The 72,089-nt window shown below is 41.0% G+C and overlaps 2 protein-coding genes across 2 annotated transcripts in view; one reads left to right on the top strand and one right to left on the bottom strand.

Moving 5' to 3' along the window:
- LOC109896836 (SH2 domain-containing protein 1A) overlaps positions 1 to 1,456 on the bottom strand; it is a 5,763-nt gene extending 4,307 nt beyond the window's left edge. The window contains exon 1 of the mRNA XM_020491221.2: positions 1,057 to 1,456. Coding sequence (XP_020346810.1) covers positions 1,057 to 1,199 — 143 coding nt within the window. The 5' untranslated portion in view covers positions 1,200 to 1,456. The remainder of the gene's footprint in view (positions 1 to 1,056) is intronic.
- A 12,946-nt stretch (positions 1,457 to 14,402) lies between these two features.
- Positions 14,403 to 64,683, top strand: LOC109896835 (6-phosphofructo-2-kinase/fructose-2,6-bisphosphatase). The gene is made up of 14 exons (XM_031832040.1): positions 14,403 to 14,617; positions 15,128 to 15,253; positions 31,022 to 31,118; positions 31,280 to 31,346; positions 32,627 to 32,701; positions 54,391 to 54,447; positions 54,675 to 54,796; positions 55,024 to 55,231; positions 58,370 to 58,516; positions 58,632 to 58,736; positions 62,299 to 62,428; positions 62,657 to 62,719; positions 62,840 to 62,904; positions 63,222 to 64,683. The coding sequence occupies exons 1-14, from the start codon at positions 14,527 to 14,529 to the stop codon at positions 63,279 to 63,281; spliced, it is 1,413 nt and encodes a 470-aa protein (XP_031687900.1). The 5' UTR covers positions 14,403 to 14,526; the 3' UTR covers positions 63,282 to 64,683.
- The last annotated feature ends 7,406 nt before the right edge of the window (positions 64,684 to 72,089 follow it).

The raw sequence follows: 72,089 nt of genomic DNA, 5'->3' as shown, positions 1-72,089 counted from the left end.
TGAATCTTCCTGAGAGGCTGAGTTACAGTTTTGACTTACATCTGCTTGAAAATCTATAGCAAGAACTGAAAATGTTGTCTAGCAATGATCAACTAACTTGAAAGAGCTTGAAGAATTTTGAAGAGAATAATGGGCAAATGTTGCACAATCAAGGTGTGGTAGGCTCTTAGAGACCTTTACCAGACACTCTTATCCAGAACGACCTACAGTAGTGAGTGCATACATTTCCATACTGGTCCCCCGTGGGAATCACAAGTTTTCACTTTGTCATTATGGGGTATTGTGTGTAAATGAGTGAGATACAATTATTTGTTTTATCCATTTTGAATTCAAGGGGTATGAATACTTTCCGAAGGCACTGTATCTGCACTGTACTATTTATATGTTTTACTACTTTTACTTAACTATATTCTGAAAGAAAATATGTACTTTTTACTCCATACATTTTCCCTGACCCATACATTTTCCCTGACACCAAAAAGTATTTGGCTGGTCCTCATTGAAGTCCTATAGATCACTTCATTACTCCCTTTTTGTTACAAAGCTCTACTACACAAGCTTCCAACTGACCTAACTTGCTAGTATTTAAGAATGAGTTACTAAACCCGCTTGCAGGGTTGGTTAACTTCTGGTCTCGACCAATTTAGGTAAATCCTCCTTTAGTTTTAGTGCCCCCCATTGTTGGAATAAACTGCTAAATTGGTCAGGGAATCAAGGCGGCACCTGCCGCCAAGGCAGTTTTAGGACTCTGGTGTTAAATTCATTCCTTTGCAGCTGTTTATTTTTTGGAGAAAAAAAACAAGAAAATCAGTTTTGCTTAATATTAAAGGAATATAGCATTTTTACTTTTTACTTTTACTCAAGTACTCAAGTAGTACTTTTCTCACCACTGTACTTAATTATATTTAAAACCAAATACTTTTACACATTTACTCAAGTATTATTTTAATGGGGTAACTACTTTTTGTTGAGTCAATTTCTATTCAGGTGCCTTTTATTTTACTCAAGTGTGACAATTGAGTACTTTTTCCACCAATGTGTGCGTAAGATACTCACAGCACACAGAGGCAGTAGAGCCCAGCTAGACTCTCACTGTTGCGTATCAGGTAGCTGCCGTCCCGTCCTGCTGTCCACAGCCTCATCTCCCCCTCCTCTCTGCTGATGGCTCCGTGGTACACGGCTAATTTTTCCTGTTCCATGGCTGTGGACCACTCCACACTACTATACTGCTAACACTATCCTCTCAATAGAGTCGACTTTCAGCCTCCTAACCAAGCTCAGAACACCAGCTGACACCTCTCTTTCTGTAATGTCTGTAATGTGTGGATGCTGGCAGATCTCAGTTAACTCTTATCTGAGTGCAGGCAAGCCAAGTATCTAACCTCTCACCTCACTCTCTCTCTCTCTCCATTGCCCTCTCTCCCTCTCTCTCTTTCCCTCTGTCTCTTTCTCTCTCTCACACATTTAATTTCCGTGGTAGGTTTGCAGCTCTCTCAGGAAGTTAAGTCATACTGACAGGAAGCAACATCAAAAGCCTCAAACTGAATATTTCCACAACAATAGAGATAAAGAACAGGGGAAAATATCAGTTTGACACATCTGAATGAAAAAACTGATGATGCACTGCGCAGAGGAGTGTTGCCTGCTTAAGCGTCTCCGTGCAAAACATCTTTAAGGGGAAAGCAGACCGCACCAACAATAATTAGCAGTGGGTTGCCACAGGGAAATTAATATGAAATGCGGGCCAATGTTTTTTGGTCAGAGGTGATAGACAGACACCAGCATTGGTCGGCACGGTATGCTTTCACCATTACTGACATGGTACAGCTCTAAAACATCACTACTAGAATCACATACAGTTCTAAAACATAATTTCTAACATCACACACCTGAAACATACTAACATCGCACACACTTCTAAAACATTGTTACTAGCATCACACACAGCTCTAAAACACATTAACATCACACACACCTCCACAACATCCTAAACAACATTATAAATTAATTAGAATTAGAATTATAAATGATGATATAATCAAATATATTTAATGTGCATTGATCCTGTTTGGGACAGGTGTTGGCAAGCTCCTGCTTCATTAATACATGTGTTTTGGTCCTGCTCTTCTCTACATAACTATTTGTCTGCCATCTTTGATACCATATCTAAAGTATTACAAGTGCCTTTTGCTCCTACTGCCATAACATCATTATTTGGGATAATACCTGATACTATAACACTACCAAAATACATATCTGACTTTGTAGCCTTTGTGAGTTTGTTGGCAAGAAGGTTGATTTTACTTCTGTGGAAATCTCTCTCTCATTTTGTGTGGATTAAAGATGTCTTACAATTTATTAAATTGGAGAAGATAAAATATACACTACAGGATTCTTCTGACAAATTCTACCAAATGTGGCAACGTTTCTTTACCTACTGCAATTTCCCTCTACTTTACAGTAAACTGCCTACCTAAACTTTGTATTTAATTGATCTACCTGTGAGTGTTTAATATTAGCCTGTCCTATCATAATTTTTCTATTTGTTTTGAAGACTAGTCATGTTTTTTTGTGTACTTTGTTGTTTCTAAAGTATGTTTTGTTATAAAAGTATTACTTAAGTATTTTATATTTTCGTATGGGCATATACATTCCTACCTAATTCAAAAACCTTGTTGCTATGGTATTTCAAATGTATAAAACCACATCTGCAATGTACTGTATTTCAAGCATTGTTTACTGTAACTGTGAAAGAAAATACCATATATATATATATATATATATATATATTTAACTATTTTTATTGGTATTTTCTTTCACAGTTACAGTGTATATATATATATATATATATATATATATATATATATATATATATATATATATATATATATATATATGGGCTATTACAGGAAAGTATTGAGTAGAACGGAGTATTGTTTATACATATTTATTTATTGACAGTTGTCTCTTTTATATAAATACAAACATATGCAATATACAAAATTACAAAACATATTTACAAAACAGACACATTTATCAACATAAAGGTCTCCGATCAATACTCTGAACCGACCAAGGGAAACCAGAACATCTCATTTCAGGGAGCTCTGTAAATTGTTCCACATTAAGGGCCCAAATAAAATTTCAAGCAGCTTTACCCAACTATGTGGAGACCGAAGTGTTATCCAAGCCTGAGACCGGGTTTGGTCATTTGTAAGTCTAAATTGAATTAATGATGTAGTATGGAGTAATACAAGGTAAATGGGTAATACAGGGTAGTATGGGGAATTACAGATTAGAATGAGGTAATACAGGGTGCTATGGAGTAATATGGGGTAGTACAATGCTCTACTTTCCGGCTACCCGGATAAAGCACTAAATAAACTTCAGTTAGTGCTAAATACGGCTGCTAGAATCCTGACTAGAACCAAAAGATGTGATCATATTACTCCAGTGCTAGCCTCCCTACACTGGCTTCCTGTCAAAGCAAGGGCTGATTTCAAGGTTTTACTGCTAACCTACAAAGCATTACATGGGCTTGCTCCTACCTATCTCTCTGATTTGGTCCTGCCGTAGATACCTACACGTACGCTACGGTCACAAGACGCGGTCACAAGACCCGGCCTCCTAATTGTCCCTAGAATTTCTAAGCAAACAGCTGGAGGCAGGGCTTTCTCCTATAGAGCTCAATTTTTATGGAATGGTCTGCCTACCCATGTCAGAGACGCAAACTCGGTCTCAACCTTTAAGTCTTTACTGAAGACTCATCTCTTCAGTGGGTCATATGATTGAGTGTAGTCTGGCCCAGGAGTGGGAAGGTGGACGGAAAGGCTCTGGAGCAACGAACCGCCCTTACTGTCTCTGCCTGGCCGGTTACCCTCTTTCCACTGGGATTCTCTGCCTCTGGCTTACTGGGGCTCTCTCATGCCGTCCCTGGAGGGGGTGCGTCACCTGAGTGGGTTGATTCACTGATGTGGTCATCTTGTCTGGGTTGGCGCCCCCCCTTGGGTTGTGCCATGGCGGAGATCTTTGTGGGCTATACTCAGCCTTGTCTCAGGATGGTAAGTTGGTGGTTGAAGATATCCCTCTAGTGGTGTGGGGGCTGTGCTTTGGCAAAGTGGGTGGGGTTATATCCTTCCTGTTTGGCCCTATCTGGGGTGTCCTCGGATGGGGCCACAGTGTCTCCTGACCCCTCCTGTCTCAGCCTCCAGTATTTATGCTGCAGTAGTTTATGTGTCGGGGGGCTAGGGTCAGTTTGTTATGTCTGGAGTACTTCTCCTGTCCTATTCGGTGTCCTGTGTGAATCTCAGTGTGCGTTCTCTAATTCTCTAATTCTCTCTTTTTTTCTCTCTCTCGGAGAACCTGAGCCCTATGACCATGCCCCAGGACTACCTGACATGATGACTCCTTGCTGTCCCCAGTCCACCTGACCGTGCTGCTGCTCCAGTTTCAACTGTTCTGCCTTATTATTATTCGACCATGCTGGTCATTTATGATGAACATTTGAACATCTTGGCCATGTTCTGTTATAATCTCCACCCGGCACAGCCAGAAGAGGACTGGTCACCCCACATAGCCTGGTTCCTCTCTAGGTTTCTTCCTAGGTTTTTGCCTTTCTAGGGAGTTTTTCCTAGCCACCGTGCTTCTACACCTGCATTGCTTGCTGTTTGGGGTTTTAGGCTGGGTTTCTGTACAGCACTTTGAGATATCAGCTGATGTACGAAGGGCTATATAAATAAATTTGATTTGATTTTGATTTGATTACAGTGTTGTATGGGGTAATATTGGGCAATATTAGGGTAGTGTGGGATAATACAGAGTGGTGTGGGGTAATACACTGAAATACAGGCTAGTATGGAGTAAAACAAGGTGGTATGGTGTAATAAATCAAATTATATTTGTCACATGCGCCGAAAACAACAGGTTTTCACCTTACAGTGAAACGCTTACTTACAAGCCCTTAACCAACAATGCTTAAAGAAGTTAAGATAAAAAGATAAAATAAAATAAGTGTTAAGTAAAAATAGAAAATAGAAAATAGAAAATGAAAGTAACAAATTATTAAACAGCAGCAGTAAAATAACAAGCGAGGATATATACAGGGGGTACCGGTACAGAGTCAATGTGCGGGGGCACCGGTTAGTTGAGGTAATTGGGGTAATATGTACATGTAGGTAGAGTTAAAGTGACTATGCATAGATTATTAATAGAGAGTAGCAGCAGCGAGAGGTGTCTGTGTGGCCCTTTGATTAGCTGTTCAGGAGTCTTATGGCTTGGGGGTAAGAAGCTGTTAAGAAGTCTCTTGGATCTCGACTTGGCGCTCCGGTTCCACTTGCCATGCGGTAGCAGAGAGAACAGTCTATGACTAGAGTGTCTGGAGTCTTTGACACATTTTAGGGCCTTCCTGTAACAGCGCCTGACACAGAGGTCCTGGATGGCAGGAACTTGGCCCAAGTGATGTACTGGGCCATATGCACTACTCCCTGTAGTGCCTTGCGGTCGGAGGCAGAGCAGTTGCCATATACCAGGCAGTGATGCAACCAGGATGCTCTTGATGGTGCAGCTGTAGAAACTTTTGAAGATCTGAGGACCCATGACAAATCTTTTCAGTCTCCTGAGGGGAAATAGGCTTTGCGTGCCCTCTTCATGACTGTCTTAGTGTGTTTGGACAATGATAGTTTGTTTGTGATGTGGACACCAAGGAACTTGAAGGTCTCAACCTGTTCCACTACAGCCCCAATCATCTCCTTTGTCTTGATCACGTTGAGGGAGGGGTTGTTGTCCTGGCACCACACAACAAGGTCTCTGACCTCCTCCCTATAGGCTGTCTCATCGTTGTCGGTGATCAGGCCTACCACTGTTGCGTCATCCGCATACTTGATGATGGTGTTGGAGTCGTGCATATAGCCATCCAGTCATGAGTGAACAGGGAGTACAGGAGGGGATGAGTATGCACCCCTGAGGGGCCCCTGTGTTGAGGATCAGCGTAGCGGATGTGTTGTTCCCTACCCTCACCACCTGGGGGTGGCCCGTCAGGAAGTCCAGGATCCAGTTGCAGAGGGAGGTGTTTAGTCCCAGGGTCCTTAGTTTAGTGATTAGCTTGAACGCTGAGCTGTAGTCAATGAATAGCACTATCATATAGGTGTTCCTTTTGTCCTTGTGGGAAAGGGCAGTGTTGAGTGCAATAGAGATTGCATCATCTGTGGATCTGTTGGGGCGGTATGCAAATTGGAGTGAGTCTAGGGTTTTTGGGATAATGGTGTTGATGTGAGCCGTGACCAGCCTTTCAAAGCACTTCATAGCTACAGACGTGAGTGCTACGGGTCGGTAGTCATTTAGGCAGGTTACCTTAGGGTTTGTGTGCACAGGGACAATGGTGATCTGCTTGAAATATGTTGGTATTACAGACTTGGTCAGGGACAGGTTGAAAATGTCAGTGAAGACATTTGCCAGTTGGTCAGCGCATGCTCGGAATGCACGTCCTGGTAATCTGTCTGGCCCTGCGGGCCTTGTGAATGCTGACCTGTTTAAAGGTCTTTCTCACATCGGCTATGGAGAGCGTGATCACACAGTCATCCAGAACGGCTGGTGCTCTCATGCATGCTTCAGTGTTACTTGACTCGAAGCGAGCATAGAAGTGATTTACCTCGTCTGGTAGGTTCGTGTCACCGGGCAGCTTGTGGTTGTGCTTCCCTTTGTAGTCTGTAATGGTTTGCAAGTCCTGTCATATCCAACGAGCGTCGGAGCCGTTGTATAGTACGATTCAATCTTAGTCCTGTATTGATGCTTTGCCTGTTTGATGGTTCGTCTGACAGCATAGCAGGATTTGTTAAAAGCTTCCGGGTTAGAGTCCCGCTCCTTGAAAGCGGCAGCTCTACCCTTTAGCTCAGTGCTGATGTTGCCTGTAATCCATGGCTTCTGATTGAGGTATGTACGTACGGTCACTGTGGGGATGAAGTCATCGATACACTTATTGATGAAGCCAGTGACTGATGTGGTGTATTCCTCAATCCCATCGGAAGAATCCCGGAACATATTCCAGTCTGTACTAGCAAAACAGTCCTATAGCTTATCATCTGCTTCATCTTACCACTTTCTTATTGACAGAGTCACTGGGGCTTCTTGCTTTAGTTTTTGCTTGTAAGCAGGAATCAGGAGGATAGCATTATGGTCAGCTTTGTACGCGTCTCTATGTGTGGAGTAAAGGTGGTCCAGAGTTTTTTTCCCTCTGGTTGCACATTTAACATGCTGATAGAAATGAGGTAAAACTGATTTGAGTTTTCTTGCATTAAAGTCCCCAGCCACTAGGAGCGTCGCCTATGGATTGAGCCTTTTCCTGTTTGCTTATGGCCGTATACAACTCATTGAGTGCTGTCTTAGTGCCAGCATCGGTTTGCTGTGGACAGCTACCAAAAATATAAACTATTTTGGGAAATAGTGTGTTCTACAGCTTATCATGAAATACTCTACCTCGGGCGAGCAAAACCTCGAGACTTACTTAGATTTTGTGCACCCCCTGTTGTTTACAAATATGCATATGCCTCCTCCCCTTGTCTTACCAGAGGCCTCTGTTCTATCCTGCCAAATAAGCTTAAAACCCGCCAGCCTTATGTTAATCATGTCATTGTTCAGCCATGACTCGGTGAAACATAACATATTTCAGTTTTTAGTGTCTCTTTGGTAGGATATACGTACTTGTATGTCATCTATTTCATCTTTTCATCTTTTCATCTTTTCCTCCTGTGAATGACGGGGATGAGGGCCTTGTCGGGTGTCTGGAGTAAATCCTTCCCATCCGACTCATTGAAGAGGAAGAATTCCTCCAGTACGGGGTGAGTAATTGCTGCCCTGAAATCAAGAAGCTCTTTTCGGCCATGAGACAAGGTGTCAGAAACATTATAACAAAATAAGTTACAAATAACGTGAAAAAACATACACAATAACACAATCTCCTCAGCCATCTTCTTCGGCGCCATTGACCATAACACAGGCTAGTGTGGGGTAATAAAGGCTAGTGTGGGGTAATACAGGGTGGTATGGCATAATACAGGGTAGTATGGTGTAATACAAGGTTTTATAGGGTAATGTCAGTAAATACATGGCAGGGTGTGGTAGTATTTATTTATTCATGGGAGCTCAGTTGAGACCAAGGTATCATTTGTGGATGCTAGAAACTCTCTGGTCCCAAGCATATCTCAAATTACCCACTGTTTTTTTTGGTCATTTCTCTTGTCTAAAATTGTTCAGTTGGCAGGGGATAGAGTGTTAACTTGATTTAGCACCTCTAGTGTCTGCATCTTCTTAGGGAATGCAAAAGGTGGCTGATGTTTTTCTAAGTTCATTTTACATGAATGTTTACTCTGCCAATTGAAATGATTGTAATTTTTATGGTATGTTTACACACATTCATTATATACTTAAGAGTTCAAATTTGTGGTTGAATATTGTTAATTTACATGTGTATAGATATATCATAAAGAGTTATGAATGTGTCTAATAAGCTATACGTTTGTTAATGAATATTTATATTTTGTGTTTTTAAGTTATCATTTCAGTTTTACTTGGTGTTATCACTGTTACACACAAATACTGTGTGTGCTGCCGCCTCAATACATTGAAAGTCAATTATTATAAAAAATATTTAAATAAATAAAAAGAGTTCTTAACAGGGCGTGTTACAAACAAACAAAAAATAAGTTATTTTCTCCCTGAAGTACAAAGCACTGAGTACAAATAACGAAGAAAATGAACATTTCAAATAAAACAAGAATAATAATTTTAAAAACTACTACAAGGTACAATTACAATACTACAATTTCAACAAATTAACCATTACAATCAATCAAAACAACTGCAATCCTCAATTAATTAATTTAACACCCGAGTCCCAAACTGCCCTTGGGGCACCAGGGAATCAGGTGTGAATGCATCATTTAATAGATGACAAAAACACGAAGTAAACTGTACAAAAACAATAAATAAATAACGACCGTGAAGCTATCAGAAGAATTGTGCTGACACAAGCAACTAACATAGACAATCACCCACAAACCACAATGACAAAACAGGCTTCCTAAATATGGTTCCCAATCAGAGACAACGACTAACACCTGCCTCTGATTGAGAACCATATCAGGCCAAACACAGAAACAGACAAACTAGACATCCAACATAGAATGCCCACCCAGCTCACATCCTGACCAACACTAAAACAAGGAAAACACAAAAGAACTATGTTCAGAAAGTGACACATAACTTGTATTATCATCTACATTTATGATGAGTATTTCTGTTGAATCGATGTGGCTATGCAAAATCACTGGATGTTTTTGGAACTAGTGAAAAAGTAGTGTAAAGCACCAATGTAAACTCAGATTTTCTGATATAAATATGAACTTTATCAAACAAAACATGCATGTATTGTGTAACATGAAGTCATATGAGTGTCATCCGATGAAGATTATCAAAGGTTAGTGATGAATTTTATCTCTATTTGTGCTTTTTCTCTCTCTCTTTGGCTGGTAAAATTAGCTGTGTATTTCTGTGAGTTGGTGGTGACCTAACATAATCGTTTGTGGTGCTTTCCCCGTAAATCCTATTTGAAATCAGACACTGTGGTGGGATTAACAACAAGACTACCTTGAAAACGATATAAGATACATGTATGTTTGAGGAATTTTAATTATGAGATTTCTGTTCTTTTGAATATGGTGCCCTGTACTTTCATTGGTTGTTGTCAAATCGCTCCCGTTAAATCTTAAGGTTCTTCTGGTCTCCACCGAATTAGGTAAATCCAATTTTAGTTTTAATGTTAACACTGCTGGAACAATTTGCAGAACTCATTACATTTAGATGTTCTGGTGTCACTCGGGCAGTTTAGGGTGTTGATTGTGGATCTAGTCGCTTAGGAATGTAAGAGTTTTTCATAAATGTTGCATTTTGTATCGATTGCTATTTTCTTTTACATTGTATTGGTTGCTGAGAATGAGACCTGTGTGGTGGTCCGCCTGCTCCTCCTGATGGCAGACGCGGTTAGTCGTTGGATCCTCACATGAGCAGCGTCCCAAACCTAATTTGCGTGCCAGCAGGGGCTTCGATCTGGCTTGGGGTTCATGGTGTCAGGGCCGGCTGGTACCTCAGGACACACTGGAAGGGAGACAAGCCGGTGGAGGAGTGACAAAGTGAGTTCTGGGCTTATTCCGCCCAGGGAAGAAACCGGGCCCACTCCCTCTGCCGGTCCTGACAGTGACAGCTCAGGAACCTCCCCAGCTCCTGGCTTGTCCTCTCTACCTGCCCGTTGGACTAAGGCCGGTACCCGGATGTGAGACTTACCGTTACTCGCAGCTTGTGCGGCTTTCCATAGACTCAACGTCAATTGGGGACCACAGTCGGAGATGATGTCCTCCAGAAGGCCATAGTGCTGGAAGACCTGCTGGAACAATGCCTCAGCAACCTGGAGAGTGGTAGGGAGACCAGAGAGAGGGATAAAATGGCAAGATTTTGAGAATTTGTCCACAACAACCATAACAGCGGTGAAACCATCAAACAGGTGAAATTCAGTAACAAACTCTATAGACAGATGAGACAAAGGCCACTGAGGCACGAAGAGGGGAAGGAGTTTCCTGCTGGAGCGTGCCGGGGAGACTTGGTTTGAGCACATACAGAACAGGAGTTTACGTAGCGGGCAACGTCCTGCGCCAAGGTGGGCCACCAGTACTTAACAGAGATGGATTGAGTGGTGGGGTGATACCTGGGTGTCCAGCGGCAAGGGATGTGTGCACCCAGGTCAATAGCCGATCCCTTACCTCCGTGGGGGAGTATGTGTGATCCGGAGGACAGGTAGCAGGCGCAGGTTCCCTCTCCAGCGCCTGGCGTTTGTTCACGTCTATGTCCCATAGCATGGGGGCAATAATGGTATGATCGGCGCATTCAGGAAAAAACCTTTCCCGAATCATGGAGAAAGCTTTGATGTTCTTTGAACTTGGAGAGATTAACAGGGTGAAGTTTAATCCAGTAAAGAAAAGGGCGCACCTTGCTTGGCGCAGGTTCAGCTGCCCCGTTATCCGTATTGCACTCCAGGTTCCGATGGTTGGTGAGGATGAGAAACAGGTCCGTGGTGCCTTCCAGCCAGTGTCTTCACTTCTCTAATGCCAACTTCACCGCCAGGAGCTCCCGATCACCGACGTTTCTAAGACAAATGTCAAAGAAAACAACACATTCTGTTGAAACCATTTTTTCAAATGGGTTTATACTCTCCTATCACACTGTCGACCTCATCACAGAGTCACAGGGTCAGGGAGTTTGACAGCTAATCCTTAGGGAGAAATCCCAATCATCCAGCAAAGGCAATCTGGTGATATTTGTATCGAAACAAAACAGAAACAGAACTAACACAATAATACACTCCCTCATATATCACTTCATAAACACCTTCAGTGATATACAAGTGTAAAAGTTCAATTTTTTTTTTTTACATGACTCACAACATGATTAATGTGTAAACAAACACAGTTGGTTAAATAAAACAAATACCAAATCGAAATACTACTCTTAATAAATCCATAAAGAAATAATTGTATCTCATAAATTAGTTCAAGGAATAGAAAAATAGACTAAAGACATGTCTATCCTTCTCGTGGTCCGAATCACACATATTAACTATACACTTTGTTGTAATTATGAGTGTTTATATATACATCTTAACCAATGTTTCTAGGCTCTCTAGTGAAGGTGATCAGGCCTCACCAGAAAGTCCGAACAGAGGTCAGAGGCCATTCAACCTCTTCGCGTGAACATTTCTCTCCATTTCCTTTCCCTTTACCTCAGACTAATTATTTAAAAACATTTAAAACATTTCATATATCTTGTGTACAAGGTTTACATTAAGTTTATCAAAATAGTTTTAATCAAAGATCATAAAATAAAAACTTCAGAAAATTATATTTGTGTGCCCTTTAAGGTACATACAGTACATCCTCTCTCAACTGTGAAAAACCACTAACAAATATTCATACCGTTGCGTAAAAACAAACTAAATTGGCCCGGCCTTATTTAATTTGAGAGCTCCCTTAATTTACAGTACATACTGTAGTGGACTTCCATCAGTCCTGGAAGAAATAATCCTACTTAAGACATTGGCTAATCCATAAGGCATAACTCATAGTGCCCAGACATTGTAGTGCCCAGACATTATGCTGAAGGCTGTCTTCCATTCATCCCCCTCCCGGATGCGAATCAAATTGTAGGCAATCTTCAGGTCCAGCTTCTTATAAAAAATATTTAAAAAACAGGCACTGCAGAGCTGTTCAATGGAGGCTGGCACAAATGAGAAAGGGTAGCGGTACTTGGTGGTGATGGTATTGAGACCTCTGTAGAGTCAATACATGGATAAAGACCCCCCCCCCCCCTCTCGGCCATGAAGAAGAAACCTGCTGACGCAGGGGAGGCGGCTGGTAGGATGAAACCCTGTCATCTATGAACGTTTGAACATCTTGGCCATACTCTCCACCCGGCACAGCCAGAAAAAGACTGGCACTCCTCAGAGCCTGGTTCCTCTCTAGGCTTCTTCCTAGGTTCCTGCCTTTGTTGGGAGTTTTTCCTAGCCACTGTACTTCTACATCTGCGTTGCTTGCTGTTTGGGGTTTTAGGCTGGGTTTCTGTATGGTACTTTGTGACATCTGCTGATGTAAAAAGGGCTTTATAAATAAATATGATTGAATCTTGGAGAGCCTCCTGGATGTACTCCTCCATAGCCTTGGCTACAGCCACCAACAGGGGGTAGAGTCTGTTAGCAGGTCGATGGTACAGTCCCAGGGATGATGAGGAGCGAGACAGGTGGCGCGGGTCTTGGAGAAAACCACAGGACTTTCAACTGACATTGAACCACAGGGTAAGGGAAAGCAGGTCTTCCAATATCCGGGTATGATCTCCATCCTCGACCAGGAGATGGTGGGGTCATGGCGTTGGAGCCACGGGAGGCCAACTTTGTGTACAGGTGCCTGGATGACCCAACGGGCATCCAACAGACTCTCTGGGTTGACTCATGGTAGAAGTTCCCCCGCTCTTTGGGAGTGACACCCTTTGAGGAAGATCTAGACATTGAAGATCACGGAGGACCTCATCCATAACCGTCCCCAGGTGAGCCAGCTGGTCGTGGTGTTGGTGAAGTAGGTCCCCCTGTTTGCCGACCATCTTGGAGATGTCTCGGTTGGCTTATGCTTCCATTCTCTGAGGCAGTATTCTGTAATGAACATGCAGGGAGTGAGGAAGCAGGTGCAGTCGGTGAGTTTAATAAGAACAAACAGAACGCATACATGCACAAGCGTAGCGTCTGAACATAAAACAGAAACAATACTGCCTGATGAGTGACAATAACGGGGTGCTAGATAAAGGAGGAGTAAATCAGGGAGGTGATGAAGGTTGCCAGTAGACCGGCAACGTCGAGCGCTGGCAGGAGGGAGCAGGAGTTGATGTGACAGTGTAGCTTTGGACATTATCAATCATAGTCTTTCACACAATCCTGTTTTTCAATTCCAACTTAGTATTTTCCAGCGGAGTCTTTTGACTAAGTGTAGTGGCTAAATTGTACAATATAATTATCCCAATACAATTTCCATTCTAGTGCTTTAGGCACCATGGAGAGTGGTGAAATGTTAGTCTTGACACATACAAATCCAATGTCCAGAGTTTGATTCAAGTTGAAAAATAATAATACATTTATTTGTCGCTCTTTTGGATACAGAAATGTATAGATTTCTACCAAAAATAATTCTGATCATTAAACTAAAGAAGCAAACAGCATGGTAAACATGGTCTGGTATGGTCAAAAGACTGTGTCCTGCCATTCCAGTCACTCCCAGTAGGCCTTGGAACATGTATGCCTTTTAACTGTGTTCTCCATTGGCCTGTAGAGGGGGAACACACACTTGACAGAGGATTAATGGCAAACACATACAGAAATGTATCATGAATTGGAAACATGCAAATATGATGGTGAAAATGTGGAGAATGTCACTTCATTTTGTGGAACGAGGCAAATAGAGAATTAAAGAATTGGAGAATTAGAGAATCAGACAATTACAGAATCAGATAATTAGTATCATGAGTAGACCTGACATTCCCACAACATTTAGTGACTGTTATAGTGGTTGTGGTTGGGTAGCTCAGAGTGTTTGGTGAATATCTGTTCTACTCCTTCCAGTGCTATAAAGCCCTGGTACTCTAGCTCCTCCCACTCGGGAAGTAGCCCACCCATCTGTATAACCCCACTTGGAGAGGAGGAGCAAGTACCGATACCACACACACACACACACACACACACACACACACACACACACACACACACACACACACACACACACACACACACACACACAGAGAGTTAAGCCGCTCCCATCATGAGGTGACCCACACAGACAGTTTCTCAAACTGTGTCATACACCTTGTTTCTCTCCAGGCTACTCTCTCTCTCCATCTTGCTCTCCCCTGTCTCTCTCTCGCTTACATACGGACACTGTTTTGTAAATCATGTCTCAGAGGCAGACCAAGCTAACTCAGAACCCTTTAGAGAAGATTTGGATTCCCTCCATGAGTAGCAAGCTGTACCGACGTAGAGGGTGTAAGTACACACATACACACAAATATACACATGGAAACAACAGACACACATACTGGTCTGTCTCTGTGTGGTTCATTACCTGTACAGGACAGGTTGGTGCTCGTAGCAAACAGAAATGTGATATTGTTTCAAATTGTGTGTGTGTGTGTGTGTGTGTGTGTGTGTGTGTGTGTGTGTGTGTGTGTGTGTGTGTGTGTGTGTGTGTGTGTGTGTGTGTGTGTGTGTGTGTGTGTGTGTGTTGGGGCCAGGGTATGACTTGCAGTATGGAACACTGTACCTCTCTGAGAGAGACCTAAGGGCCGTTCACCCCTAAGACCAAGGCCATGTCTATGTGTGTAGTTGTGTGCGTACGTCTGTGTGTGTGTGTTACGTGGTCTATCCATATGTCTAAAACTGATGTGTGTGTGTGTTCTTTGATCTTTGTATTACTCCAATACATGTGTATGTGTGTGCCATGTCAGTTTTTAATCCATCTGTGTGTGTGTGTATGTGTGTGTGTGTGTTTTTCAGCTACCGTCCCTCAGTTCACTAACTCTCCTACCATGATTGTGATGGTGGGGCTGCCTGCTAGAGGGAAGACCTACATCTCCAAAAAGTTAACCAGATACCTCAACTGGATAGGAGTTCCCACTAAAGGTACCACATACACAAAATTAACCAGATACTTCAACTGGATAGGATTTTCAACAAAAGGTACCGCTATACAACACAATTTAACACAACACAATACCACAACATGTTACCCAGATACCACAACCGGATAGGTGTTCCAACTAAATGTACCATAAGACAACACGTCACACAACAAAGTCTCAAACTCACTCAGGAAACGAACGCACAAGGTAAACTATTCAAGCTTCTGCAAAGGACAACAAGAAAACACTTATTTTAATCAAAAAATCTTGAGTAAATTGGACACACCTGAGTGCCGTTAATGTCTCTAGGACGGCCTCTGCCGCCCTCTGGTCACAGGTGGAACCATGACAGTACCCCTTCTAGGATCGGACCCAGCCGCGGAGCCAGGGCAACCACCAAGCAGTTGGTTGAAGTCCCAAAAGAGTCCTGGATCCAGGAGGTTCTGGGCAGCCTCCCACGCCCGCTCCTCTGTGCCTTGCCCTCACAGTCCACATTCATCGCAGGGTACCTCAGACCCAACGGGCATCCAACAGACGATGGACAGTGTAGGCCGGGCGACCATCAACAGGGGGCGGAGGGGCAGGTGTAGGGGGAGAGAAGGGACTGGTCATTACTAACTTGAGACGGGAGGCATGGAAGGATGGACAGACCCTCATAGACCTGGGAAGGTTGAGACAACCTTGACCGGGTTGATGTGACTCAGGATCTTGAATGATCCTATGTACCGTGGTGCGAGCTTCTGCAAGTCCACCTTTAAGGGAATATCACGGGTGGACAGCCACACCCATTGACCCGGTCGGAGGAGCCGAAGAGGCCTTCGGTGCTGGCTTTCCTGGGCTTGGTGTCGGGCAGAGGAGCGGAGCAAGGAGGATCGCGCACTGATCCAGGTGTTGCGACCTCGTCAAATGAACGCCTCGGCTGATGGCACCCCAGTTTCAGCCTCTTGTTATGGAAACGGGGGGGCCAAACCCTCATTCTAAAGGCAACAGTCCAGTGGATGAGTTCCGCAGTGTGTTGTGAGCATACTCCACCCATATGAGGAACTTTCTCCATTTGCTGGCCTGGCTGGAGACGGAACAGCGGAGGAACTTTTCCAGCTCCTGGTTGGCCCCCTCCATTTACCCATTCTACTGTGGGTGGAATCCCGAGGAGAGAATCACCTATGCCCCCAACAGGGAGCAGAAGGTTTTCCAATACTGTGCGACAAAAATGAATGGCATCTTATTGGCATTGAGCCAACCGTATACACAATTGCAAATACCACTCAATTGGGTGGCAGTTGGTCAAACATATTGCAAGTGGAACATGTCAAATGTCACGTGTTATAAACCAAAAATCCAAAAGGTGGCGAGCGCGCTCCACAGTAGGATGTCATATGTGAAATGGACTGAAAGTTAGGTCTCAAGGGTAAAATCTTCAATATTTTATCAATTTTAAAACCTCGTAAAAAATGCGCTATGGATCAATTATGCATATGTAGAAACCGTATGGACATAGATTTGTTTTATTTTATGAGAGTTTGTCCATAAGGCCTATGTTTTGTCCATTTACCATAGATGATCATAGGAAGTAAGGTTCCAAACACCATAGTAACAGAACCATGTCCAAATTGCAAAGGAAATATAAATATTGAAAGTACTTAATCAGAATGTTGTGTCAATTTGCCATGTATGACCATAGGAAGTCGGCTTCCGAACGCAAACGTCAGTGAACCATGTGCAAATGGCATTTATAATGTCGAGATGGCCTATATACTCACCAAATTATGTATATATCACTATGTTAAACCCTGACTTAACCTAGAAGGTTTATTTGTCATGTTTGTTCACAGGAAGTCATAGGAAGTCAGAATTTCTTGTTGGTGCTGATTCCGCATGTCCATTTCATAATAGGAAGTCCTTATCGATATACGTACGTTGTCAATAGATACTGTCGACTTGCAGAAAAGCATGTTCACACTGACAATATAGCATATGTGTAAGGGATACTGTCCAATAGCAATATATTGGCAATGGACACTCCATCTGCAGTATAACATGTTAAGACTGGTAATGTATTATGTGTATTGGACACTGTCCATTAGCAATACAGTACAATGGGAATTTACCGTCACAAATTAGACATGCTCTAATATATTTCTGAAATGCCTGAAATTGCTCGTTGAACTCGGGATGGCCTAGCAGTGATAGTTTGTGTTGATTTCCTCTCCATAGCTCGTTTGTGTTGATTTCAGCCTGCCCATTAGGTCATCACCTAATTTCCTAATTAAATGTATTGGAAATGTACACTGTCCATTAGCAATACTTTACTATGGGCATTTACCATGGTGTTGGTGTTAATTTCAGCCTGTCCATTTGGTGATGGTAAATCCCTGTTTAAACTGTTTAAACTTTTTGGAAATAGACACTGCCCCTAAGACCCGAATTTAAGAGTAAATACATATCCTCCTTGAGACACCCTTGTACAGAATCCTGAGTTTCAAGTCTTTACTGACTTACAGAGAGTTGAATGCAGTGTTTTCACTAACTGTAGTTAAATATATTTTTTGGGGGGAGATAAATTTAACAACTGCCGGTTACTCCAGGAAGTTTCAAATCAACACATGTAATCCTTAGTGGCTTGATGGATTGTAATTGAAGACAGATTGATATGGCAACCTTAACCCACATAGTCATCAGGTTGAAGTTAGGGCAGCAGGCAATTCCTATTGGGAGAGATGTCAATGTCAACTGTTAGAATAAATACTCCCTGTTTTCACTGTGGTGGGTTAATTCCACATGGTCGGGGGTAGTCTTAGGAATGTTCCTAAGGTTGAATTGTGTGTCTAACCTCAACAGTTCTACCTCTGTCACCCAAAAGCACCTCAAATTTAGGTCTGACCATGAGCTATGGTCAAGTGGGGCACCTCGTTGAACTCGGCACGGCCTAGAGCCTATGGTGATGTAATTTGTTTCCCTTTCAGTGATGATTTTAGCCTGCCCATTTGTTGATTTCATCCTTATTTGATGGTAAAGTTCATATTTCCTCTTTAGGATATGAAGGGGACCCTTCAATCTTTTCATGTTGATCTGTAGAGGTACATGTGACCCTGAACATGTGGAAAATACATTTTGAAAATTGCCTGCACAGAAGCAGAGTTAGAGCATAACCTGTAAACCCATGTCATCCTTGTTATCCTCATATATTTTGACACATGCATGTGTCAAACTATATGAACCGGCGAGCGCAGCTAGAATAACTCTGTGGCTTATCTACCCCAACCTCCTCCCGATGATCCCATTCAAAAATGGCGTGTATCTATGTGACCCAGAGGCCCTAATATGTCAAAAGCATGTCTAAATATCTAATAGTCAGGCGTCATTCCAGGCCTACTTTTTGCACGGTCGCTGCGGTCAGACCGAGTGAGCTACATTCAAGTGGGGCACCTTGTTGAACTTGGCACAACCTAGAGACTACGGTGATGCCATTTGCCAACACTTTGAGTGTTGATTTCAGCCTGTCCATTTGGTGATGGTAAATCACTGTTAAAACATATTGGAAATGGACAGTCAGACAATTAAGTCAATTAAGTGAATAAGAATAAGATGTCATACTTACACCAAACTGATACATACTGACACCAAACCCACTTTGTCCAACTCGTTTAGAAGCCAGCTATCACATATTTCAGAGCCGGCCCAAAAATCACAGCGCCTTCTGTTAAAACCATAATAAAAACTTATAACACGTTCCAGCTCCAGCTCCGGGTCCAGTTCTGACATTATGTGTAGGTCTAGCTGAGGCGACACTAAATAACGAGTTTCGGCTCAATAGGTCTTTTGGAGCCCGAGCAGCGACCTTAATTAGTGCTGAAAATCCACTTTTTCAGGTGTTGCTAAAAGGGCTATCGGACTGAAACGTGTATGGTCCATCTCTATGGACCGAGGAGGTTTTAATGCACCTAGTCTTGTGATTATTCATCTTTGAAGTCTGTTCCATTTACAAGAAATGGCCATGTCCATTTGGTTATGAATGTAAATTTGCCATATACAGTCAGTCACCATCTGGTGGAATTTTCCGGTAGAGTAGAAAAAAATCTAAAAATAAATACATGTATATCTTGGAAACCAAGTGTCTTGGAAACGTTCCTTTTTGACTTCCTGGAAGACCAGGCCTTGGGTGGGGGATGACCTGAGGCTGTCGGCCTATATTTTAAATAGCACCTGCGGATATCTAGTTAGGGACCATCCATTTGCCCAATTTTTTTTTTTTAACCTTTATTTAACTAGGCAAGTCAGTTAAGAACAAATTCTTATTTTCAATGATGGCCTAGGAACAGTGGGTTAACTGCCTGTTCAGGGGCAGAACGACAGATTTGTACCTTGTCAGCTCGGGGAATTGAACTTGCAACCTTCCGGTTACTAGTCCAATGCTCTAACCACTAGGCTACCCTGCTGATGATTTTCATGCGTCCCTTATGTAGGGAAGTCCGTGTAGTCGAAAGACATGGGTAATCATGAGATCAGCGGTATCCTTCGCTGAGGGCAACTTGGGGAAGGCAATGAAATGGGCTGCCTTGGGGAACTGACCACCAGGATAGTGGTAAGCCCTTGGGATGGAGGTAACCCTGTGGTAAAGTTTATGGACAGGTGGGACCAGGTCCGGCTGGTCCCAAACTCCATATCACAGGGGCCACAATGCGGAAGCTAAGGATGATGAGCTTGGAGTCCCTCTCCCCGTTAGAGACATTGTGTTGGTGGGACAGGGTGTCTGCTTTTGGTTCTTGGATCCCGGGCGATAGGCTAGTGTGAAATCGAATATGTTAAAAAACAGAACCCACATAGCCTGGTGATCGTGCAACCTCTTGGCTTCTTGAATGGAGACCAAGTTCTTATGGTCCGTCCAGATCACGAAAGGATGAGGTGCCCATTCCAACCAGTGTCTCCACCCCTCAAGGGTCCACTTAACTGCCAATACTCCCGGTTGCCTACATCGTAGTTGCGTTCTGCTGGTGAGAACCGCTCGGCGATATAGGTGGATGGCTGCAGTTTCTTGTCGTCCTCCTTCCATTGTGTAAGGGAACACCCCCCTGAAATGTACAAAAATGAATGGGAACATATTGGCACCGTACAGAACATATACACGGTGTCCAATACCACTAAATTCAGCATTGTTTCATTCAAAGTTGATTGCAAATGCCATATGGCAAATGCCAAGTGTAACACTGCAAAAATACAGATGGCAGATGGCAAAAATACAGATGGCAAGTGCGCTCCACCGCAATTTTTTATATTGCAAATTTAACAAGTCCCAAGACCCAAGAGTAAAATGTTGGAAAATTGAATTTTTTTTCAAAAACGTATCACCCCCTTAAAAAAAGTGCTTTCTGGACCGTTTTTCAAAATTCTTTCGATTTTTGTGTCAATTACACATGTATAAGAACTGTACAACATAGTTTAGTCGTATTTTGTATTTTTTTTTTTTTTACTTGTGCATAAGGCATATGTTTTGTCCATTTGCAATATGATTTCATAGGAAGTCAAAGTCAAAAGTCAAATGCCAAATGCCATAAGAAATGTCCAAATGCAATATGAAAGATTTGAAAGTGCCAAATCAGGATGTTATGTCCATTTGCCATGTACGATCAATGGAAGTCGGTTTACAAACCCAAAAGTCAGTGAACCATGTCCAAAAGGCATTTATACTGACAAAATGGTATATAGCACTATGTTAAGCCATGAATCAACCTAGATGGTCTATTTGTCATGTATGATGAGGGAGAAGTGGGACTGTTGTTTTTTAACGATTTTTTGGAAATGTCCAAAATGATTAGGGGTGCCCCCTATTGGATGGGCACGGGTGGGGGGTGCTCCCTACCCAACCGTGGACCCCTTGCTACCCCGTAATGGCACCCGTTCCAATCACCAGGTGCACAGCTGTGCATTTGCAATATGTTTCAATGTGCATTTACCATCACAAATTTGTCATGCTCAAAAATCCTGCAGAAATGCAAAATTGACTGGCCTGATGAACTCGGGATGGCCGGGCAGTGATAGTGGTTCCTCTCCATCGCTCGTTGTGTTGATTTCATCATGTCCATTTGATGATGCTTTTTCACTGTTGAATCATATTGCAAATGCACTGTGCGTTTGCGATATGTTTAGATTGGCATTTACCATCACGAATTTGTCATGCTCAAAAATACTGCAGAAATGCGAAATTGACTGGTACGATGAACTCGGGATGGCCGGGCAGTGTTTCTGGTTCTTCTCCATCGCTCGTTGGTGTTGATTTCAGAATGTCATTTTGGTGATGGCACTGTTTAAACATATTGCAAATGGACAAAAGTCAGCCAGCAAGTCACCGTCCATCAGTCAATTAGATGTCATTCTGACACCAAACTGATACAAAGTGACACCACACCAACTTTTTCCAACACGTTTAGAAGCAAACTATCACATATTTCAGAGCAGGCCCATAATTCACAGTGACGTTAGTTTAAAACATAATAAAAATGTGAAACACATAGTTACGTTCTAGCTGCGGGTCCAGTTCTGACATTATGTGGTAAGGCCAATGTGAGGCGACCCCGGATCCCGAGTTTCGGCTTGATAGGTCATTCGGTGCCCGAGCAAGACCATAATGGTGCTGAAAATCCACTTTTTCCATTCCTTGCTACGGGGTCCTTGAATGAGCTATCAGACAGAAACGTTAGGGTCCGTCTCTATGGGCCGAGACGGTTTCAGTGCACTTAGACTTGCGACTCTGGGACATTTCAAAATGTCATAATTTTTGTAATGGTCAAAGTGAATTGAAGATGTTGCAAATGTACGAGGCTGTTTCTCGGTACGAGAACCTTCTAGAGCTACGCAACTCACCACGCACCATCAACCTGAGGTCAAGAACAGGTTTCTAAAGTTTCAGAACTTTAGGTCTGACGATTATTTTTTAGTTCGAACCTAGTTAACTATTGCAGGCACTGTCTGTCTCTACGCACCTCTGTCCTAGCTGTGTGTGTCTGAGTTTTTCTTTGAAATTTTATGGGAGACATGACTGATTTACAGTTCATGGGGGTTGCTTAATCACACATATGAAGTTATGATAAGATCTGACCTTTTTAACCTTTCGAAACAGCCCCTATGACACCATTTAAGGCACTTCCGGTTGGCACAGGAAGCTATAAGTAAATGTCTTTACAGAATCCTGAGTTTTAAGTGTTTACATTAAGAACTGACTGATTTAAACAGGGTTAAATGCACTATTTATCACAAACTGCTGGTTTGTTATGGAAAAAAACTTTTAGGGTGATTTTCACCACTTCCGGAAGCATAGAATCAACACAGGTAGACCTCATAGTGGCCTGATGGATTGTCATCGAAGACAGTTTCATAAGACATTCATAACCCACATTAGGCTTCAGGCTGAACTTAGGGGAGCAGGCAATGTATTCCTATGGGGAGAGAAGTCATTGAAAACTGTTTGATGTAAATACCTTCTTTTAACTGTGAAGGGTTAATGCCACACGGTCAAGGATAGGCTTGCACAGATCGGGAGGACCTCAGGAACGTTCCTGAGGTTAAATTGTTCTTCTCACCATAAAGGATCTCCCACTGTCACCCAAAAGCAAATGAAATTTAGGGCCAGGCTTCATTTTGGGCCTACTTTTTCTCATGGTCGCTGCGCTTTGACCGAGCAAGCTACGGTCAAGAGGGGCATCTCGTTGAACTCGGCACAGCCTAGAGATTATGGTAATGCCATTTCATGTCTTTAAGCACCGCACTTTGTTACTCCATCCTTGCTGTGTGTGTGTGTGTGTGAGAGCTTTTCTTTGACATCTGTCTGTAGAAATGACTGATTTACAGTTCATGAGGGTTGCCTAATAACACATATGACGTTTTGAAAAGATCAGACCTTTTTGTCTGAACACTCTGCAACTGGATCTGTAAAAAACTTCACCAATTTGACATTGTACGATTTCTCTTAAATGACGATAGATAAATGACACCGTAGGTTCATTTTTGACCTTTAATCCCAGAAAAATGGCCATAACTCAAAAACCTTTGAGGCCTCGACCCCATCTTGTTCGGGGCCAACTGCCCATTATGCCAAACCTATGCTCACCAGGTTGTGTTTTCAACGTCTTTTCCATTTAGGAGAAAAGGCCACGTCGTGATTAGGGATGTTTTGTACATTTGCAATATGATTCCATTAGCCCTCTTGTGGGATTTACCAGGACAGCAGAAAAATGACCATACATTTTTTATTTTATAAAACGGAAACCGAATGTCCAACACACTTCGTTTGATGACTTCCTGGAAGATCAGCTCCATGAATGCTCTGTCATCCTCAGAAGTCCAGCAAAGATGGGTTTGATACTTGCGGGTTAGGACCGTGAGAGGCACTGCCTGTAAAAATTGACGGAACTTCCGGACCTGGTTGAGTAAGATGGGAAAAGTTGGTGACCTCCTCAACCTTAACCTCTCTAGGGTACGTTTGACGGTAGCGTCTCACCTGGCCAATATCCAGTGAAATTGCAGAGCGAGAAATTTAAATACACTAAATTCAAATATTTAAATATGTGTGTTATAAATCAAAATTAAGATTAACTTCTTGTTAACTTCTCTAGGATATGTGGGATGGTATCGTCCCACCATATCAACATCCAGTGAACATGCAGAGCGCCAAATTCAAAAACAGATATACTCATATTACAAATTCATAAAACATACAAGTGTTATACATCGGCTTAACCTCTCTGGGATATGTGGGACACCTAGCCAAAAGCCAGGGAAAATGTAAAAGTGCCAAATTCAAATAAATTACTATAAGAATCAAATTTTCATTAAATCACACATGCAAGACAGCAAATTAAAGCTACACCTGTTGTGAATCCAGCCAACATGTCAGATTTCAAAAAGGCTTTTCGGCGTGAGCAAACGATGCTATTATCTGAGGATAGCATCTCCGTAAACCAGGAGCGAAAAGCATATTTCAACACTGCAGGCGCAACACAAAACGCAGAAATAAAAATATAATTCATGCCTTACCTTTGATGATCTTCTTTTGTTGGCACTCCAATATGTCCCATAAACATCACAAATGGTCCTTTTGTTTGATTAATTCTGTCGATACATATCCAAAATGTCAATTTATTTGGCGCGTTTGATCCAGAAAAACACTGGTTCCAACTTGCGCAACGTGACTACAAAATATCAAAAAAGTTACGTGTAAACTTTGCCAAAACATTTCAAACTACTTTTGTAATACAACTTTAGGTATTTTTTTACATAAATAATTGATCAAATTGAAGACGGGATGATCTGTGTTCAATACAGGAGTAAAACGAACTGTAGCTAGCTTTCTGGTCACACGCCTCTATCATAACAGTACACTTCAAGTGACCCTCGTTCAAGAGGGCCGTACTTCTTCATTATACAAAGGAAAAACCTCAACCAATTTCTAAAGACTGTTGACATCCAGTGGAAGCGATAGGAACTGCAGGAAGGTCCCTTAGAAATCTGGATTCCCAATGAAAACCCATTGATAAGAGAGTGACCTCAATTTCTTTTTATTTGAATGGTTTGTCCTCGGGGTTTCGCCTGCTAAATAGGTTCTGTTATACTCACAGACATGATTCAAACAGTTTTAGAAACTTCAAAGTATTTTCTATCCAAATCTACTAATAATATGCATATCTTATCTTCTGGGGAAGAGTAGCAGACAGTTGAATTTGGGCATGCATATGATACGGACGTGAAAATACTGCCCCCTGTCACCAAGAAGTTCAAGATTAACTTCAACCGCTGTGTCAGATTTCAAAAAGGCTGTACGGCGAAAGCAAAACATGCGATTATTTGAGGACAGCACCCAGCGGACAAATCATTACCAACAGTTACCAGCCAAGTAGTAGTTGTCACAAAAGTCAGAAATAGAGATAAAATGAATCACTAACCTTTGATGATCTTGATATGGTTGCACTCGCAAGACTCCCATTTACTCAATAAATGGTCGATAAATATCCAAAAACCTCAGTTTTGTTTGCGCGTTTTCTTCAGTAATCCACAGGCTCAAATGCAGTCACAACAGGCAGACAAAAAAATCTGAAAAGTATCAGTAAAGTTCGTAGAAACATTTCAAACGATATTTATAATCAATCCTCAGGTTGTTTTTAGTCATAATAATCAATAACATTTCAACTGGACAAAGCTTTGTCAATATAAAAGGAAAACAAGAAAGGTGTGCTCTCGGTCACTGCAGTGTCCACTCATTCAGATTGGTCTTACTCCCTCATTTTTCAGAGTACAACCTGAAACAATTTCTAAAGACTGTTGACATCTAGTGGAAGCCATAGGAAGTGCAGTTTAAGTCCTAATTCATTGGAATCTGTATTGGCAGTCTATGGAAAATTACAAACCTAAAAATAATCCCACTTCCTGGATTGATTTCTTTCAGGTTTTCTGCCATATCAGTTCTGTTATACTCAGACATTATTTTTACAGTTTTGGAAACTTTAGAGTGGTGTCTATCCAAATCTACCAATTATAGGCATATCTTAGCCTCTGGGCCCGAATAACAGGCAGTTTACTTTGGGCACGCTTTTCATCCGGATGTCAAAATACTGCCCCCTACCCTAGAGAAGTTAATCCAGCCAAGGTGTCAGATTTCAAAAAGGCTTTACGGTGAAAGCAAACCATGCGATTATCTGAGGACAGCGTCCAGCACACAAATGCATAACAAATCATTTTCAACCAGGGAGTTGCAACACGAAAGTCAGAAATAGCGCTATAATATATGCCTTACCTTTGAAGATCTTCTTCTGTTGGCACTCCAAAATGTCCCAGTTACATTATAAAGGGTCTTTTTGTTTGATAAATGTTTACATACTCATCTCATATGTATATACTGCACTCAATACCATCTACTGTATCTTGCCTATGCCGCTCTGTACCATCACTCATTCATATATCTTTATGTACATATTCTTCATCCCCTTACACTTGTGTCTACAAGGTAGTAGTTTTGGAATTGTTAGCCAGATTACTTGTTGGTTATTACTGCATTGTTGGAACTAGAAGCACAAGCATTTCGCTACACTCGCACTAACATCTGCTAACCATGTGTTTTAATTTGATTTGATTTTGATTTGATTTGATTTGATTTCTTTATATAAATAAAAACTCAGTTTAGCTGGCGCGCTTCAGTTAATAATCCACTCGGTTTCCCTCCTTCAAAACGCATACAAAATTAATCCCAAACGTTACCAATAAATTTATCCAAACAAGTCAATCGATTTTTATAAAACGCAAATAAACGATAACATTTTAGATGGAGAATCATTATTGTCTTTACCGGAGATAAAAAAAACACTGCACTCTCTCGGCCATGCGCTTGGAAACACTACAGCCAAAATGGGAGCCGCAAACTACAACTTCTCCCTCCTTTTTCCAACAACCAGCCTGAAACTCTTTCTAAAGACGGATGACATCTGGTGGAAGCCCTAGGAACTGCAATCGGGGACCATTTCGCCCTATTATAAAAGTGCCAGGCATTGAAATCAGTGGTATGCTGATTTATTTTTATTTTTATGGTTTGTCCTCTGGGTTTCGCCTGCCATTTTGGTTCTGTTATACACAGACATGATTTGAACAGTTTTAGGAACTTTAGAGTGTTTTCTATTCAAATCTACCAAAGATATGCATATCCTAGCTTCTGGGCCTGAGTAGCAGGCGTTTACTTTGGGCACGCTTTTCATCCGGACGTCAAAATACCGCCCCCTATCCCAAAGAAGTTAAGGATAAACATTATACTTTACTGAAAAACGGTAGCCGTAGGACCAGAGTACACTTGAAAAAACAACAAACACTAAGTCTCAAACTCACTCTGGAAACGAAAGCACACTGTTAACAATTCAAGCTTATGCAAAAGACAACAGAAAATACACCTCTTAACGGGGATATAATAATGAGTAAATTGGACACACCTGAGTGTCGTTAATGTCTCTAAGATGGTCTCTGCTGCCCTCCAGTCACAGGTGGAACCATGATGTGTGTGTATGTGTGTGTGTGTGTGTGTGTGTGTGTGTGTGTGGTGGGTGTCTCCCACATCTGTTGCTAGGGGGTAAGGATGTTAGGAACAATACAGGATTAATCACAATAATTGTTTTCTAAAATCATTTAAAAAATGTAATGCAATGACAATCTCCTGGTTATAGATAACAATACTTTGCATGAACTGTCAACATTATTATTAATTATGTTAATTGTTAATAATGGAAATGAAGGTACACAAGATTTTTTAATACATGTAGTTTTTAATAGCTATATATAAAGAAAATAGAGGTGAGAGCATTGGACATGCTTTTGTTCTCGGGCAGAACAGGGATCCGAGAGGACGGGTGGCCTGCCGGTCATTCAAGGGTCTTTATTTTTACATTTTAGAATAATAGTGAATAGTGAATCGATGAAATAACACATACGGAATCATGTAGTAACCAAAAAAAGTGTTAAACAAAACAAATTAGCCACCCTTTGCCTTGATGACAACTTTACACACTCTTGGCATTCTCTCAACCAGCTTCAAGCTTCATGAGGTAGTCACCTGGAATGCATTTGGTGTGACTTGTTAAAAAGTAAATTTTGTGGAATTTCTTCCTTCTGAATGTTTTTGAGCCATTCAGTTGTGCTGTGACAAGGTAGGGATGGTCTACAGAAGATAGTCCTATTTGGAAAAAGACCAAGTCCATATTATGGCAAGAACAGCTCATATAAACAAAGAGGAACAACAGTCCATCAAGACACGAAGGTCAGTTAATCCAAAAAATTACAAGAACTTTAAAAGTTTATTCAAGTGTAGTCCCAAAAACATTATGATGAAACTGGATCTCATGAGGTCTGCCACAGGAAAGGAAGACCCAGTGTTACCTCTGCTGCATAGGATCAGTTCATTAGAATTACACCTCAGATTGCAGCCCAAATAACAGAGTTCAAATACGTTCAAATAACAGACACATCTCAACATCAACTGTTCAGGGGAGACTGCATGAATCAGGCCTTCATGGTTAAATTACTGCAAAAAAACACTACTAAAGGACACCAATAATAAGAAGAGACTTGCTTGGGCCAAAAAACACGAGCAATAGACATTAGATTGGTGTAAATCTGTCCTTTGGTCTGATGAATCCAAATTTGACATTTTTGGTTCCAACCGCAGTGTCTTTGTGAGACGCAGAGTAGGTGAATGGATGATCTCCGCATGTGTGGTTCCCACCGTGAAGCATGGAGGAGGAGGTGTGATGGTGTGGGGGTGCTTTTCTGGTGACACTGAATTCAAGGCACACTTAGCCAGCTTGTCTACCACAGCATTCTTCAGTGATATGCCATCCCATCTGGTTTGCACTTAGTGGGACTATCATTTGTTTTTCAACAGTACAATGACCCAACGCACCTCCAGGATGTGAAAGGGCTATTTGACCAATAAGATGATTGATGGAGTGCTGCATCAGATGACCTGGCCTCTACAATCAACCCGACCTGGACCCAATTGAGATGGTTTGGGATAAGTTGAACCGCAGCGTGAAGGAAAAGCAGCCAATAAGTGCTCAGCGCATGTGGGAACTCCTTCAAGACTATAGGAGAAGCATTCCTCATGAAGCTGGTTGAGAGAATGCTAAGAGTGTGCAAAGCTGTCATCAAGGCAAAGGGTAGCTACTTTGAAGAATTCAAATATAAAATATATTTTTATTTGTTTAACACTTTTTTGGTTACTACATGATTCGATATGTTTAGAAAAACCCTTGAATGATTAGGTGTGTCCAAACATTTGACTGGGACTCTATAGCAACCAATTAAATAAAAACAGCTACCTCCACTGAAAAGAAATTCCAACTAATGGTACCGCAACACAACACACCCCAATACCACACAACACAATACAATGTCACCCAACACGTTAAACCAAATACCTCAATTGAATAGGAGTTCCAACTAAAGGTACCACAACACACCACAAGGCAACACACCACAAGACTAGACAACACAACACAATACAATACAAGACAACACAACAAAACAGAAGACAACACAAACATTTAACCAGATACCTCAACTATATAGGAGTTCCAACTGAAGGTACAACAACACAATACAAGACAAAACAACACTACACAACACAAGACAAAACAACACAATACCACACAAGAACAAAATATCACACAACACAATTCAACACAAGACAACACAACAGAAGTGCCAAGTTTAGGTCCAAAAGGCTTCTTAACAGCTCCTACCCCCAAGCCATAAGACTCCTGAACAGCTAATCAAATGGCTACTCAGACTATTTGCATTGCACCCCCTCTTTGACGCTGCTACTACTCTCTGTTTATCATCTATGCATAGACACTTTAACTCCACCTACATGTACATATTACCTCAATTACCTCGACTAACCTGTGCCCAGGCACATTGACTCTGTACCGGTACCCCCTGTATATAGCCTCGCTACTGTTACTTAACTGCTGCTCTTTAATTTTTAACTGCTGCACTCTATTTTTTACTTATCTATTTTTTACTTAAACATTTATTTTTCTTCAAACTGCATTGTTGGTTAAGGACTTGTAAGTAACCATTTCCCTTTAAGGTCCACACCTATTGTATTCGGAGCATGTGGCAAATACGATTTGATTTGACAAGACCACACAACACAGCACAGGACAACACAACACAAAACAACCCAACACAGCAGAGCACAACACACCACTATACAACACAAGATGTTGACCAGATATCTCAAATGGATAAGAGTTCCAACTGAAGGTACGATAACACATCAAAATATCACACAAGACAAAACAACACAATACCACATCACACAACACAATTACAACCCAACACCAAACAAGACAACACAGCACAAGACCACACACCACAAGACAAAACAACACAACACAGCACAGCACAAGACAACACAACACGTTAACTAAATACCTAAACTGGATAGGAGTTCCATCTAAAGTTACCACAACACATCACATCACAACAAACCACCACAGCAGCATACCAGCAGAACACCACCCTGCATCCCACTTGCCTCTGTCGCTAAGCAGGGTTGGTCAGTCCCTGGATGGAAGTTGTTTTGGAGGGCCAGTAGGAGCTACTCTTTCCTCTGGTCCCCCCAAAAATATTCCAATGCCCCAGGGCAGTGATTGGGGACATTACCGTGTGTAGGGTGCAGTCTTTCAGATGGGATGTTAAACGGGTGTCTTGACTCTGTGATCACTAAAGATCCCATGGCACACCCCATAGGGGTGTTAAACACTGCCAACAGTGTAGCCTAGTGGTTAGAGCATTGGACTAGTAACCGAAAGGCTGCAAGTTCAAATCCCCGAGCTGACAAGGTACAAAATCTGTCGTTCTGCCCTTGAACAGGCAGTTAACCCACTGTTCCTAGGCCGTCATTGAAAATAAGACTTTGTTCTTAACTGACTTGCCTAGTAAAATAAAGGTAAAATAAAATAAAAACTGGTGTCCTGGCTAAATTCCCAATCTAGCCCTTATACCATCATAGCCACCTAATCATCCTCAGCTTCCAATTGGCTCATTCATCCCCCCACTTCTCCCCTGTAAGTATTCTCCAAGTCATTGCTGAAAATGAGAATGTGTTCTCAGTCAACCTACCTGATTGAAATAATGGTTAAAAAGAACACAACATAAAGTGTGTGTGTGTGTGTGTGTGTGTGTGTGTGTGTGTGTGTGTGTGTGTGTGTGTGTGTGTGTGTGGTCCTGTCCTCTCCAGTCTTTAATGTAGGTCAATACCGGCGGGATGCGACCCAGTCCTATAAGAGCTATGAGTTCTTTAGACCTGACAACCAAGAGGCCATGAAGATACGCAAGTATGAACCAATCACAAAGCCTGTTATTAGAGTATAAACTAATGAGAGCCTGTTATGAGTATGAACCGACCAGACAGCCTGTTTGAATATGAATTAGTCTGTCCTAAGAGTATGATGCAAGCTCACTGTTTGTGTCTGTGCTCGTGCGTGCGGGTGTGTAGGGCCTGTGCCATTGCGGCTCTGAAGGATGTGTGTGCCTACTTCATGCAGGAACAAGGACAGGTGGCAGTGAGTAACAACCATGGAATCCTATGAAGCAATATGGGATCTTCATGAACCTACAATGTGGTCAAAAATGATTGACATCCTTGATAAGCATGAACAAAAATTACTGTATAAAATATATTATTAAAATACTGAGCTATATTGTATGCACAACAAAATGGGGAAACTATATTGTTTTATGCTAATACAATCCCTCAGAGACAGAGATATGGTTTACCAAGTAATGTATATTTTTACAAAAAGGTAGGGGTCAAAATGATTGGAACCCCTGTGTTCAATACATTTTAATACCTGACCTTGCAAGGATAACGGCACTGAGCCTTTTTCTAAAATGTTTTATGAGAATGGAGAACACATTAGGGGAGATCTTAGGGGAGACCAACATTATTCGATTTTATACAGTAATCTTTGCTCATCTTTAACAAGGGTTTCAATCATTCCAAACTCCAATGTATATGAACCTATACGAATACATACTGTATGAACTAGTATAAAGCAATACCAGCAATACCAATACTAACCCTAACCCTAACCCTAACCCTAACCCTAACCCTATATCAGGGATGGGCAACTTTGATGGGGGTGGGGGTCACAAAAACTCTGAACTCATCATAAGGGGTCGCAGTGGTTAGCGGGTCTGCGTACTGACATCCATACCCACACATGCAATGTGTACATTGCTTGTGTGGATCCTAAGTTAAATTTTGTTGGGGGTCCCACCCCTCCTTGCAAGCAAAACATTTTAGCGGCCCCCCTCTAGCTTTACAGCAAATTTCCTGTGATTCTACACATTTTGCACACATTTTTTGTCTGGAGAGAAATATTTTCCGTTTTTTATTTTACATTCAGTAATTCGACAATGATTACTTCAAGTTTAGATAGCTTGCTAGACTAACTTACCAATCTAAAAAAAAATGCTTACTAATTGAGTGACTCATTGAGTCAGTCATTGAGAAAAAATGCTTGATGCACAAACAAATTTGGAAATTGCACCTATTGTAATGCTCAACAGTGAGTTGAGACCTCGACTGGGTAAAAAAAATTGTCATCGGGGGGATTATCAGCAGACCTACAAAATGCCAGTTGCCCATCACTGATATATATTAAGCACTATGATGTATATGAACCTACATTATACTGTATGAACCAGTATGGTGTATATCAGGGGTGCCAAACTCATTCCATGGAGGGCTTAAAGGAACGAGTTTAACACCTGTGATCTATTTGAACCAGTTTGAATTTAGATGAACTAGTATGAAGCAGTATGATGTACATGCCCTCAGGTGTTTGATGCCACCAACACTACTATAGAACGTAGAGAAGTCATTCTCAGCTTCGCCAAGGAGAACGGATACAAGGTCAGATGGAGTGTGTAGCTATGTGTGTATTTAACTGTGTGTGCGTCTCTTTCTGTGAGGCTGTGTGAGTAGCTGTGTTTGTGTAGCTGTGAATTAAAAAATATATATATTTAACTTTTGTTTAACCAGGGCGACACATTGAGACCTAGGTCTCTTTCACAAACATGCCCTGGGAACAACAGTCACATCAGCACACACACAAATACAGTGAGGGGAAAAAGTACTTGATCCCCTGCTGATTTTGTACATTTGCCCACTGACAAAGAAATGATCAGTCTATAATTTTAATGGTAGGTTAATTTGAACAGTGAGAGACAGAATAACAACAAAAAAATCCAGAAAAACACATGTCAAAAATGTTATAAATTGATTTGCATTTTAATGAGGGAAATAAGTATTTGACCCCTCTGCAAAACATGACTTAGTACTTGGTGGCAAAACAGATCTTAGTCACTTTTAAATTGTGTTTACATATTGCATCACCCATTTCATATGTACAGTATAGAGTACAGTGCTATTCTACGGATTCTTAGTCACTTTAATTGTTTGTTAATATTGCATCACCCATCTCATATGTATATATACTGTACTACTATGCCACTGTATGTTAGTCCAATGCCGCTCTGACATACATGTATATATATTTTTTATCCATTCCTTACTTAGATTTACATGCATTTTGGGTATATGTTGTGAAACTGTTAGATATTACTTGTTAGATATTACTGCACTGTCAGAGCTAGAAGCACAAGCATTTCGCTACACCTGCAATAACATCTGCTAAACACGTGTATGTGACCAATAACATTTGATTTGATTTGAGTGAAGATGCAACCCAACAGATACTTTTACAAGACTTTTAAAACAGAATGTATTTAGTTTTGCCTGTATTAAGTACAAGCTTTACATTCGTAAAGGCTTCCTGAACAGCTGCAAAATCAGACTGTAATCTTGACACAGCTAAATCAGCAGTCTGAGCAATTGTATAGGTAATAGTGTCATCTGCATACAAATGAAGATCACAATTTTTGACCATTCGCATTTATGTAAATCGTAAAAAGAACAGGTTCAAATACTGATCCCTTTGGAACACCTTTATGTACTTGAAGAAAATCTGACTTAACTCAAAATCTGACTTAACTTCTTGGATATAGGGGGCGCTCTTTTAATTTATGGATAAAAAAATGTGCCCGTTTTAAGCGCAATATTTTGTCACAAAAATATGCTTGACTATGCATATAATTGACATCTTTGGAAAGAAAACACTCTGACGTTTCCAAAACTGCAAAGATATTATCTGTGAGTGCCACAGAACTCATGCTACAGGCGAAACCAAGATGAAACTTCAAACAGGAAATGAGCAGAATTTTTGAGGCTCTGTTTTCCATTGTCTCCTTATATGGCTGTGAGTGCGCCAGGAATGAGCCTGCCCTTTCTGTCGTTTCCCCAAGTTGTCTGCAGCATTGTGACGTATTTGTAGGCATACCATTGGCCATAAGAGACTACATTTACCAGGGGTCCGCCCGGTGTCCTTTGTCTAAATTGGTGCGTTATCTTCAACTGGAGGCATTTTCCCATGAGATTCACAAGAGAACACACACTTCCACGAACGATATATCATCGAAGAGATATGTGAAAAACACCTTGAGGATTGATTCTAAACAACGTTTACCATGTTTCAGTCGATATTGTGGAGTTAATTTGGGAAAAAGTTCGGCGTTTTGATGACTGAATTTTCGGGGGTTTTTGGTAGCCAAACCGAGCGATTTCTCCTAAACAAATAATCTTTTTGGAAAAACTGAACATTTCCTATCTAACTGAGAGTCTCCTCATTGACAACATCTGAAGTTCTTCAAAGGTAAATGATTTTATTTGAATGCTTTTCTGGTTTTTGTGAAAATGTTGCCTGCTGATGCTAACGCTAAATGCTACTCTAGCTATCAATACTGTTACACAAATGCTTGTTTTGCTATGGTTGAAAAGCATATTTTGAAAATCTGAGATGACAGTGTTGTTAACAAAAGGCTAAGCTTGAGAGCTAGCATATTTATTTCATTTCATTTGCGATTTTCATGAATAGTTAACGTTGCGTTATGGTAATGAGCTTGAGGCTGTATTCACGATCCCGGATCCGGGATGGCTAGAATCAAGAGGTTTAACTCAACACAATAGTTCTGTCTCTAAGATAGTCACGAAGCCAAGAACGCGATAGAGGCCTATCAATGACAGTTTCTTCAACAAAATATAATGATCAACAGTATCAAAGGCCTTAGACAGGTCTATAAACAAAGCAGCACAACTAATTTTAGCATACAAAGCATTGACAAGGTCATTCACAACTAATGTGGTGGCTGTAATAGTGCTATGCCCTGGTCTAAATCCTGATTGGTTCACAATGAAAATACATTTATCAGTCAAAAAATAACAAATCTGCACATTTAACGATGACTCAAGAATCTTAGCTGGACAAGGAAGCTTAGAAATTGGTCGGTAATTGTCAAAGAGTGTCAACACATATGCATATTTCCATGCTTTGGGAATAATTCCTGAAGACAATGTCAAATTTAAAATGTGAGTTACTGAGGCAGCAATTGTGTAAAGAGCAGTGCAGCTTGGCTGGGTCGTGTTTTGGCTCTCGACCTTCACCTCTCCCGAGTCCTTACGGGAGTTGCAGCGATGGGACAAGACTGTAACTACCAATTGGATACCACGCAATTGGGGAGAGAAAATCAAACATGGAATTGCCTGAAAGAAAATACCAGAACAACATTTTCATTTTCAACAAATTACCTCCATTAATATCCAGACAAACAGTTTCAGCGTCTTTCAGCAAATTACCTCCATTAACTTCCCATGACTCTCAAACCCGCATGCGGGTAGCCTCAAACTAATTAGCATAAATCTTCCTACAAAATCTTCCTATTCATGAAAATCACAAATGAAATATATTGAGACACCGCTTAGCCTTTTGTTAATCACACTGTCATCTCAGATTTTCAAAATATGCTTCACAGCTAACAAGCATTTGTGTAAGTTTATCATGGCATAATGCTATGGCTAGGCTCTCCTACCAGCAGGCAACATTTTCACAAAAATAAAAAAGCAATCAAATAAAATACTTTACCTTTGAAGAACTTCGGATGTTTTCACTCAGGAGACTCCCAGTTAGATAGCAAATGTTCCTTTTTTCCAAAAATATTATTTTTGTAGGCGAAATAGCTCCATTTGTTCTTCACGTTTGGCTGAGAAATCGACCGGAAAATGCAGTCACTACAACGCCAAACCTTTTTCCAAATTAGCTCCATAATATCGACAGAAACATGGCAAACATGGTTTAGAATCAATCCTCAAGGTGTTTTCCACATATCTATGTGATAAAATATCCGTCGGGACAATTGCTTCTCATAAGAAGCGATTGGAAAAATGGCTACTTGTGTACTTTACGCAAGATTTTCTGCTGGAGCCGTCATGTGACCACTTGCTTATGTGGTCCCATACGGCTATTCTTCAACATAAATGCGTAAAAAGACGTCACAATGCTCTAGACACCTTGGGGAATATGTAGAAAGCATAAGCTCATTCGTAGCTCATTCACAGCCATATAAGGAGTCATTGGCATGCAGGGCTTTCAAAAAATGGGGCACTTCCTGGTTGGATTTGTATCTGGGTTTCGCCTGTAACATCAGTTCTGTTGCACTCACAGACAATATCTTTGCAGTTTTGGTAACGTCAGAGTGTTTTCTATCCAAAGCTGTCATTTATATGCTTAGTAGAGCATCTTGTCGTGACAAAATATCACGTTTAAAACGGGAACATTTTTCATCCAAAAATGAAAATTCTGCCCCCTAGTTATAAAAGGTTAATATCCAGACTACACTTAAGGTGAGTTGGCTTAGAAACAAATATAGACAAATATAGAACCCGCGGAAATAGAATTGTGATCAAATGCATTAATTATATGCATTTCATCAGTAATGGTGCCAAAGACAAGATTAATTTGATGAGGAAGAGAAGAATAGGTACAACCCTTCAGAGATTTAACATTTTTCCCGAATTTGGCCGAATTCCCTGCATAATCAGATAGGTAATCAAATAAATCAGATTTTGCTTTTCTAACTAGTTTCACACACAGATTTCTCAATCTCCTAAACTATTGCTAATCAGGGTTTGAGTCTGTAAATCCAGTTCTGGCCCAAACAGCATTTCTATTGCATATAACTTTGGCTAGCTCCAGTGTACACCAAGGGTTAGACCTATTTTTAACTCTGGTCTAATGTTCATTGCTCAGGTTTCTTGGCCCAAGCAAGTCTCTTCATATTATTGGTGTCCTTTAGTAGTGGTTTCTTTGCAGCAATTTTACCATGAAGGCCTGATTGATGTTGAGATGTGGGCTGGTAACTCAAATGAACTTATCCTCTGCAGCAGCGGTAACTCTGGGTCTTCCTTTCCTGTGGCGGTCCTCATGAGAGCCAGTTTCATCATAGAGCTTGATGGTTTTTGCGACTGCACTTGAAGAAACTTTAAAATTTCATAACATTTTCCAGATTGACCGGCCATGTTTTAAAGTAATGATGGACTATCGTTTCTCTTTGCTTATTTGAGGTGTTCTTGTCATAATACGGACTTCAGTATTTCCCCCCCTTACCTTGTCACAACACAACTGATTGGCTCAAATGTATTTAAAATGCAAGAAATTCCACAAATTAACTTTTAACAAGGCACACCTGTTAATTGAAATGCATTCCAGGTGACTACCTCATGAAGCTGGTTGAGAGAATGCCAAGAGTGTGCAAATCTAAAATCTTTGGTTACTATATGATTCCATGTGTTATTTCGTAGTTTTGATGTCTTCACAGTTATTCTACAACGTAGAAAATAGAATAAAATAAAGAAAAACCCTTGAATGAGTAGATGTGTTCAAACTTTTGACTGGTACTGTACGTTCAATCAAGGCTGATTTTGTAGGGTCCTTCAGATTTGGACGCATGGGTTAAGTAATTAACTGGGTAAGATTTAAATTAACACACACATTTTTTAAACATAGTCATGGTTTCCACAGGCAATGTTAAAGTCCTCAATGATTCAGAGGCTGAAAAGGAGGCTGTTAAGTCTGTGAGCTCTATAAGCACACATTTCTTAGCAGAGGGTGGACGGTAAACTCTCATGACTGTTATTGTAATGCCCGGGGTGTAGTGGAGGAAGGACTCAGACGCAGGAGACAGAGAGTTCAAAGTAGGCTACTTCTTTATACACCGACCAGGTGAAAACAGACGCCACTCAAAATAAATGCCCCAAAACACAAGGGAACTAAACAGTCCCAAAAAACAGCTCACGTACACGAACAATACATGAGTGTACAAAGAGTACACATAAAACAATCCCGCACACCCAGCAGACGGGGCGGCTGGCTAATAAAGCCCAGCTAAAAAGCTTAATTAACAACAGGTGTAACTAATAAACAGACAAGGAGGGGGAGGAAAAGATCAGGTGCAGCTAGTAGGCCGGTGATGACGAGCACCACCCGAACGGGAAGGGGAGCCACCTTCGGTAGGAGTCGTGACAGTACCCCCCCCCGATGCGCGGCTCCCGCAGCGCGTCGAACACTGGCCTCGAGGGCGACCCGGAGGGCGAGGCGCAGGGTGATCCGGATGGAGGCAATGGAAATCCCTCAACATTGACGGATCTAAAATGTCCCCCACCGTATCGTGTATGCCGGGGACCCCTCGATGTCCAGAGGGGGAAGAGGGACCTCCGGCACCTCCCCATCCTGCAGGAATCAGCTCACATCGGCCTGAGGAGAGACACATGAAACGAGGGGTTATACGATAATAGGAAGGGAGTTGTAATCGATAACACACCTCGCTTATTCTCCTCAGGACTTTGAAGGGCCCTGCACACTGCAACCCCAGTTTCCGGCAGGACACGTGGAGGGGTAGGTTTCGGGTCGAGAGCCAGACCCTGTCCCCCGGTGCAAACATGGGGGCCTGACTGCGGTGGCGGTCAGCACTCCTCTTCTGCAGTCCACTGGCTTGTTGGAGGGATTCCTGGACGGCCCTCCAGGTCTCCTTGGAGCGCTGCACCCACTCCTCTACCGCAGGAGCCTCGGACTGACTCAGATGCCACGGTGCCAGGACCGGCTGGTACCCCAACACGCACTGAAATGGTGACATGTTGGTAGAGGAGTGGCGTAGTGAGTTCTGGGCCGTTTCAGCCCAAGGGATGTATCTCGCCCAATCCCCTGGCCGGTCCTGACAATACGACCGCAGAAACCTACCTGGTTTCCTGGTTCACTCTCTCCACCTGCCCATTACTCTCGGGGTGATAACCGAAGGTCAGGCTGACCGAGACCCCCAGACGCTCCATGAACACCCTCCATACCCGGGACGTGAACTGGGGACCCCGATCAGAGACGATGTCCTCCGGCACCCCGTAGTGCCAGAAGACGTGGGTGAATAATGCCTCCTCAGTCTGTAGGGCTGTAGGGAGACCGGGCAACGGGAGGAGATGGCAGGACTTAGAGAACCGATCCACAATACCCAAAACCGTAGTGTTCCCCTGAGACGGGGGGAGATCGGTCAGAAAATCTACGGTAGGGTGTGAGCCCACTGAATCAGTTGGTTCCGGACACCAAGCGGAACGTACTTCCACCCACCCACTGAGGAGGCACGGGCTCAGCCCGTAACGCCCGCTCAATGTCCAAGTTCACCTCCCATACCACTGGTGCCATCAGCCTCGAGGAGGGAAGGATGGGAGTAGGCTCGGTGGACCGATCCTCCGTGTCATTAAGGGGGGACAGTGCGTCAGCCTTTACGTTCTGGGAGCCCGGTCTATATGACAGAGTAAACCGGATGCGCCAACGGGTGCGGGTGCACCAACGGGTGCATCCGTGAACTGTGCCTTCAACCTACTGAAGGCTCTGTCCGCCTCTGCTGACCACCGCAAACGCACCGGGCCCCCCTTCGGCAGTGAGGTAATGGGAGCCGCTACCTGGCCAAAACCCCGGATAAACCTCCGTAATTGGCAAAAACCAAAAACCGCTGCACCTCCTTTACCGTGGTCGGAGTCGGGCCAATTACGCACAGCCTTAATGCGGTCACACTCCATCACCACCCCCAAGGTGGAAATGCGATAACCCAGGAAGGAGACGTCTCGTTTGGAGAACACACACTTCTTAGCCTTGACGTATAGGTCATGCTCCAGCAGTCTACCAAGCACCTTGCTTACCAGAGACACATGCGCCGGGCGGGTGGCGGAAAAGATCAGAATGTCATCGATATAAACAACCACGCCCTGCAGGTCCCTGAGAATCTCGTCTACAAAGGATTGAAAGACGGCTGGGGCATTCTTTAACCCATACGGCATGACGAGGTACTCATAGTGGCCCGATGTGGTACTAAATGCGGTTTTCCACTCGTCTCCATCCCGAATACGCACCAGACTATACGCGCTCCTGAGATCCAGTTTTGTGAAGAACTGTGCTCCGTGAAATGATTCCACCGCTGTAGCGATGAGAGGTAGTGGGTAACTAAACCCCACTGTGATGGATTTAGACCTCTATAATCAATGCACAGACGCAAACCTCCCTCCTTTTTCTTCACAAAAAAGAAACTCGGAGACGGGTGAGATTGAGGGCCGAATGTACCCCTGTCCCAGAGACTCCGTAACATATGTCTCCATAGCCAACGTCTCCTCCTGAGACAATGGTTACACGTGACTCTTGGGAAGCGCAGCGTTTACCTGGAGATCTATTGCACAATCCCCTCCCGGTCGATGAGGTGGTAATTTAGTCGCTTTCTTTTTTACTGAAAGCGATTGCCAAATCGGCATATTCGGGGGTGATGCGCACCGTGGAACCCTGGTCTGGACTTTCCACCGACGTGGCACCGATGGAAACTCCCAGACACCTTCCAGAACACTCCTCTGACCACCCCTGGAGAACACCCTGTCTCCACGAAATCTTAGGATTGTGCCGAGCCAGCCAGGGAATCCCCAGCACCAGTGGAAACGCAGGCGAATCGTTAATAAAGATACTTATATGCTCCCTATGATTCCCCTGCGTCACCATGTCCAGTGGAACTGTGGCCTCCCTGACCAACCCTGACCCTAAAGCTGCACCTGAATCGACTAACGCCTTATGCTGGGAAGAGGGGAAAAAAATCAAGAAAAAAAATCAAGACAAACATGTGACCAACAGGGGGTTCTGGGTTCATATTTTAGAAGCTAAAATCACAATTCATCACATCATGAATAATTTCATATTCAAACATTTAAATTGAGAAACATTTCCATGTGAATCTGATAACTCTGATGTGTAGACTTTCCACTGTAGAGTTTATGTCATCTTATCATTGATGAGAATGTCTCAGATGATAACCGAACTGACATCATATTCATTAAGTACCACCGCATATGTTCAATTGTTCTGGTTACCAGAATATAGTTCAATACCCCCCACCAACTGATGTTCCCAGAATTTCTGTTAACTTGTTATGGTTGCAATCCCCCTATCGTGATAAGTGTCATCAACAACCGCTGAATAGCATGGCGCTACATACAATAAATATATTACTATATATTACTATAAATATTTATATTAATGAAATAACAAGTGCAATATAGGAAAACACAGTTTAGCCTTTTGTTAATCCACCTGTCGTGTCAGATTTTGAAATGATGCTTTACAGCGAAAGCAATCCAAGCGTTTGTGAAACATGTCAAATGTTTTTTATAATCAATCCTCAGGTTGTTTTTAAAATATACAATTGATAATATATCTACTGCAAATGTCTTTCACAGTAGGAGAGGTGAAAACAATGGCTGTCCAAATTCTGTTGCGCAAGCAAAACTCATGTGACCACTTGATGTGATGTTTTCGTTCTGGCTCATTTTTCTAAATAAAAGCCTAAAACTATGTCTGAAGACTGTTGACACCTTGAGGAAGCGATAGGAAAAGGAATCTGGTTCATATCCCTTTAAATCCAGCAAAGGGAGGCTATGGAACATGGAGTTTTCAAAATAGAAGCCACTTCCTGTTTTGATTTTCCTCAGGGTTTCGCCTGCAATATCAGTTCTGTTATACTCATAGACCATATTTTGACAGTTTTGGAAACTTTAGAGTGTTTCCTATCCAATACTAATAATAATATGCATATAATTAGCAACTGAGACTGTAGAGCTGGCCGTTTACAATGGGCATCTTTTCATCCAAGCTACTCAATTACTGCCCCTGCAGCCATATGAAGTTAACCAAGGGTTTTGCAAATGTAACCTCAGTAGGGTAGAGAGAGGAAAAAGGGGGGAAGAGGTATTTATGACTGTCATAAACCTATCCCCCAGGCCAACGTGTAACAGCTTTCTTCTATCTCCTCCTCGGACGAGGAGGTGTAGCAAGGATCGGCGTGGCTATTGCAATCCGTGTTTATTAAATAATAAAGAAACACGAACTTACAAAAACAATAAACGTAATGTGAAAACCGAAACAGCCCTATCTGGTGCAAACACAAAGACAGGAACAATCAGCCACAAAATACACAGTGAAACCCCGGCTACCTAAATATGGTTCCCAATCAGAGACAACGAGAATCACCTGACTCTGATTGAGAACCGCCTCAGGCAGCCAAACCTATGCTACACCCCTACTCAGCCGCAATCCCAATGCCTACAAAACCCCAATACGAAACACAACAAAATAAACCCATGTCACACCCTGGCCTGACCAAATATATAACGAAAACACAAAATACTATGACCAAGGCGTGACACAACGTCATGACAGCACTGAGGCGGTGTGCAATAGTAGGAAGACCTACTCACCAGCTCACCCTGCACTCTCAGTAAATAACATGAGTAAGTCGACCTCTCATAAGCTTCACAGTAAAGCCTTAAAAACTATCAGATATCCCAGAAAAGTGCTACAAAATAGCCCATATTAACATATCTAGCCTAAGAAACAAGGTCCAATGAAGTCAATAACTTGCTTGTAACAGATGATATTCATATTCTGACTATCTCTGAAACTCACCTAGATAATACCTTTGATGACAGTTGTAGAAATACATGGTTATAACATGTACCGAAAAGACAGAAATGCGGTGTTGCTATCTATATTCAGAACCACATTCCTGTAAAGCTTAGAGACGATCTAATGTTAAATACTGTGCTGCCCACTCAGGAAAAAAACTACAAACTATAAGCAGTTCCTGCATCCTGGATCAGGTTGTCAGTCAACCTACCAGGGTAGTTACAAACAGCACAGGAATTAAATCATCAACGTATTGATCAATGTATTGATCACATCTTTACTAACACTGCAGATATTTGCCTGAAAGCAGTATCCAAATCCATAGGAAGTTGTGATCACAAAATAATAGCCATATCTAGGAAAACCAAAGTTCCAAAGGCTGGGCCTAGTATAGTGTATAAGAAGTCAAACAAGAAGTTTTGTTGTGATTCATATGTTGATGATGTAAAGAATATTTGCTGGTCTGTGGTGTGTAATGAAGAGCAACCAGACGCTGCACTTGACGCATTTATGCAACTACTTACTAATAAGCTGTTTTTATTTATTTACTTTTCTGCTCTTTTGCACACCAATATCTCTACCTGTACATGACCATCTGATCATTTATCACTCCAGTGTTAATCTGCAAAATTGTAATTATTCGCCTACCTCCTCATGCCTTTTGCACACAATGTATATAGACTCCCCTTTTTTTCTACTGTGTTATTGACTTGTTAATTGTTTACTCCATGTGTAACTCTGTGTTGTCTGTTCACACTGCTATGCTTTATCTTGGCCAGGTCGCAGTTGCAAATGAGAACTTGTTCTCAACTAGCCTACCTGGTTAAATAAAGGTGAAATAAAAAAAATACAAAATAAGCACGCACCCATTAACTTCTTATGGTATAGGGGACGCTTGTGTCCCACTTGGCCAAAAGCTAGGGAAAATGCAGCGAGGCAAATTCAAATAAAATGAAATAAAAATCTAACTTTCATTAAATCACATATGTAAGATACTAAATTAAAGCTACACTCGTTGTGAATCCAGCCAACATGTCAGATTTTTAAAAGGCTTTTCGGCGAAAGCATAAGAGGCTATTATCTGATGATAGCACAACAGTAAACAAAGAGAGTAGCATATTTCAACCCTGCAGGCGCAACACAAAACGCAGAAATAAAATATAAAACATGCCTTACCTTTGACGAGCTTCTTTTGTTGGCACTCCAATATGTCCCATAAACATCACAATTGGTCCTTTTGTTCGATTAATTCTGTCCATATATATCCAAAATGTCCATTTTGTCACGATTCCGACCGAAGGTGGCTCCACTTCCCATTCGGGTGGCGCTCGGCGGTCGTCGTCCCCGGTCTTCTAGCTGCCACTGATTTCTTTCCTCCCCCTCCTTAGATGTTTATTGATAGCACCTGTTTTAAGTTTGTAAATAGTTGGGCTTTATTAGTCAGCCGGCCCACCCGTTTCTTTGTGCGGGATTGACTATTGTAACCCTGGTGTTGGTTAGAGACGAACGTGCTGTTGTATGTTAGTGTATAGTCCTGTTATATTTTCGTTCCCCATATCTGGGGCATTTTGTTTTAAGTACCCAGTGTTTAGTGGGTAGCCGTGTTTTCACCGTGTGTGCATTAAAAGAGCACTATACTGAACTCTCTGTTTCCCTGCGCCTGACTCCACATTCACGACACCCAGGACCTTACACATTTCTTTGGTGCGCAGAAACAGCTTCCAAATTTCGCAACGTCACTACATAATATCTCAAAAGTTGCCTTTAAACTTTGCCAAAACATTTCAAACTACTTTTGTAATACAACTTTAGGTATTTTGAAACGTTAATAATCGATCAAATTGAAGACGGGTCTGTCTGTTTTCAATAGAGGAAGCTACTTTTCAAGTCTTGCGCAACTCTCAACAGTGTTACCCATTTCCTAGATGGCCGTACTTCTTCATTACACAAAGGAATAAGTTCAACCAAATTCCAAAGACTGGTGACATCCAGTGGAAGCGGGAACTGAAAACAAGTGCCTAAGAAATATTGTTTCCCAATGAGAACTCACTGAACAGACAGAGACCTCAAAAAAAATCTGAACGGTTAGTCCTCTGGGTTTTGCCTGCTACATAAGTTCTGTTATAATCACAGACATGATTCAAACGGTTTTAGAAACTTCAGAGTGTTTTCTATCCAAATCTACTACTGCTATGCATATCTTATATTCTTGGCATGAGTAGCAGGAAGTTGAAATTGGACATGCTATTTATCCAAAAGTGAAAATGATGCCCCCTATACCTTAAGAAGTTTTAAGAAAATGACTGTAAAAACTGTTAAATACCCTTAGATTGATGAGGAATTGAAAACTTGTGTGTTTGAGAGGGATCAGGCAAAAGGTATGGCAATTAAGTCTGGCAGCCCAACTGATTGGCAAAGTACTGCACATTAAAACTTCTTAGGGATAGGGGGTAGCATTTTCACTTTTGGATAAATAGCGTGCACAATTTCAACTTCCTGCTACTCATTCCAGGAATATATTATATGCATATGATTAGTAGATGTGGATAGAAAACACTCTGAAGTTTCTAAAACTGTTTCAACCATGTCTGTGACTATAACAAAACTTATGTAGCAGGCAAAACCCCGAGGAATAACTGTTCAGATTTGTTGTTGTTTTTTGCCTCTGACTGTTCCCTAAGGTGTCTTTGCCAAGGGATATTTGATAGGACCCATTTTACAGTTCCTACGACTTCCACAGGATGTCACCAGTCTTTGGAATTTGGTTGAAGTTAATCATTGGTGCAACGAAGAAGAAGCATATCCTGGAACAACGTTACACTGTTGAGAGTTACGCAAGATGAAAAAGGTGCATGGTTTGTTTACAGATACAGATTGCCCCGTCTACAATTTAATCTTTTATTAACGTTTAAAAATACCAAAAGTTGTATTATAAAAGTAGTTTGAAATATTTTGGCAAAGTTTATAGGCAACTTTTGAAATGTTTTGTAGTGACGTTCTGTTTTGGCAAGCTGTTTTTTTCCGGAACAAACGTGCTTTATAAACGGACATTTTGGGTATACATGGACGGAATTAATCGGAAAAAAAGGAACAATTGTGATGTTTATGGGACATATTGGAGTGCCAACAAAGAAGCTCGTCAAAGGTAATGCATGTTTTATATTTTATTTCAGCGTTTTGTGTAGCGCCTGCTACGCTAGTTATTTTGTTTACTACTGGTTCAGATGGGTGCATACTAGCAGATAATAGCTTCTCATGCTTTCGCCGAAAAAGCATTTTTTAAATCTGACATGTTGGCTGGATTCACAACGAGTGTAGCTTTAATTTAGTATCTTGCATGTGTGATTTAATGAAAGTTGGAGTTGCTGCATTTCCCCAGGCAATTGGCCACTTGAGACACTAGCATCTCAATATCCTCAAGAGGTTTTAAGAAATCATGTGAGTAAACTAAAGACAAAAGAAGAAGAAAGTACACTATGAAACAAAGATAAATTATATAAAGAATGATAGTAAAAAGCTTTGGGGCACCTTAAAAACCTGTTATGGCAAGGCGATCCCCAAGGGGAACACCAACCCCCCCATTCAGCTGAAAAGGTGGTGCAGGGAATTAAAAAATATTCTTTAGAAATATTTAACTTTCACACATTAACCTCTAGCGACGAGCAATCCCGTATCTGGGAGCGTAATCATAGCCTCAAGCGCATTACCATAACGCAACGTTTCCTATTCACGAAAATCGCAAATGAAATGAAATAAATATATTCAAACACAAGCTTAACCTTTTGTTAACAACACCTGTCATCTCAGATTTTCAAAATATGCGTTACAGCCAACGCTAGACAAGCATTTGTGTAAGTTTAGCATGGCATAATGCTATGCTAGGCTGTGCTGGCAGCAGGCAACATTTTCACAAAAATAAGAAAAGCAACCAAATTAAATAATTTACCTTTGAAGAACTTCAGATGCTTTCACTCAGGAGACTCCCAGTTAGATAGCAAATGTTCCTTTTTTCCAAAAATAATATTTTTGTAGGCGAAATAGCTCTGTTTTGTTCATCACGTATGGCTAAGAAAAAGACCGGAAAATGCAGTCACTACAACGCCAAACTTTTTTCCAAATTAGCTCCATAATATTGACAGAAACATGGCAAACGTTGTTTAGAATCAATCCTCAAGGTGTTTTTCACATATCTTGTCATGTCTTGTCATATTATGTCTTGTTCCTGTTCTTTCTCTTCACTCTGTCTCCCTCTGCTGGTCGTATTAGGCTACCTTCTCTTTCTCTCCTCCTCCAGCTGTTCCTCATCTCCTCTAACTACCTCGTTCACCCTTTTCCCACCTGTTCCCTTTTTCCCTCTGATTAGGTCTCTATTTCTCTCTCTGTTCCTGCTTCTTTCTTTGTCAGATTCTCGTTTGAGTTTCTCATGCCAGAAACAAACTACCGTCTCGTTTGCTTCACCCTTGTCCCGTCCCGTCCTGTCGGAATCTGCCTGGCAAGTACATCCTGTACTCAGCTAACTGTCTTTTCGTTTGTACTGTGTCCAGTTCATCTGATGCTACGTGAGATCAGGTACCACTGTTCCTCAACGACCCGCGCCTACCCAGAGAGACCTGCAGCCTGTCGTCGCTAACCCAGCTGTTCTCCTCTGCTGCTAAGAAGGGGGCTCTTTTGTAATTATCAGAAGGACTTTTTGTTTCATTTGTCGCCCTCTCTGCGGGTTGTCTATTTTTTCATTATCTACATCTGAAGAGGATCTATGTCTTCCCTGTGTTTACATTAAAGGACTCTGTTTTTGTTAAACCGCTTTTGGGTCCTCACTCAAGTGCACAACATATCTATTCAATAACATATCCGTCATGGCAGTTGGTTTCTCATCAGAAGCAAACTGAAAAATACTGCAGCTGGAGATTACGCAATAATTGCAACGGAGGACACCAACCTGGTAGATGTAGTCTCTTATGGTCAATCTTCCAATGATATGCCTACAAATACATCACAATGCTGTCGACACCTTGGGGAAGCGACAGAAAGCCTAAGCTCATTCGTGGCCCATTCACAGCCATATAAGGAGTCATTGGCATGAAGCGGTTTGAAAAAATGCGGCACTTCCTGATTGGATTTTTATCTGGGTTTCGCCTGTAACATCAGTTCTGTGGCACTCACAGACAATATCTTCTTTGCAGTTTTGGAAATGTCAGTGTTTTCTTTCCAAAGCTGTCAATTATATGCATAGTCGAGCATCTTTTCGTGACAGAATATATTGTTTAAAACGGGAACGTTTTTCATCCCAAAATTTAAATAGCGCCCCCTATATCCAAGAAGTTAACAAGTCCAATACCTCAAATGAAAGATAAACATCTTGTTCATCTACCCATCATGTTCCAATTTTTTTAATTTTTTACAGCACAACATATATTTATGTTAGACCATCACCAATTCAAAGGAAAAACGCAGCCATTTTTTCCAGCCAAAGACACAACATATATTTATGTTAGACCACCACCAATTCAAAGGAAAAACGCAGCCATTTTTTCCAGCCAAAGATAGAGTCACAAAAGCAGGATTAGAGATAAAATGAATCACTAACCTTTTGAAAATCTTCATCAGATGACACTCATATGACATGTTACACAATACATTTATGTTTTGTTCGATAATATGCATATTTATATCCACAAATCTCAGTTTACATGGACGCCATGTTCAGAAATGCCTCCAAAATATCCGGAGGAATTATAGAAAGCTACGCCAGATAACAGAAATACTCATCATAAACTTTGACTAAAGATACATGTTCTACATATAATTAAAGATACACTGGTTCTTAATGCAACCGCTGTGTTTTTAAAAGGTACGGAAAAAAGCCTACCATGCAATCATCTGAGACAGCGCTCAGACGTAAAAGTATTTCTCCGCCATGTTGGAGTCAACAGAAATAAGAAATTACATCATAAATATTCCCTTACCTTTGATGATCTTTCATCAGAATGCAGTGCAAGGAGTCCTAGTTCCACAATAAATCGTTGTTTTGTTCCATAATGTCCAATACTAGTGTCCAATTAGCTGCATTTGCTACCACTTTCAGCTCACGTGCCCAAAAACTGACGCTGGTCCAGGACAACTCGCACAAAAACTTCAAAAATATATATTCCAGGTCGAATAAACTGGTCAAACTAAGTAGAGAATCAATCTTCAGGATGTTATTTTCATGTATATCCAATAACGTTCCGACCGGATCATACATTTTCAGCTGCAGCCAAATGGAACGACTGTGGCACTCACAGTTTTTCGAAATTCTTTCGAATTTTGTGTCAATTACACACGTATAAGAACTGTATCAACTTACTTCAGTCGTATTTTATTATCATAATTATTAGTGTTTATTTTTTTACTTGTGCATAAGGCACATGTTTTGTCGATTTGCAATAAGATTTCATAGGAAGTCAAAAGTCACTTTTTTTGGGGGGCCAAATGCCATAAGAAATTTGACATGCTCAAAAATCCTGCAGAAATGCTGGATTGATTAGTTGATTTCATCATATCCATTTGGTGATGTTTTTTTCACTATAGAATCATATTGCAAATGCACGTGCATTTGCAATATGTTTCAATGGGTATTTACCATCACAAATTTGTCATGCTCAAAAATCTTGCAGAATTGCAAAATTGACTTACCTTATGAACACAGGATGGCCGGGCAGTGATAGTTGTTCCCTTCCATCACTCGTTGTGTTGATTTCATCATGTCCATTTGGTGATGTTTTTTTCACTATTGAATCATGTTGCAAATGCACGTGCATTTGCAATATGGTTCAATGGGCATTTACCATCACAAATTTGTCATGCTCAAAAATCCTGCAGAAATGCAACATTGACTGGCCTGATGAACACAGGATGGCCGGGCATTGATAGTGGGTCTTGTCCATCGCTTGTTGTGTTGATTTCATTATGTCCATTTGTTTATGTTTTCTCACTTTTGCAAAGTCACTGTGCATTTGCAATATGGTTCAATGGGCATGTACCATCACAAATTTGGCATGCTATAAAAAATCCTGCAGGAATGTGAAATTGACTGGCCCGATGAACTTGGGATTGTTGGGCAGTGATTCTGGTTCATCTCAATCGCTTGTTAGGGTTGATTTCAGAATGTCACTTTGGTGATGGTACCTCACTGTTTAAACATATTGGAAATGGACAAGAATCACCAGCAAGTCACCGTCCATCAGTCAATTAGATATCATTCTGACACCAAACTGATACAAATTGACACCAAACCCACTTTTTCCAACTCATTTAGTAGCCAACTATCACATACTTCAGAGCTGGCCCAAAATTCACAACACCTTCGGTTCAAACCATAAAAAAAAACGTTAAACACGTAGTTACGTTCTAGCTGCAGGTCCAGTTCTGATATTATGTGTAGGCCTAGCTGAGGCGACCCCGAATCCCAAGTTTCGGCTTGATAGGTCATTTGGTGTCCGAGCAAGACCCTAATTGGTGCGGAAAATCCACTTTTTTCCATGACTTGCTACGGGGTCCTTGAATGAGCTATCAGACAGAAACGTTGGGGTCCGTCTATATGGGCTGAGACGGTTGCAATGCACCTAGTCTTGCGACTCTGGCACATTTCTAAATGTCGTCATTTTCGTGATGCAAAAATGAATTGAAGTCATTGCAAATGTACGAGGCTGTTTCTCGGTCCGAAAACCTTCTAGAGCCACGTAACTCACCACGCACTATCGACCTGAGGTCTAGAACAGGTTTCTAAAGTTTCAGAACTCTAGGTCTGACGGTTCTTTAAAAGTTCCAACAAGGTTAACTAATGCAGGCGGTGTATGTCTCTACGCACCCGAATACGTCCCTCCTTCCAAGTTGTATGTGTGATTTAGTTTTCCTTTGAAATTTTATGGGAAAAATGACTGATTTACAGTTCATGGGGGTTGCCTAATCACATATGAAGTTTTGGAAAGATCTGACTTTTTTAACCCCTAAAAACAGCCCCTGAGACACCAATTATGGCACTTCCGGTTGGCACAGGAAGCTATAAATAAACTCATATCCTGATTGGGGTTTGCCTTTACAGAATCCTGAGTTTTAAGTCTTTACGTTAAGAACTGAGTTATTTACAGAGGGTTTAGTGAGTGTGTGTTGTTTCAGAAAATCATAGAAAATCACAGAAATCTCACAGAGCTCCGCAGCACACTTTAAAAAGATTTGTATGAACACCCTGCAACTGGATTTGTAACTGTTTAAAAAAAACACCTATCTTTGAACATCACCAATTTGTCATTGTACGATTTCTCTTAAATGATGATATGGCTGGTTCTTTTTTTATTGACACCGGAGGCTCCTTGACTTTTGACGTGAAGCGGAACAATTATTTCTCTCTTTTCATTTTGGACCTTTAATCCCAGAGAAATGGCCATAACTCAAAAACCGTTGAGGCCTAGACGCCATCTTGTTCGGGGCCAACTGCCCATTATGCCAAACCTACGCTCACCAAGTTTCAGCTTCGAAATATTTTCCGTTTTGGAGATAAGGTCACGTCGTGATTCGTGATGTTTTGTACAATTGCAATATGATTGCTTATGCCCACTTGTGGGATTTTCCATGACAGTGGAAACTTTTTTTAGAACATTCATTGTGTCATCTATCCAAATATACTAATAATATGCATATCTTATCTTCTGGGGATGAGTAGCAGGCAGTTGAATTTGGGCATGCTTTTCATCCAAAATTCCAAATGCTGCCCCCTATCCTAGAGAAGTTAAATAATGGATGAGCCGTGGCTGCCTTCCAAGCAATGGGAACCTCCCCAGAGAGGCGAGACAGGTTGAAAAGGTCAGAGATAGGTTTGGCGATGATATAGGGACAGCAACCTTAAAGAAGAAAGGGGCTAAACCATCTGACCCAGAAGTTCTTTTAGGGTCAAGTTTAAGGAGCTCCTCTAGTACCTCGGACTCAGTGACCACCTACAGGGAGAAACTTTGTAGTCGAGGAGGGGAAAAAGAGGGAGGAAAATCGTGACTAGTCACATTAGAAGGGGTTGGAGATGAGGAAATATTGGATGGCCGAGCAGGCATGGCTGAGTCAAATAGGAATCCTGACTTAACCTCTCTGAACTACCGATACCGGATCCGGCAGCGTCAGGCTCATTACCATAACGCAACGTTAACGCAAATGAAATGAAATAAATATGCCTGCTCTCAAGCTTAGCCTTTTCTTAACAACACTGTCATCTCAGATTTTCAAAATATGCTTTTGAACCATAGAAAATCAATCATTTGTGTAAGAGTGTTGATGGCTAGCTTAGCATTTAGCGTAGCATTTAGCACATAACATTTTCACAAAAACCAGCAAAGGAATCAAATAAAATTATTTACCTTTGAAGAACTTCAGATGTTTCAATGAGGAGACTCTCAGTGACATAGCAGATGTCCAGTTTTTCCTGAAAGATTCTTTGTGTAGGACAAATCGCTCCGTTTTGTTACTACACATTTGGCTACCGAAACGAACCGAAAATTCAGTCACCAAAACGTCGAACTTTTTTCCGAATTAACTCCATAATATCGACCGAAACATGGCAAACGTTGTTTGAATCAATTCTCAAGGTGTTTTTTCACATATCTCTTCATATGCCGTTCGTGGAAGCATGGTTTTTCTCAGAATCCCATGGAAAAATACCAGCAGCTGAGTTTTGCGCACCAATTTCCACGCAGGACACCGTGCGGACACTTGGAAAATGTAGTCTCTTATGGTCAATCTTCCAATGATATGCCTGCAAATACATCACAATGCTCCAGACCCCTTGGGGAAACGATAGAAAGGGTAGGCTCATTCCTGTCGCATTCACAGCCATATAAGGAGATGATGCAAATCGGAGCCTCAGAAATCCTGTTCATTTCCTGGTTGCAGAAACATCTTGGTTTCGCCTGTAGCATGAGTTCTGGGGCACTCACAGTGAAAATCTTTGCAGTTCTGGAAACGTCAGAGTGTCTTCTTTCCAAAGCTATCAATTCCATGCATAGTCGAGCATCTTTTTGTGACAAAATATTGCTTAAAACGGGAACGTCTTTTTATCCAAAAATGAAATAGCGCCCCCCTAAGCTTAAGAGGTTTGAAGTGGTGATTAAAGAGCTCAGCCATGTGCTTCTTGTCAGTAACAACCACATCATCAACTTTATTAAGGTACATGAGCAGCTGTGAGGAGGAGTGTTTATTCTCCAGGTCTTTAACTTTTTATGGATCACTGGGATGCTACCGTCCCAACTGGCCAACATCCGGGGAAATTGCGGAGCGCGAAATTCAAATGACAGAAATCGTAATATTAAACATTCATGAAAATACAACTGTCACACATCATTTAAAAGCTTAGCTTCTTGTTAATTCAGCCGCGTTGTCAAATTTCAAAAAGGCTTTTATGGAGAAAGCACACCATGCGATTATCTGAGGACAGCGCCCTGCACACAAAAGCATTAGAAGCAGAGGTGTCACAAAAGTAAGAAATAACGATAAAATAATAATCTACAGAGAAGAATGGGAGAAATTCCCCAAATACAGGTGTGCCAAGCTTGTAGCGTTATACCCAAGAAGACTCAAGGCTGTAATCGCTGCCAAAGGTGTTTCAACAAAGTACTGAGTAAAGGGTTTCAATAGTTATGTAAATGTAATATTTCAGGTTTTATTTTTAAGGTATTTTCAAAAATGTCTAGAAACCTGTTTTTGCTTTGTCATTATGGGTATTGTGTGTAGATTAATGAGGGGGAAAATCAATTTAATACATTTTAGAATTAGGCTGTAACGTAACAAAATATGGAAAAAGTCAAGGGGTCTGAATACTTTCCGAATGTACTGTACAACACCTCTATGCTTATGAGCACATGCAGTACGATAGCTAGATTACAAGCCTGTTGATAGTATTGTAGGGGCTAATTACAGAGGTCCTCTTGTAGCTACTGATTAACTTAGCATATCTTGGAGCTTACAGTCACTTTTCAGAGCTGCCACATGTGAAAGGCTCCAGGAACCCAAATTAATTGGGTGGATCCCATCCTCCTTAAAAAAATTTTTTTTTTTTTATTTAACCTTTATTTAACCAGGCAAGTCAGTTAAGAACACATTCTTATTTTCAATGACGGCCTGGGAACAGTGGGTTAACTGCCTGTTAACCCACTGTTCAGGGGCAGAACGACAGATTTGTCGTTCTGTGTTTTGTTTCCAAAAGGTATTGAAATTGTCAACAAAAGCTGCAATATTCAAGTAGCCAGCTGTGAAGAGAAATCCTGCGTCCAGTGCCACGATTCAGAGAGGAAACAGGGCCAGATATCATGGGCCTTTTATTAGTGTCTAGCAGAGAATCAGCTCTTTAAAATCCAGATTCAACTGTTCTGAGCTGCGCTTCATAGTGTTTTAAAACCCACATGGACTACAATTAGAATCGATTTCCATGGCCTGGCATGGAACATTCGTGAGCAGCTTAGTAGTGTAATTCACTCGAGCTCCGGGATAAAACAGTATTTTTGCACCAGGAACAGTGAAATGCTTTTTCAAAGAGCAGCTCAAAATCACGTCTGTAGCTGTGTGTAAAATCAATAGCTTAATCTGTGTGGAAATGTGTGTCATTGTCCATCTCTCCAATCAATTTTTTTCTCCCTCTCTCCTTCCACAGGTCTTCTTCATAGAGTCGTTGTGTGACGACCCAGAGATCATTGCTGAGAATATCAAAGTATGTTTCTGTTTCTATTAAGTGTACTAATCTCGCCTGTGAGTGTGTGTCTGTCTGTACTGATCTCTCGTGTGTGTGTGTGTGTGTGTGTGTGTGTGTGTGTGTGTGTGTGTGTGTGTGTGTGTGTGTGTGTGTGTGTGTGTGTGTGTGTGTGTGTGTGTGTGTGTGTGTGTGTGTGTGTGTGTGTGTGTGTGTGTGTGTGTGTGTGTGTGTGTGTGTGTGTAAAGCAAGTGAAGCTGAGCAGTCCAGACTACGCGGGTTGTGATAAAGAGGAGGCGGTCGCTGACTTCCTCAAGAGGATTGAGTGTTACAAAGTTACATACATATCCCTGAACGATGAGAAGGACAGGTAACACACACACATACACACACAGGACTCTGACACTTCTCTCCCACTCCTCTTTCTCTCCTCTCTCTCCTCCCCACTAAGAGTTTGTCGTATGTTAAGATCTTCAACATAGGCAGCAGGAATCTAGTGGATTGGGTAAAGGAATTTAACATCTCTCTCCCTGTTCCCCCCCTGCCCCATTTATTTTTCTCCCTCCTCCCCCTCCCATTCTCTCTCCCCTCTTCTAGGAGTCTGTCATATATAAAGATCTTTAATGTTGGCAGCAGGTATCTGGTGAACCGTGTGCAGGACCACATCCAGAGTCGTATTGTTTATTACCTGATGAACATACATGTAGCGCCGCGGTTCATCTACCTGACCCGCCACGGAGAGAGTGAACTCAACCTTGTGGGACGCATTGGAGGAGACTCTGGCCTGTCCCCACGCGGTAACAAGGTAGGAGACTGGTCTGTCCCCAGGAGGAACCCAGGTAGGAGGCTGGTCTGTAAACAAGGTAGAGTCTGAGGTCGGTCCCTAGGAGGAAACCGGGTAGGAAACTGGTCTGTCCTCAGTAGGAAACAAGGCCAGATATTCTGGTCTGTCCCCAGGAGGAAACAAGGTAAGAGACTGGTCTGTAAACAAGGTGGGAGTCTGGGGTCGGTCCCTAAGAGGAAACCGGGTAGGAGACTGATCTGTTCCCAGAAGGAAACAAGGCCAGAGACTCGGGTCTGTCCCCAAGGAGGAAACAAGACAGGAGACTGGTCTATCCACAGAAAGCAAGCTAGAGCAAGATAGAGAAAGCAAGATAGTAGACTGGGGTTGGTCCCCTTGAGGAAAAAGGTAGGGCAGTGGTCTGTCTCTAGGAGGGAAAAAGGTAGGATACAAGTAAGGGTCTTGTCTGTAGGCCCTGCATTGAAGATCAAAATTAGCTAAAGAAATTTGTGATAAATAAAAAAGTATACCAGTTTCATTTAACTTCCAAAAAATGGACAGCTGTGCCATATAGATTGCATCATAGCTGGGAAGACATTTTTGATGTACCGATTACATGGTACATGGTTTATGAACCCGATACACAAAACAATGCTGGATTCAAAGAGTTTTTCAATTTAAATGAACCAATGGCATGTTATATTTCAGGGGGATACCACCATCCCAGCTCTGCAGATTTTGCTGCGAAGAGACAGAATTATTAGATCATTTGTTTTGGTACTGTCCATATGTGGCTTGTTTTTGGTCAAAGGCTCAGGAATGGCTGAAGAGTTGCAACATTTACCTGGAGCGAATCTGCAAAGATCATTGGGCGATTTAAAAAATCATAGTCAATCGATCAATAATATAATTAAAAAATATATAATTTATTTAGAATCAGTAGAATCTTTGAGACTAGAAAGGTTCAGAACTTTTGTGAAACAGCACAGTTGAAAAATATGGCAAATATAAATCAAAACTGGATGGTGTTCAGAAATAGATGGGAGACGAGAGGAGCTGAAGGATGGGACTAAAATCAAGCAAAAGATAACTATTGTAACATATATACTGTGTCCGTAAAATGTTTATAGTATGTATTAAGCTGGAAGTAGAAGCCTAACCCGGAACCAAACCGGCTGCGCGTGAGCACCATCGTGTGAAATCGTGCATACCACGGGGGACACATCATGACACGCAGGTTAAAATATTGAAACAAACTCTGGACCAATTATATTAATTTGGGGACAGGTTGAAAAGCATTAAACATTGATGGCAATTTAGCGTGCACTTGCTTGCTAATTTGTCCTATTTAACTAGATTGCTGTTGCTTGCTATTTTGTCCTGGGAAATAAACATGAGTTCTTATTTTACCTGAAATGCACAACGTCCTCTACTCCACAAATTAATCCACACATAAAACAGTCAACTGAATCTTTTCTAGTCATCTCTCATCCCTCCAGGCTTATTTTCTCTTGACTTTAAATTGCGATTGGCAACTTTCATAAATGAGGTGCATTACCGCCACGGACCTCATTCATCTTCAGTCACCTACGTGGGTAAAACCAATAAGGAGATGTTGGCTACCTGCTTCTATAAATCAATGAGGAGATGGGAGAGGCAGGACTTGCAGCGCGATCCGCTTCAGAAATAGAACTGACTTCTATTTTAGCCCTTGGCAACGCAGACATTCGTTGGCACGCGCGAGCAGTGTGGGTGCAATAATTGATCAATATAGATTTCAAAATTTATTTTGCAATGCTCACGCACGCAACACGAGTGGTGTAGTCAGCCTGTAAGTAATTGTTGTCCATTAGTTTACTCCAAATAGGGGAGGGATGGTAGGGTTAAGGGAAAATAATTAAGGAAAAAAAAATATATATATATTTTTTTAAGTTTATATATATAATTACAAGCTGATCTACCCCCTAAGATTTTTTAAAAGTAGGATACTGGCCTGTCCCTAGGAGGAAACAAGGTAAGAGATTGGGGTGTGTGTAGTTTGCCAGTGCTCTAGGAGGGTACATGCCAGTGTATCAAAGTCTAAAGGTTGTGTGTGTGTGTGTGTGTGTGTGTGTGTGTGTGTGTGTGTGTGTGTGTGTGTGTGTGTGTGTGTGTGTGTGTGTGTGTGTGTGTGTGTGTGTGTGTGTGTGTGTGTGTGTGTGTGTGTAGTTTGTTAGTGCTCTAGGACAGGATTTCCCAACCCTTTCCTCTGGCTCCCTCAGACGTTCCACATTTTTGTTTTAACCCTAAACTGGCACACTTGAGGAAGGGGAGGACCATCCCCTTTTCATACAATTGTTTTATTGATACACTTAAGTGTATCCTTTTTAGATAAAGCTACACTAAATATATTCACATGTCACCAAATAATTGATTAAAAAAACAGTTTTGCCGGGGCGGTAGCGTAGCGTAACCACTGTTAGAGCGTTGGACTAGTAACCGGATGGTTGCGAGTTCAAACCCCCGAGCTGACAAGGTACAAATCTGTCGTTCTGCCCCTGAACAGGCAGTTAACCCACTGTTCCCAGGCCGTCATTGAAAATAAGAATGTGTTCTTAACTGACTTGCCTGGTTAAATAAAGGTTAAAAAAAAAAAAAAATGAAGTTCTACTGTACAGTAGCCTCAACAGCACTCTGTTGGGTAGCACCATTGTATAGCCAGAGGACAGCTAGTTTCTGTCCTCCTCTGGGTACATTGACTTCAATACAAAACTGAAGAAGCTCATGTTTCTCACCCCCTTCCATAGACTTACACAATAATTCTGACAACATCCGGAGGACGTCGATTCAAAGTCAAATAGGGGGTGAACATATTGCTTATTTTTGTCCTGTTTCACACATGTACAAATGTGTAAACGATAAAAGTGTGTGGTGTGAACTGGAAATGTGTTTTTTAAATATCCCACTCACCCTGAGACACCCTTAGAGAATGGGGTCACAGTATGAATCAGCAATTGCTGGCGACTCTGGAGCAATTAGAGCTAAGTGCCTTGCTCAAGGGCAGATCGACAGATTTTTTATCTAGACAGATTTTTCACCTTTTAGGGTTAAAACAAAAATGCCTGGGGTGGCCCGCGTAACCAGTGAATCAGAGATCTAAAGTGTGTGCGTGCGTGTGTGTAGTTTGCCAGTGCTCTAGGAGGGTACATACGTAGCCAGTGTATCAGAGATTTGAAGGTGTGGACCAGCCACATGAAGAGAACCATCCAGACAGCTGAGGGTCTGGGAGTCCCCTACGAACAGTGGAAGGCCCTCAACGAGATAGACGCAGTAAGTGTGTGCGTGTGTTTAGTGTGTGTTTAGTGTGTGTGTGTGTACCTCTCTTCTTTCCTGTTTGTCAGGAGGGGGTGGGGTGTATGTGTAACCTCTCTGTCCTGCATGTCAGGGTGTGTGTGAGGAGATGACCTATGAGGAGATCCAAGACCACTACCCAGAAGAGTTTGCACTGAGAGACCAAAACAAGTACCGTTACCGCTACCCCAAGGGAGAGGTGAGGAGTGAGAGTATAATGTTTGTATACTATGTGTATGCTGTGTGTGTGTACAATGTGTATACTGTGTATAGTAATGTGGATACCGTGTTTGGACCTCTTGGCGTAACTGTTAAAAATGTTGGCTTGACAGTAGCTGGATCCAGGTTTGACTCCCAGTCGGGACTACCTCCCGAATATGGTACAATAAACTTCCATTGTCGGTTTCGTTGATACTGACTCTAATTGACAACATTTTAGCTCTAACTCCTGAGTCCATTGAAAAGGATCAGCTTGAGCAAGGTAAGGTGTAGAATCACTGATCCACAAAGAATATCCCCAGCAAAATACACATTCACAATCAGACATTGATTGATTGTTTGGAGACAGTTTATGTCAATTAAAGAACATTTCCTGAGATATTCTACCTGCAGCAACACCAGTGGATAATGCTGGAAATAAAAGCAAAGTGCCCTAATTGTGAAAGTGTTCCACATTGGATGCTTGCCCTGTGCATCCCACAGCTGTGTCAATTTGGCTGGATGTCCTTTAGGTGATACACACAGGAATCTGGTGACTGTGAAGAATCCAGCAACAATGCAGTTCTTGACACAAACTGGTGGCACCTACCACCTTGCCCCATTCATAGACATGTTTTTTGTTTTTCACATTCACCCTTTGAATGGCACACATACACATTCCATGTCTCAATTGCCTCAAGCTTAAAAATCCTTCATTATTAACCTTTTTCCTCCCCTTAATTGAGTGGATTTAATAAATAAGGGATCAAAGTTTTCCCCTGGATTCACCTGGTCAGTCTATGTCATGGAAAGAGCAGATATTCTTAATGATTTGTAGACTCAGTGTATATAATGTATGTTTTTCAGTCCTATTTGTATTTACTATGGATCCCCCAATAGCTGTTGCCAAAGCAGTGAAATAGGCTACTTTCTCATGTGAATTAATGAGGAGCACACCTCAATTGAAACTGTTGTTAGAAAATCAAGTTGAAACAGCCCATGTTTGAGGCCAGCGCGTGTTAACTGTTCTGTTGAGTCACAATCACATTTTGGAACTGTGAGTGGATTCTAACACCATGCACATAGAAAAACTCACGCTGTGGCGACAGTTAGATATATTTGGAACTCACGCATGAAGAGGTTAAGCACCTCTGTGTTGTGTTAGACAGGTAACTCTTTATCCACAATATAGCTGGGGGTGTAAAGCCATAAAACATATGTTTTTCCAGCAGCAGACTATGATCGATAATTTCAAAAGCCACGCTGAAATCTAACAAAACAGCCCCCTATCATCAATTTCTCTCAGCCAATCATCAGTCATTTGTGTAAATGCTGTGCTTGTTGAATGTCCTTCCCTATAAGCGTGCTAAAAGTCTGTTGTCAATTTGTTTACTGTAATATAGCATTGTATGGTCAAACACGATCAAGGGTTGGAAACAGGCTGATTAGTCGGCTATTTGAGCTAGTAAAGGGGGTTTAACTATTCTTATGTAGGGGAATGACTTTTGCTTCCTTCTAACCCTGAGGGTGCACAGTTTCTAGTCAGCTTAAATTGAAGATATGGAAAATAGGAGTGGCAATATTATCCTCAGTAATATTCTAACCAAGTTGTAGGACAACAATCCTTTTTTTACCTCTTCCACACTCACTTTACGGAATTCAAAATTTACAATGCTTGTCTTTCATAATTTGTTCGGATATACTTGGCTGTGTAGTGTCAGTGTTTGAGGCCTTGGTGCAGTGCTTGGAACCAATGACCATAGGGTTAGGGTGTATTGTGTGTAGATACAATGTCTGTATAATCAGACCACTTCACTTTTTCCACATTTTGGAACATTACAGCTGTATTCTAAAAAAATTGTGCAAATGTAAAACATTCAACACCTTCAACAAGCTCATCATTAAGCTTGAGGCCCTGGGTCTGAACCCCGCCCTATGCAACTGGGTCCTGGACATCCTGACGGGCCGCACCCAGGTGATGAAGGTAGGAAACAACACCTCCACTTGCTGATCCTCAACACTGAGGCCCCACAAGGATGCCCCCTCTGTACTCCCTGTTCACCCATGATTGCGTGGCCACTCACACCTCCAACTCAATCATCAAGTTTTCAGACGACACAAAAATATGCCTAATTACCAACAATGACGAGACAGTCTACAGGGAGGAGGTGAGGACCCTGGGAGTGTGGTGCCAGGAAAAAAACCTCTTTCCCAATGTCAACTAAACAAAGGAGCTTATCGTGGACTTCAGGAAACAGCAGAAGGAGCACCCCCCTATCCACATCAACAGCACCACAGTGGAGAGGGTAGAAAGCTTCAAGTTCCTCAGCGTACACATCACTGACAAACTGAAATGGTCCACCCACACAGACGTGTGGTGAAGAAGGCACAACAGTGCCTCTTTTGGCTTGGCACCTAAAACCCTCACAAACTTTTACAGATGCACAATTGAGAGCATCCTGTCGGGCTGTATCACCGCCTGGTATGGCAACTGCACTGCCCGCAACGACAGGGCTCTCCAGAGGGTGGTGTGATCTGCCCGACGCATCACCGGGGTCAAACTACCTGCCCTCCTGGACACCTGCAGCACCCGATGTCACAGGAAAGCCAAAAAGATCATCAAGGACAACACCACCTGAGCCACACTGCCTGTTCACATCGCTATCATCCGGAAGGCGAGGTCAGTACAGGTGCATCAAAGCTGGGACCGAGAAGTTGTTTTTGCAGTCTCTATCTCAAGGCCATCAGACTGTTAAATAGCTATCGCTAGCACATTAGAGGCTGCTGCCCTATAGACTTGAAATCACTGGCTACTTTTAATAATGTTTACATATTTTGCATTACTTATCTAATATATATATATGTATGTGTGTATACTGTATCTATCCTATTCTACTGTATCTTAGTCTATGCCACTCTGATATTGCTCGTCCAAATATTTATATATTCTTAATTCCATTCCTTTATTTTATATTTGTGTGTATTGTTGTGTAATTGTTAGATTATACAGCACTGTTGGAGCTACAAACACAAGCATTTTGCTACACCTGCAATAACATCTGCTAAACACGTGTATGTGACAAATAATATTTGATTTGATTTGAACTTTGTGGCAACAGTTTTGGAATTGCCCTTTCCTGTTTCAGCATGACAATGCCCACGTGCACAAAGCAATCGCCCAATATCAGTGCCAATATCAGAAGCAAGTCACTACAGCAATGTTCCAACATCTAGTGAAAAGCCTTCCCAAAAGAGTGGAGGCTGTTATAGCAGCAAAGGGTGGACCAACTCCATATTAATGCCCATGATTTTGAAATGAGATGTTAGACAAGCAGGTGTCCACATACTTTTGGCCATGTAGTGTATAATGTATGTATAATGTGTGTATCGTGAGCGTGTGTGTGCAATGTTCATATATAATACGTGTATATTATGTGTGTGTTTGTGTGTGTGTGTGTGTGTGTGTGTGTGTGTGTGTGTGTGTGTGTGTGTGTGTGTGTGTGTGTGTGTGTGTGTGTGTGTGTGTGTGTGTGTGTGTGTGTGTGTGTGTGTGTGTGTGTCAGTCGTATGAGGACCTGGTGCAACGTCTGGAGCCGGTGATCATGGAACTAGAGAGACAGGAGAATGTTCTGGTGGTGTGCCACCAGGCTGTCATGCGCTGTCTGCTAGCTTACTTCCTTGATAAGAGTGCAGGTAAGACGGTCTAACCACAATCCCATAGGCTCTGACACTACACTACTACTATACTATATACCACTATCACACAGCTTGGGAACCTTTGGAACTCTGTCAATGTTGAAATTATCCATCTGTCAGTCAGAAGAAATGTTTGAGTTCTGTATCCCCATCTATCTCTCTCTCCTCTTTCTCCACTCCCCTCTTAACTTTCTCCACTCTTCTCCCATCTCTCTCCCCCTCCAGCGGAGTTGCCATATCTGAAGTGTCCTCTCCACACGGTGCTAAAACTCACCCCAGTTGCTTACGGTCGGTCTCTTTCTCTCTCTTTCTCTCCCTATGAATATTTAAGTAGAAATATTTAACAATGATAATGTTAATTGATGTACTAATCAGCTGTAGTCCTGGGGTCTCTATTATTTTTCTCAGGTTGTGAGGTTGAGTCCATCTTCCTCAACATTGAAGCAGTCAACACACACAGAGACAAACCAGTGGTGAGCCAACACACGTGCACACACTACATATAAAGTTCCCATTTCCAAATCCAACCCTTGTACCGCCTCATATGTACTAAAAGCGTCTAGCAGCAACCTACTCCTGGCTTAACAGCCTTGAACTGTCAGAAAATCTCATTTGTGGATCATACTTAAGCCCCTCTGGTTGTCAGGAGAGCCAATGCAGTGACGTCCCCAAACCAAGCCCTACCTCGAACAAAATCCAGCAGAACCTCACCAAACGTAGTTTGCAGGTACACACACACAAACACACACACACATCATCACACCTTCTCTTTCTCTCCGTCTGTCTTCAGAATGTTGACGTGGACAGAGAACCAGAGGAGGCACTACTGACAGTCCCAGACCACATATAGAGGAGGAGAGGAGAGGATGAGAGAGGGTCGACTGATGGTCCCAGACGACATCTGGAGGAGGAGAGGAGAGCTACGATATTGCGACACAATACAGGGAGAACCAATGAAGAGACACCATTGCCGTAGAGACTGAAGTGAAGCAATAAGAGAGACTGCCATGAAATGGAGTTTACAGGACCCGACTACATGAACCCTACACTATAATTCTCTGTGTAAACGGTGCTAGAAAACAATGCAACATCTCTCTCAGTGGAACCCTGTTAGTGACAGTAGAATGAAGTGAATTCAATCATTTGTCTGTCTGTGTGTTAGGATCGTGTAGTCTGTCTGTGTGTTAGGATCATGTGTCTGTGTATTAGGATCATGTGTCTACCAGCAGGGTAGCCTAGTGGTTAGAGCGTTGGACTAGTAACTGGAAGGTTGCAAGTTCAAACCCCCTAGCTGACAAGGTACAAATCTGTCGTTCTGCCCCTGAACAGGCAATTAACCCACTGTTCCTAGGCCATCATTGAAAATAAGAATTTGTTCTTAACTGACTTCCCTAGTTAAATAAAGATAAAATAAATAAATCTATGTTAGGATCATGTTGTCCAGGACTTCACAAACTTGGTCCTCAAGACCCCAAGGGGTGCACATTTTGGTTTTTGCCCTAAACAGCTGATTCAAATAATCGACTAATTATCAAGCTTTGATCATTTGAATCAGTGTTAGGGCAAAAAACAAAATGTGCACCCCTTGGGGTCCTGAGGACCAAGTTTGGGAAACGCTGATGTAGTCTATCAGGATAATCAGTCTGTCTATGTGTTAGGATCGTGTAGTCTGCATGTGTGTTAGATTCATCTAGTCTAACCATCATCATCATACACTGGTTTAATTCTGCGCTCTGGTCTGGTCCATATTTCCATGCGTGTCCATGTGTGTTGTTAGCATGTAGTGTGTGTTGTTTGCAAGTGGTGTGTCATGTAAAAGGTGTGACTGATTGAGGCTGGGATTCATTCTGAGGTGCGTTGTAGAGCGCTTGACATATAAAGATCATTTCTGATTACCTTTCATTTAGAAATCTGCAGTGTTTACCATCAATGTGATTTCCGCGGTATGTGCAAAATTGCCTTTAAAATGGTGCGTCGTGGACAGCGCTCCCCTTACGGAAAAAACACATGAACTCACATGTGACATTGCATATGTGAAATTGTGTCACATGTGATAATGTGGATTTTCACATCAAATCAAATTTTGTTGGTCACATACACAGATTTTATTGTGGGTGTAGTGAAATGCTTGTGTTGCCAGCTCAAACAGTGCAGTAATATCAAACAATTCACAACAACACACACAAATCTAAAAGAATGGAATTTATAAATATTAGGAGGAGCAATGTTGGAGTCCGGAGTGTGTGTGTACTGTATATACAGTGGGGCAAAAAAAGTATTTAGTCAGCCACCAATTGTGCAAGTTCTCCGGTCTGTCACACCCTCATCTGTTTCACTTGTCTTTGTGCTTTGTGCTTTTTTTTGGTTACTACGTGATTCCATATGTGTTATTTCAAAGTTGTGATGTCTTCACAATTATTCTACATTGTAGAAGATAGTAAAAATAACAGTCAAAAGTTTTGACAGGCTTAGTGTAAAAATTATGCCTTTCAAAGTAAAATATTCTGAAATATATTTGACACCTGGGTTTTCACATGTGCAAATGTTGTCACATGTGTAGTGTCATGGTATCACATGTTGAAATTTTTCCGTAAACAAGGTCTAAATAATGTTTGATAAACTCTGTAAGTGCAATTTTTTGCAGAACTGTTTAATCTAGATGATAAGAACACTGTGGACAATTTTCAGCAAGTTGCAACGTTGAAATTCAGAAAAAAAAAACACATTTCCATAAACAAGGTCTAAATCATGTTTGATGCACTAAGGATGTACATTTTTTTTTGGTCTGTTTAAACAAGATGATAGGAACACTGTGGAACATTTTCTACAAGTTGCAACATTGAAATTCAGAAATAAAAACTTTTCCATAAACAAGGTCTAAATCATGTTTGATGCACTCAGGATGTAAAAAATAAAACTGGTTCTGTTTTAACTAGATGAAAGGAACACTGTGGACAATTTTCAGAAAGTTGCAACATCTAAATTCAGAAATTACCACTTTTCCATAAACAAGGTCTAAATCATTTTTGATGCACTCAGGATGTAATTGTTTTTGTTCTGTTTAAACTAGATCATAGGAACACTGTGGACAATTTTCAGCAAGTTGCAACATTGAAATACCGAAATAACCACTTTTCCATGAACAAGGACTAAATCATGTTTGATGAACTCAGGAAGTAAAAAAATGTTCTGTTTAAACTAGATGAAAGGAACACTGTGGACAATTTTCTGCAAGTTGCAAAATTGAAATTCCGAAATAAACACTTTTCCATAAACAAGGTCTAAATCATGTTTGATGCACTCAGGATGTAATTGTTTTTGTTCTGTTTAAACTAGATGAAAAGGAACACTGTGGACAATTTTCAGAAAGTTGCAACATCTAAATTCAGAAATAACCCCTTTTCTATAAACAAGGTCTAAATCATGTTTGATGCATTCAGGATGTAAAAAAAAATATTGTTCTGTTTAAGCTAGATTATCGGAACAGTGTGGACAATTTTCTGCAAGTTGCAAAATTGAAATTCCGAAATAAACACTTTTCCATAAACAAGGTCTAAATCATGTTTGATGCACTCAGGATGTAATTGTTTTTGTTCTGTTTAAACTAGATGAAAAGGAACACTGTGGACAATTTTCAGAAAGTTGCAACATCTAAATTCAGAAATAACCCCTTTTCTATAAACAAGGTCTAAATCATGTTTGATGCATTCTGGATGTAAAAAAAAATATTGTTCTGTTTAAGCTAGATTATCGGAACAATGTGGACAATTTTCAGCAAGTTGCAAAATTGAAATTCCGAAATAAACACTTTTCCATAAACAAGGTCTAAATCATGTTTGATGCACTCAGGATGTAATTTCTTTTGTTCTGTTTAAACTGGATGAAAGGAACACTGCAGACAATTTTCAGAAAGTTGCAACATCTAAATTCAGAAATAACCCCTTTTCTATAAATAAGGTCTAAATCATGTTTGATGCATTCAGGATGTAAAAAAAATATTGTTCTGTTTAAGCTAGATGATCGGAACACTGTGGACAATTTTCAGCATGTTGCCAAATTGAAATTCCGAAATAAACACTTTTCCATTAACATGGTCTAAATCATGTTTGATGCACTCAGGATGTAATTTCTTTTGTTCTGATTAAACTAGATGATCGGAACAATGTGGACAATTTTCAGCAAGTTGCAAAATTGAAATTCCGAAATAAACACTTTTCCATAAACAAGCTCTAAATCATGTTTGATGCACTCAGGATGTAATTTCTTTTGTTCTGTTTAAACTGGATGAAAGGAACACTGCAGACAATTTTCAGAAAGTTGCAACATCTAAATTCAGAAATAACCCCTTTTCTATAAATAAGGTCTAAATCATGTTTGATGCATTCAGGATGTCCAATTTTTGCTGTGCTGTCTATTTGAGATTAAATGAACAAGGTGTACAGTTTTCAGCAAGTTGCAACATACAGAAATAACCTTTTTTCCATACACAAGCTCTAAATCATGTTTGAAGCACTCTGGAAAAAAAAATGTTTTTGTTATGTTTATTCGAGATGTTATGAAAACACTGTAGACTGTTTTCAGCAAGTTACAACATTGAAATGCAGAAATAAGCACTTTTCCATAAACAAACTCTAAATCATGTTTGATTCACTCTGGATGTCCACTTTTTGCTGTGCTGTTTAATCAAGTCAATATGAACAAGGTGGACAATTTTCAGCAAGTTGCAACATACAGAAATAACTTTTCATCCATAAACAAGCTCTAAATCATGTTTGATGCACTCTGGATGTCCAATTTTTGCTGTGCTGTCTATTTGAGATTAAATGAACGCCGTGGATAGTTTTCAGCAAGTTGCAACATTTGAAATGCAGAAATAAGCACTTTTCCATAAACAAGCTCTAAATCATGTTTGAAGCATTCTGGATTAAAAGAAAAATTTGTTATGTTTATTCGAGATGCTATGAAAACACTGTAGACTGTTTTCAGCAAGTTACAACATTGAAATGCAGAAATAAGCACTTTTCCATTAGCAAAGCTCTAAATCATGTTTGATGCACTCTGGATGTCCAATTTTTTGATGTGCTGTCTAGTTGAGATGAAATGAACGCCGTGGATAGTTTTCAGCAAGTTGCAACATTGAAATGCAGAAATAAGCACTTTTCCATAAACAAGCTCTAAATCATGTTTGAAGCTCTGGATAAAAAAAATGTTTTTGTTATGTTTATTCGAGATGTTATGAAAACACAGTAGACTGTTTTCAGCAAGTTACAACATTGAAATGCAGAAATAAGCACTTTTCCATAAACAAGCTCTAAATCATGTTTTGATGCACTCTGGATGTCCAATTTTGCAACATTGAAATGCAGAAATAAGCACTTTTCCATAAACAAGCTCTAAATCATGTTTGATGCACTCTGGATGTCCAATTTCTGCTGTGCTGTGTCTAGGTTGAGATTAAATGAACGCCGTGGATAGTTTTCAGCAAGTTGCAACATTGAAATGCAGAAATAATAAATGCAGAAATAATAAATTCAGAAATAACCCCTTTTCTATAAACAAGGTCTAAATCATGTTTGATGCATTCTGGATGTAAAAAAAATATTGTTCTGTTTAAGCTAGATTATCGGAACAATGTGGACAATTTTCAGCAAGTTGCAAAATTGAAATTCCGAAATAAACACTTTTCCATAAACAAGCTCTAAATCATGTTTGATGCACTCAGGATGTAATTTCTTTTGTTCTGTTTAAACTGGATGAAAGGAACACTGCAGACAATTTTCAGAAAGTTGCAACATCTAGATTCAGAAATAACCCCTTTTCTATAAATAAGGTCTAAATCATGTTTGATGCATTCAGGATGTAAAAAAAATATTGTTCTGTTTAAGCTAGATGATCGGAACACTGTGGACAATTTTCAGCATGTTGCCAAATTGAAATTCCGAAATAAACACTTTTCCATAAACAAGGTCTAAATCATGTTTGATGCACTCAGGATGTAATTTCTTTTGTTCTGATTAAACTAGATGATCGGAACAATGTGGACAATTTTCAGCAAGTTGCAAAATTGAAATTCCGAAATAAACACTTTTCCATAAACAAGCTCTAAATCATGTTTGATGCACTCAGGATGTAATTTCTTTTGTTCTGTTTAAACTGGATGAAAGGAACACTGCAGACAATTTTCAGAAAGTTGCAACATCTAAATTCAGAAATAACCCCTTTTCTATAAATAAGGTCTAAATCATGTTTGATGCATTCAGGATGTCCAATTTTTGCTGTGCTGTCTATTTGAGATTAAATGAACAAGGTGTACAGTTTTCAGCAAGTTGCAACATACAGAAATAACCTTTTTTCCATAAACAAGCTCTAAATCATGTTTGAAGCACTCTGGATAAAAAAATGTTTTTGTTATGTTTATTCGAGATGTTATGAAAACACTGTAGACTGTTTTCAGCAAGTTGCAACATTGAAATGTAGAAATAAGCACTTTTCCATAAACAAGCTCTAAATCATGTTTGATGCACTCTGGATAAAAACATTTGTTTGTTATGTTTATTCGAGATGTTATGAAAACACTGTAGACTGTTTTCAGCAAGTTGCAACATTGAAATGCAGAAATAGGCACTTTTCCATAAACAAGCTCTAAATCATGTTTGAGGCACTCTGGATGGCCAATTTTTGCTCTGCTGTCAATTCAAGTTGAAATTAACACCGTGGACAGTTTTCAGCAATTTGCAACATACAGAAATTACTTTTTTTCCATAAACAAGCTCTAAATCATGTTTGATGCCCTCTGGGATGTCCAATTTTTGCTGTGCTGTCTATTCGAGTTGAAATGAACACCGTGGACGGTTTTCAGCCAGTTGCAACATTGAAATGCAGAAATAAGCACTTTTCCATAAACAAGCTCTAAATCATGTTTGATGCACTCTGGATGTCCAATTTTTGCTGTGCTGTCTATTTGAGATTAAATGAACAAGGTGTACTGTTTTCAGCAAGTTGCAACATACAGAAATAACCTTTTTTCCATAAACGAGCTCTAAATCATGTTTGATGCACTCTGGATGTCAATTCTTGCTGTGCTGTCTACTGGAGTTGAAATGAACACCGTGGACAGTTTTCAGCAAGTTGCAACATTGAAATGCAGAAATAAGCACTTTTCCATAAACAAGCTCTAAATCATGTTTGATGCACTCTGGATGTCAATTCTTGCTGTGCTGTCTACTGGAGTTGAAATGAACACCGTGGACAGTTTTCAGCAAGTTGCAACATTGAAATGCAGAAATAAGCACTTTTCCATAAACAAGCTCTAAATCATGTTTGATGCACTCTGGATAAAAAAATGTTTTTGTTATGTTTATTCGAGATGTTATGAAAACCCTGTAGACTGTTTTCAGCAAGTTGCAACATTGAAATGCAGAAATAAGCACTTTTCCATAAACAAGCTCTAAATCATGTTTGATGCACTCTGGATGTCCAATTTTTGCTGTGCTGTCTAGTTGAGATGAAATGAACACCGTGGACAGTTTTCAGCAAGTTGCAACATTGATATGCAGAAATAAGCACTTTTCCATAAACAAGCTCTAAATCATGTTTGATGCACTCTGGATGTCCAATTTTTGCTCTGCTGTGTCTAGTTGAGATGAAATGAACACTGTGGATAGTTTTCAGCAAGTTGCAACATTGAAATGCAGAAATAAGCACTTTTCCATAAACAAGCTCTAAATCATGTTTGATGCACTCTGGATGTCCAATTTCTGCTGTGCTGTGCCTAGTTAAGATGAAATTAACACCGTGGATAGTTTTCAGCAGGTTGCAACATTGAAATGCAGAAATAAGCACTTTTCCATAAACAAGCTCTAAATCATGTTTGATGCACTCTGGATGTTCAATTTTTGCTGTGCTGTGTCTAGTTGAGATGAAATTAACACTGTGGATAGTTTTCAGCAGGTTGCAACATTGAAATGCAGAAATAAGCACTTTTCCATAAACAAGCTCTAAATCATGTTTGATGCACTCTGGATGTTCAATTTTTGCTGTGCTGTGTCTAGTTGAGATGAAATTAACACTGTGGATAGTTTTCAGCAGGTTGCAACATTGAAATGCAGAAATAAGCACTTTTCCATAAACAAGCTCTAAATCATGTTTGATGCACTCAGGATGTAATTTCTTTTGTTCTGTTTAAACTGGATGAAAGGAACACTGCAGACAATTTTCAGAAAGTTGCAACATCTAAATTCAGAAATAACCCCTTTTCTATAAATAAGGTCTAAATCATGTTTGATGCATTCAGGATGTCCAATTTTTGCTGTGCTGTCTATTTGAGATTAAATGAACAAGGTGTACAGTTTTCAGCAAGTTGCAACATACAGAAATAACCTTTTTTCCATAAACAAGCTCTAAATCATGTTTGAAGCACTCTGGATAAAAAAATGTTTTGTTATGTTTATTCGAGATGTTATGAAAACACTGTAGACTGTTTTCAGCAAGTTGCAACATTGAAATGTAGAAATAAGCACTTTTCCATAAACAAGCTCTAAATCATGTTTGATGCACTCTGGATAAAAACATTTGTTTGTTATGTTTATTCGAGATGTTATGAAAACACTGTAGACTGTTTTCAGCAAGTTGCAACATTGAAATGCAGAAATAGGCACTTTTCCATAAACAAGCTCCAAATCATGTTTTGATGCACTCTGGATGTCCAATTTTTGCTGTGCTGTCTATTCGAGTTGAAAAGAACACCGTGGACAGTTTTCAGCAAGTTGCAACATTGAAATGCAGAAATAAGCACTTTTCCATAAACAAGCTCTAAATCATGTTTGAGGCACTCTGGATGGCCAATTTTTGCTCTGCTGTCAATTCAAGTTGAAATTAACACCGTGGACAGTTTTCAGCAATTTGCAACATACAGAAATTACTTTTTTTCCATAAACAAGCTCTAAATCATGTTTGATGCCCTCTGGGATGTCCAATTTTTGCTGTGCTGTCTATTCGAGTTGAAATGAACACCGTGGACGGTTTTCAGCCAGTTGCAACATTGAAATGCAGAAATAAGCACTTTTCCATAAACAAGCTCTAAATCATGTTTGATGCACTCTGGATGTCCAATTTTTGCTGTGCTGTCTATTTGAGATTAAATGAACAAGGTGTACTGTTTTCAGCAAGTTGCAACATACAGAAATAACCTTTTTTCCATAAACGAGCTCTAAATCATGTTTGATGCACTCTGGATGTCCAATTTTTGCTGTGCTGTCTATTTGAGATTAAATGAACAAGGTGTACAGTTTTCAGCAAGTTGCAACATACAGAAATAACCTTTTTTCCATAAACAAGCTCTAAATCATGTTTGAAGCACTCTGGATAAAAAAATGTTTTTGTTATGTTTATTCGAGATGTTATGAAAACACTGTAGACTGTTTTCAGCAAGTTACAACATTGAAATGCAGAAATAAGCACTTTTCCATAAACAAGCTCTAAATCATGTTTGATGCACTCTGGATGTCAATTCTTGCTGTGCTGTCTACTGGAGTTGAAATGAACACCGTGGACAGTTTTCTGCAAGTTGCAACATTGAAATGCAGAAATAGGCACTTTTCCATAAACATGCTCTAAATCATGTTTGATGCCCAATATTTGCTGTGCTGTCTATTCGAGT

This window comes from Oncorhynchus kisutch, linkage group LG9 (assembly GCF_002021735.2).
Source record: "Oncorhynchus kisutch isolate 150728-3 linkage group LG9, Okis_V2, whole genome shotgun sequence".
Classification (NCBI taxonomy): Eukaryota; Metazoa; Chordata; class Actinopteri; order Salmoniformes; family Salmonidae; genus Oncorhynchus; species Oncorhynchus kisutch.
The sequence above is the reverse complement of the archived record's forward strand: the minus strand, read 5'-3'. Positions and strand labels throughout refer to the sequence as shown.

Excerpts from the sequence above, each read along its gene's own strand:
- LOC109896835 (XM_031832040.1), top strand. The coding sequence starts at position 14,527 with ATGTCTCAGAGGCAGACCAAGCTAACTCAGAACCCTTTAGAGAAGATT. Across the intron at positions 58,517-58,631 it reads CCCTCAACGAGATAGACGCA|GGTGTGTGTGAGGAGATGAC; the intron begins GTAAGTGTGTGC and ends CCTGCATGTCAG. Across the intron at positions 58,737-62,298 it reads ACCGCTACCCCAAGGGAGAG|TCGTATGAGGACCTGGTGCA; the intron begins GTGAGGAGTGAG and ends TGTGTGTGTCAG.